General features: G+C 41.3%; 2 protein-coding genes across 4 annotated transcripts in view; one reads left to right on the forward strand and one right to left on the reverse strand.

The window, feature by feature from the left end:
* tdrd3 (tudor domain containing 3) overlaps window positions 1-11,961 on the forward strand; it is a 34,398-nt gene extending 22,437 nt beyond the window's left edge. Inside the window, exons 11-14 of one of the 3 annotated variants that reach the window (XM_080439680.1) lie at window positions 1,039-2,198; window positions 3,982-4,107; window positions 9,080-9,222; window positions 11,746-11,961. In XM_080439680.1, the coding sequence (XP_080295806.1) occupies window positions 1,039-2,198; window positions 3,982-4,107; window positions 9,080-9,196 (1,403 nt within the window). In that variant the 3' untranslated portion in view covers window positions 9,197-9,222; window positions 11,746-11,961. The remainder of the gene's footprint in view (window positions 1-1,038; window positions 2,199-3,981; window positions 4,108-9,079; window positions 9,223-11,745) is intronic. The other 2 variants (XM_080439681.1, XM_080439682.1) reach the window with 2 other exon arrangements.
* Window positions 11,962-40,301: 28,340 nt separating this feature from the next.
* Window positions 40,302-43,326, reverse strand: pcdh20 (protocadherin 20). The gene is made up of 2 exons (XM_080445129.1): window positions 43,169-43,326; window positions 40,302-42,971 (listed from the first exon to the last, which is right to left on the reverse strand). The coding sequence occupies exons 1-2, from the start codon at window positions 43,214-43,216 to the stop codon at window positions 40,347-40,349; spliced, it is 2,673 nt and encodes an 890-aa protein (XP_080301255.1). The 5' UTR covers window positions 43,217-43,326; the 3' UTR covers window positions 40,302-40,346.
* Between the last annotated feature and the right edge of the window lie 22,475 nt (window positions 43,327-65,801).

A 65,801-nucleotide genomic window follows, 5' to 3' on the forward strand; every position in this document is an offset into this window, starting at 1 on the left:
TCTCTTATACTCTGTTCACAAAGGTTATTAGTTTCATGCTCTAGTCAAACCAAGCTGGTTTAACATGGTGCCATTTACCTTGTAACACATCTGAACTGAAACCAAATGTTGAGGCACAACTTTCACAAAGTTAAAAGAGAGTCAAGTGAGGTACAGTAAGCTAGTGGGCAATATAAAATGGTAATCTCTTTGACCCCTCGCTAACACCACATTATGCAGGGCCACCCACATCCCAAAAATCTCGAAGACGACTGTGATGATGACTCTCAGAGAATCACCATAATAATGCCCAGACAGATGGCCGTCTCGTGCTGCTGAGGGCATTAATACCATTTAACCCTTTAAGACCTGGAACGCACCTGTGTCGTTTTTTGATTTGAGCTAAAAAAAAAAGCATTATTTTACACTTTGGCTATTCAAAAATAGCAGATATACAAGCTCGTAGCGCGGAACCGAGTGCCACGCTACGAGCATGTAGATCTGCTATTTATTTTTAAATCGTGAAAACTTGTGCAAACCTTTTGAATATATATTTTTTTAAAGCAAACATTTGTAACTCAAATCTTTGCTTCTGGGGGTCTCTGGAACAACATATTTTGAGATGGGGGGGGTCAGTGACCAAATACATAAACATTTTGGGGTCCTTGACATGAAAAAGATTGAGAAACACTGACCTAGCAACATAGGTTTTTTCAAAAAACTGTAAAAAAAAAAAGATTTAGGAGACATTTTGTAGAATCGGAACCTCAGGCCTTAATGGGTTAATACCGTTTAAAATACAGACATGTCACAAAATCAGCAGCACTGGTTTGGCTAGAGCTGGTTGAGCCCCAGCTTGTTGTTGATAATGGATGTCTTAAGTGGGCAGACCACGACCTTGCAACCTGCAAGAAGAGAATGCAACATATTCATTGGTCTAAATAAAGAAACCATTTTCTTTATCCCCACTATGAAGTTGACCTTCAGTTACCCTCTCTTGTCAATATTCTTCACATTATTTTTTAATATTTTTGTACTATGATGTGCTTGTTTCTTTAGAGCCAAAGAGCCAGCCCCCTCAGAGACACCAGGACGGCAGAATGAGTTTCTCCAACTCCGACTATCCCTCGTCGTCGCACGCCAACAAGTTCTCGTTCCAAAACGACAACAGACAGCAACGGAACGACAGGCCGCCCCGCTTCCACAACCGGGACACCGACTTCCCCAAACCTGGCCAGGAGCCCAACTCTTCCTCCTCCTCCTCCTCCTCCTCTGCGCCCCCTCCTCCTCCTCACACCTCAGGCCCGGCTCAGCAGCACTGGAAGGGCCAACAAGAGAGGGGGGGGTCACGTGGTGGTGGTGGGGGCCACGACAGATGGCGGGAGAACGACAAGCGGGAGACGCAACAGGACGAGCACGTCGTCGGCTCCGGCGCTCCCTCCTTCTCCTCCGCGTTCTCGTCGCGTTCGAAAGAAACGCGACCACAGATGGAGTCTGCCGGAGGACCTTTCCACCAGCGGTCAAGAAACGGAGACGGCGGTTTTCAACCCGCCGCAAAGGACGGCTCGTCGTTTGAGCAGCCGCACCGGAGAGGAGGAGGGCCCAAAGACAATGCACCCGCGTCGTCTAAAGCACCCGACACGACTAGCAACGCACCGGACGGAAGAGGCTCCTCTAGGCGAGCAGAGAGCAGGAACGAGGACCCCGCGGCCAACAACAACAACAACAGGAGGAGGGGCAGGAACGACCGGCCCTTCTCGGGGCACCTCGACCACCAAAGGGACAACGTTGGCCCCCCGTTGAACTGTAACTCGTGGGGCGGGAACCCCGCCTCCTCCGTCCAGGCGGCGGGGGGAGGAGGAGGGTCCAAAGACACCCAGGCGGCGGGAGGAGGAGGAGGGTCCAAGGATCACGTCCAGGCGGGAGGAGGAGTAGAGACGACGACTCCTCGCCTCCAAAACGGAGACTTGGAGCACAAAAGGACTGGGCCCATTAAGCTAATGAACTCGTCCGGGCCTCCTCCTCCTCCTCCTCCCCCCCACAAGGAGGAGCTCTACAAGAAGAACGCCTCCTCTCAGAACACTGGGCCTAAAAAGAGGCAGGGACAACAACAAGGCCGAGGTCAAGGTCCTCCTAAGGGTTCAGAGAGAGGTCACGTGATGGAGCAGTTTTGGAAACCCGGAGACCACTGTTTGGCACTTTACTGGGAGGATGGCAAGGTAGAGTAAGAGTTAGCCGTCTTACGGATGGGGTTTGGGGTTCATCACATGGCACCACATTAACCCATTAAGACCTGAGGCCGCTTCTAAACATTTTCTAAATCCTAACAGTTTTTCGGAAAAAAATGTAAAAAAAAAAAGTTCACGATTTTTCAAAAATAGCAGATCTACAAGCTCGTAGCGCGGCACTCGGTGCCGCGCTATGAGCTTGTATATCTGCTATTTTTGAATAGCCTAAAGAAATCTAAAAGTGACACAGATGCGTTCCAGGTATTAATGGGTTAAATATCAGTCACAGTTTTGCATTAATTCCCATATCATCTCAGTCAACTCTGTGAACATAGGGAGGGATGCCAGAAACGTGATCAGTCTTAATTCAAATATTCTAATGCCCTGGCGAAGATTTTTTTTTTACTATTCTATTTTTCGTTGGCATCCCAAATAGAAACGAACTCTTCTCGAGTTACAGATTCAAGAAAACATTGCAGACGCAACGTTTGGTGCAAATGCATTGACAGTGAATGTGAGATTGACTTGCAGACTCATTGTTTGTTTGAACATTTACTTACATAAAAGCACAGTTTATTTTGCTTGGGAATCTTAACGGTAATTAACCACAACATCCATCATTGTGTCCACAAAGCTGTGGTCTTCCATTTACTCTTTATGACAATCTTGGCTCCTTGTTTCTCTGGAGGAAGCTTTTTTTTTCAATCAAGTTTGAACTTTTAACATAAAACTTCAATCACAGGAATAATGTGTGGGAATTGTTTTGGGGGGAGGGAGAGGGTCCTATTTAAAAATGTCAAGCATGTTAATTTTATTTTAACCCATTAAGACCTGGAACTGTGTCATTTTTAGATTTGAGCTAAAAAGCATTATTTTACACTTTGGGCTATTCAAAAATAGCAGATATACAAGCTCATAGCGCGGCACCGAGTGCCGCGCTACGAGCTTGTAGATCTGCTATTTTTGAAAAATCGTGAAAATGTGTGCAAATATTTGAATATATATTTATTTAAAGCGAACATTTTTAACTCAAATCTTTGCTTCTGGGGGGTCCCTGGAACAACATATTTTGATGGGGGTCTGCGGCCAAATACATACAATTTTGGGGGTCCTTGACATGAAAAAGATTGAGCACCACTGATATAGAAACATACGTTTTTCAGAAAACTGTTGCGATTTAGGAGACATGCAGAATCGGCTTCAGGTCTCAATGGGTTAAGGGAGAATAGGTAATTACTGCCACTCTACTATTGTGTCTCTATTGAAAAGAGAGACACTGTAGGGGGAGGCATAGAAAGATGTCTTATGATGGGATTTATGTTTTACCACGATCTATGTACATTAATTAGATACCGTGGTTTGTTGCACTTAACCCATTGATACCTGGAACGCTTCTGTGTCACTTTAGATGCCTTTGGCTATTCAAAAATAGCAGATATACAAGCTCATAGCGCGGCACCGAGTGCCGCGCTACGAGCTTGTAGATCTGCTATTTTTGAAAAAATCGTGAAAAAATATTTTTTATATTTTCTTCAAAAAACTGTTAGGATTTAGATTTTTTTAAAGAATCGCCTCAGGTCTTAATGGGTTAACATTTCACAAAATGCCTAAAATTGGTGTGTTCATTTGTGGTTCTGGAGGCGACATTGTAGCATGTTTAATTTAATTTGCATCAAGTAGTGATTGTGCTCAGAGGATTGATGTTTTCGATGTTGTCTCTCTCTCTCTTTGTGTGTGTGTGTGTGTGTGTGTGTGTGCATGTTGTCCCCAAAAGTTCTACCGTGCCAGGATCGACGCCGTGCATCCATCAGGCTCCACGGCGGTGGTGGTGTTCAGCGAGTACGGAAACTGCGAGGAAGTCCTGCTGCACAATATCAAACCTGTGGACGCTGACTGCTGGGTGAGCAATGAATGAAAACATGGGTCACAACGTTGTGCATGGACCTCAAATAAACATTCTATGGAAGCGTTACACTTCTTAATTGGCTTCAGCACAGCGGCCTGCCCGACAAACAATGTCCTGTCCTGTTTGCACGACACCAAACCATGTGGTGTGGCTGACTGCTGGGATAGAGAGGAAGATTATACTGTCGCTGTCTGGCAGAAACCTTGTTAACTGTTTTGTCCAAAAAAAACTGTTTCTTTTCAGGAAATGAAAAAAACTTACCTGCATTCCACAAGCTTGTTAAAGGTTTCATGACATTCAGTTATACAACACATTAACAGTATTTATCATGGTCCTTCAAATGTGTATTACAAGTTTTAACTGAAAAATCCACTCCAGTTATCCATGGCAGGAAAACCCCAGACCACAGAAAATCCACTGAATGTTCAAAGTTCAGGTTTTTGGGGATCTAATTAAAGGGGAATTTTGGACTAAAGTTTTCTTACCTTTTCTATGACGTTATGATATCTTAGGATGAATGGTACAGTAGAAATTTTTCATAACTCCACCCCTGAGCCGCCACAGCTTAAAAGGTGCGCGGATAGGCCTTAGGTTAGATCACATATTTTAACAGCTTTTTTTTAAATTTTTTTTTTTTAGATCTGACGTTCATAGTGACAGAACACTGTCCCCCCCCAAAAAAAACAACAAAAAAAAACAGAAGTCTCGCTAGACGAGATTGAAATCTCGAGATTTCAATCTCATCTAGCGAGACTTCTGTTTTTTTTTTTTTTTTTTTTTTTGGTTGCATAGTGTTCTGTCACTATGAACGTCAGATCTCACCAAAAAAAACTAAAAAAAAAACTATTAAAATATGTGATCTAACCTAAGGCCTATCCGCGCACCTTTTAAGCTGTGGCGGCTCAGGGGTGGAGTTATGAAAAATTTCTACTGTACCATTCATCCTAAGATATCATAACGTCATAGAAAAGGTAAGAAAACTTTAGTCCAAAATTCCCCTTTAAGGTCATTAAACCCCCAAAAAAACATTAAAAAAAAAAAAGTGAAAATGAATGTCATAGAACCTTTAATACTTCTTTGGTTAAAAATGTATTAAACCCACAGACCAACGTAACAACTTTCAACCCACGCTGGGGCAAGACCTAGCCTGTTGAAAGTCTAAAACAGAGGTACTGAAATTTCGGCGTAAGTATCGCCCAAGGAAATCAGGTCGACGGCTTTACAAATTTTTGTTAACGTTCTCCGTGCATGAAACGAGCGTTGTGATTCGTCGAAAAAAGAAATTCATGTGACGAAAGTCACGCCTTTTTATAGACACTCTTTGTATTAGATCGTGACAACCTGGTGTCCAATAATTTGGGCATGAAAATTCTGGGGGAAAAAAAGAAAAAGAAGACCTAAAAGATCACATCATGATGTGTTGTGAGCTTGTAGATCGATAATTTGCTACTTTTGCACCCATTTTTAAGTATAAAACGGAGCATTAATTATGAAATATATATAGAGATTCAAGGTTTCTTCCTGACAGCGACGGTATCAATCTGTGTTACACAAACACACAAGATTAAACGCCTCTTTGACTAAGTCCATCACAATTGACTTTGTGATAAAAGAATATTTCCCAAATGCCCGAGATTTAATAGGATTCCTTGTTGTCCTGCAGTTAGACTTTAGATTTTATGGTCCCCCAACGTGAAATTCCTTTCCACAGAACCATACAGTACCAGACAACGACACCACACAATAACAACATACAGACAGACAGACAGCGGTACACACACAAGCCTGTTCAGAGAGGCCTATTTATTTTTTGATTTATTTGGCTATTCAAAAATAGCAGATATACAAGCTCATAGCGCTGCACCGAGTGCCGCGCTATGAGCTTGTAAATCTGCTATATTTGAAAAATCGTGATTTTTATTTTTTTATTTTTTTCGAAAAACATTTTATTTAGAAAACATTTTAAGAATCAGACTCAGGTCTTAAAGGGTTAAGGTGGATATGGCAGCGGTGTGCGGGACCGGTGTTAGGCTCTTCCCAAAGTGAGTCCTTTGTTTGTGCTAGTGTTCTGGACCGTAGGGCAAAGTGGTGATTGAGTGGATGTGTGATGTCCTGTTTCTATTGAGGGTTGCATTGCACGAATGGCCTTATTGTTTTAGTTAGTTTAGGAGATGGATTGATGAGTCAAGTCAAGAAGAAGTGAAAGTATGTTGCTATACTGTAACTACCAGTGGTGTAAAGTAACTAAGTACATTTACTTAAGTACTGTACTTAAGTACAATTTTGAGGTATTTGTACTTTACTTGAGTATTTCCAATTTCCAATACTTTTACTTCTACTCCACTACATCTCAGAGGCAAATATTGTACTTTTACTCCACTACATTTATTTGAAAACTTTAGTTACTTGTCACTTTTCAGATATAAATTATTACATTATAAAACATACATTAACCATTTTAGCCCTATTTTATACATAGTCTATTTGAAAATAGCCGATCTACAAGCTCACAACGCGTCGCAGCGCGACGCGTTGTGAGCTTGTAGATCTGCTATTTTCAAATATTTAGTACTTTTGCTTTTGATACTTTAAGTACATTTTGATGCCAATACTTTTGTACTTTTACTCAAGTAAATTTTGAATTCTGGACTTTTACTTGTAACAGAGTATTTTCATATTGCAGTATTGGTACTTTTACTTAAGTAAAGAATTTGAGTACTTTTTCCACCACTGGTAACTACCTGTCCATGATAAAAGTCCAAAAGTTGTCGATCATCTTTATCTGTTGCTTCTGTGTTCCATGAGCAAAAAAACTGGAATGACTGATTACTAGGACGACGCCCCTTTGGGCAGCGGCCTACATGTGGCCATTCATGTCGGGAACTACATAGCCTTGCTGAGCCCATGTTGGCCCATCTCTTTCTATAGATTGTGGCAGCTTCATGTACAAGTACTACACCCCCCTGGACATGACGCTAGTATGACGCAGGGACTTACCCCCCAATCCAACCCTTGATGCTGAGTTTTTTTAGAGTCTTCGGTATTACCCGGCCAGGGATCGAAGCCCAATCTCCCAGTCTCAGGGCGGACACTTCTTAACCCATTGAGACCTGAAGCCGATTCTACATGTCTCCTAAATCTCAACAGTATTCTGAAAAACGTATGTTTCTATATCAGTGGTGCTCAATCTTTTTCATGTCAAGGACCCCCAAAATGATATGTATTTGGCCGCGGACCCCCATCAAAATATTTTGTTCCAGGGACCCCCCAGAAGCAAAGATTTGAGTTAAAAATGTTCGCTTTAAAAAAATATATATTCAAAGATTTGCACACATTTTCACGAATTTTCAAAAATAGCAGATCTACAAGCTCGTAGCGCGGCACTCGGTGCCGCGCTATGAGCTTGTATATCTGCTATTTTTGAATAGCCCAAAGTGTAAAATAATGCTTTTAAGCTCAAATCAAAAAATGACACAGTTCCAGGTCTTAATGGGTTAACCACAACTTGAGCTGGTACTTGTACTAGCTTAGCTGCACAAACGTGACGCTCTGCCAATCCGTGAAGCCATCCGTTTTCTGCCAATCAGGGAAATTGATGCTTACGCTCTCCCAAAACACACTGAGACTTTGTGCATTCTCTTCAGACCCGCCGACGAATACAGATATTTGTGATATTTGTTGGTATTTTTTCCTTATTAATCGCCTCGATGTGTCGCTTATGGGAGAGCGCCCCCCCTGGTGTGATAAACGACACATCTCACTCATAATAATCAAATAACCGGGGTTACGATAGTAACCTATGGTTTTTCTGTTCTCGGAAACCGTTGGACCGTCCAAATTGTCATTGGGCAGCAGCGCACACATACAGTATGAGACAGTATGAGACACACCAAGTTTGAGACTGCTTGGTCATACGCTTTCCGAGTTACGCCCGGGACAGTGTGACAGACAGACAGTCACACACACACACACACACACACAGAGATTCCGTAAATTATAGTATAGATATTCAATCTCATTGGGTATTGAATCTCATTGGGCACCAAAATCACACGTTTAGCTAATCAGCCATTACATTAAAATAATATTAATAATCCAGAGATGTTCTTTTGGGAAAGTACAATGGCTGGTTATATTACCCTTGACAGAAGGTCTGTAAGCACAACAAAAATGTATCGGTCACCAATATTTGTGTAACATGAGTGAACATATAAGGCCTGTCCCCGACTAAGGATTTGTTTAGTCGACTCTAATTGGCGACTAATTGCCAATAGTCGACTGACAGTCGACTAATTAAAAAAAAAAAAAAAAGCTTTTTTTTTTTTTTTTTTGGCCAAAATACATTTTATTTCAAAGGGCCAAGTCTACACAGTTTGTTTTGTCTCCAGCAGAGTTTCTAGTGTCTCTATCTCTCTCTGGAAGAGGTTGCACATGAACTCTGCAGCCGCACTGAGGCGCTCCAACACAAACAATACCAATACAAAGACGAGGAATAAGAAGAATAAAGTGGAAGTTACGTGTGGTTGCAGGTGTAGACTTGGCCAAAAAACTTTTTTGGCCCTTAAAAAAAAAAAAAAAAAAAAAGGTTTTTTTTTTTTTTCCGACTAGAGTCGACTAAGAGACACTTAGTCGACTCGGACCCCCCGCGACTAACCAGTCGACTAGTCGACTTAGTCGAGGTCAGGCCTAGAACATATACAGTAATGCTGCTAGACTCGTCGACTTAGTTTGTTGGCCTTGGTTCATGCCAGTGTGATTTTGCCATAACAATGCAGGTGAAAGGAAATCGCTGCTTCTGGTTCCTTTTTGCTCAAAGAGCCCAGAAGCAAACGGATGAAGGCAATATTTTTTGACTCCTGTCACAACCCATGTTAGCTAATACACAACAGAAGATTCTGCCAAAAGTTCCAACATCACTTTTTTTTTTACATGCACCCACAACAAGCAATTGCATGTTTTCTGGTAGGAGGAAGATGATGGGCACAGTGATAGTTCTCTAGAGTTCCGTCGCGGGGGAGACGGGCAGCCCAGACGCACGCGGCCCACAAAGGAGTACTACCAGCCACCTAGGGCACGTGATTGAGTCCATCGTCCATTTGTCACTGGCAGGTAACACATTAAACGAAACGCATTATTATAGCTATTTTAACCCATTAAGACCTGGGACGCATCTGTGTCACTTTCTGATTTGAGCTTAAAAAAAAAAAGTAAGTAAGTAGTTAATTTTACACTTTGGGCTATTCAAAAATAGCAGATATACAAGCTCGTAGCGCGGCACCGAGTGCCGCGCTACGAGCTTGTAGATCTGCTATTTTTGAAAAATCAAGAAAATTCTGTGCAAATTAATATATTTGTATTCTTTTAAAGCGAACGTTTTGAACTCAAATCTTTGCTTCTGGGGGGTCCCTGGAACAAAATATTTTGAGATGGGGGGGGGGGGGGGTCCGCGGCAAAATACAAAGTTACAAAGTTTCAGCCACACTGATATAGAAACATACGTTTTTCAAGACATTTGTAGAATCGGCTTCAGGTCTTAATGGGTTAAAAAAAAAACAATACATAATGGATAGGATAGTTGAGAGACAGGAAACTAAGGCAGAGAGTGGGGGGAAGACACGTCCCCCAGCCGGAATCAAACCGGACACATTGTGATTATGTTGTTGATGACACACGACTGGACAGCCCCCCGTGTGGCCACTTTGTGCTATTGTTTTCTTCAGTAAAGTTGTCTTTTATCTTTCCCTGTGAGATCAGTCAAGGTTGACTTATATTGTGTTGTGCTTTGGTAGCAGAGTGAGTGCCACGTGTCATCAGGATAAACAAGGTTTAACCCTTTAAGACCTGAGGTTTTTTGAAAGTTTTGAAATTTTGAAACATTTTGAGAAAAAAAAATCTAAAACATTTTCTTTCAAGATTTTTTTTTCAAGATTTTTTTCAAAAATAGCAGATCTACAAGCTCATAGCGCGGCACTCGGTGCCGCGCTATGAGCTTGTATATCTGCTATTTTTGAATAGCCAAAGACATCTAAAGTGACACAGATGCGTTCCAGGTATCAATGGGTTAACCAAGGTCCTAGACAGGGGTTGCCAGATCTGCTCCCCGCAATATTTTTATTTGAAAATAGCCGATCTACAAGCTCACAACGTGTTGTGAGCTTGGTTAAAGTGCTCATGTGGCCCCATAGTCGCTTCTTTTGGGCTGGTTTTCCTAGACCTGGTTGCTTGTTTCTCTCACAGAATCTGGCAACACTGGTCCTAGAAGTGCTTGAACTCAACGCCCCAAGTACTGTTTCTTTACAGACGAGGAATACTGCCATTCCACGGAAAATTACAGTACTTTTTTATGCTCGTAGCTGATATTTAATTTGGAAACCTCCGATCGGCTAAAGCGTTAAGAACCGGCAAATCTTGAGACGATCATATACACGCCATCCATAATAGCCGGTTCATTCATCTTCAAATGACTAAATCAATGATTGTGGTCATTGTCACACAGCTAGGGGAATGCTGTGCTCGAGACCCACTTTAATGGCAAATTCACATTAACACCACAAAGGTCTCTCTATCGGCATTGACTGTACCTACTTAATCCAATGAAAGAGCCATATAAACCATGATTGATTACCGAGCCATTTTTTAAAGTCAATGGAAGCTGCTTTTCATACTCTCAAGTCTCATTTAATTAAATGTTGTTTGTGAAGGGCACACAGTGTAGCATGTAGCTGTTCCACAACGCAAACATAATTAAAAACTGATATTTGTTCCTGTACTTTAAAGCATACTTAAGCCTTTTAAAACTAGCAGGCATTGTGTATTAATAGTGAACACACTGGCTCAGCTACTGTATATCATATCCCAATAGAAACATGCTGACAATGACATCTTATAGAAATTAACTTATTAACTAACACTACATTTTTTTACCAAAATACTGCACGGTGATGTATGTCCCGTATAAGGTATAATTACATGTTGCTGAAAAAAAGCTAAATAGTAAATTAATAGCACAAAACATTGCAAGAAGATATGGCTTAAAAGTCATCCCACTGGGACCACACAACATTAGATAGCATTAGCAATGTAACGTTGTATGGAAATCACTGACTCACTTAACCCATTAAGACCTGAAGCCGATTCTACAAAATGTCTTCTAAATCCCAACAGTATTCTGGAAAAAACGTGTGTTTCTATATCAGTGGTGCCCAAACTTTTTCATGTCAAGGACCCCCCAAAAAATGTTATTTGGCCGCCAACCCCCATCTCAAAATATGTTGTTCCAGGGACCCCCCAGAAGCAAAGATTTGAGTTAAAAATGTTTGCTTTAAAAAGAATATAAATATTCAAAATTTGCACACATTTTCAAGATTTTTCAAAAATAGCAGATCTACAAGCTCGTTACGAGCTTGTATATCTGCTATTTTTGAATAGCCAAAGTCAAATAAAAAAATGACACAGATGCGTTCCAGGTCTCAATAGGTTAAAACAATTCTGTCAAATGTCTGAATCAGACGCCAGATGATGGAAGGAACATTACTTGAAAATGCATACAAAATGTAATCATTTTTTAAATGATGTAATGTCAATGTAATAATAGTTCCTCTTTCTCTCTCTACCTACCCCCTTGCATCACAGAAGAGTCATGTCTCTCATCGTCAATCCAGAGTTCTTCCCGAGAGTTGAAGTGTCCGTGTACCGTCAATAACTTTTTAAAGGGCTTACACATATGCAAAAACTGACATTAATTGGAACATCACTTAATTTGTTCTGGGGCATATTTGCTGTAAATGGTGTGAAGAATTTGTAAAACGGTTGCATTGTCATGTTAATAAATGATGATTCTAGTATACACCTGTTGGGTTTCAATGTGTTTTTTTTGTATATATATACTGTACTCTATGTATGTATGTAAGTTCAAATGATTTAATGTATAACACAAAACTAGTTACAATGTGCTGTACTATGAAAAAGCTTTACATAAACATAACGTTGCTGTCCGGCAGAAACCAGCTAACTCCATTTTGATGCTTTTGCATTTTTTTTCCATAAATCAGGGCTATTGAACACCCTTTACGTCTGTGTCGATAAAAAAAAATATTGAACCAATGAAAAGTATTAAAAAGCGCTTCTGACAAAACCAGCTAACTCCATTGGATCCTCAAACGTTCTGCTAAACCAGCTAACTCCAGCAAAGGGGGGTGGAGTTGGCTGGTTTTGCTGACTCCAGGCTCCACCCCCTTTTGACCTCCAACCTCATTGTGAGCTTGGAGGTCCATTCAGCTGTTCTTATCAATGATGAACAAAACCTCCTAACTCCACTTTTTGTTTGTTCTTTTCATCTCCTGAAAAATGAACATTTTGGAGTTAGCTGGTTCCTGCTTATAATAGTTCCTGCCTATAATAGTAGGCAAGAGTATAATAGTCAAATATGAAGTTTAAGACAATAACAGGATACAACAATAGACATAAAAACTACACAGAAGGTGAACGCATTACAAGACCAAATTGCTTGTGAAACGAGGGAGTTTTTACCATCTTTAAAAAAAAAGGCATTAATTGTATTGGTTTTGAAATGCTGTCATGCCACCCCGACTGATTGTTTTTGTTTGTATAGCTTCTATGTGTTGTTTCCTCTCTTCATTGCTGCATGCATGGGCAAAGACACTGCTAATCACAAAGTGTGCACCTCTAGCTCATTTGTCGTGTTCCGTGGAGCAAGACCAAAGGGTAAGACAATCTCATCTGCCTGTAATAGAGATGGTAACACTGGAGAGATATCATTTTGCACATTACAAAAGGGACTATCGCTAGCTTTCCATGCACGCTGCACACACCACTGGGCTAGCTATTTATGGACTGTTGCCGTGCAGGAGACAAAGTTTTTAACACATTGAGAAACAATCTCCATCTCCCGCTTCAATTTCACTTTTACCCACAGGTGGGGTTGAGTGGACAAAGGCACCAGGGTTCAGCAGGGAGGTCACCCGGCAATTCTATATCACTAGTCTAAAGGATTTGCCTCCGTTTTCCAACCGAGGCTCCAAGTGAGCATAGATTAATAATTGACGGCCGGTAATATGGAAACCCATCCAACAGCCAGGGAACTGAAAGTGAAGCTGTTAAGAGCTTCCTTGTAGTCTAAAATGTGCTGTAGACCACAGGATAAACCTGTACGGAGTAAAACGGTCATAAGTGTTTATTTAACAAGCAACTTATAATGGTAGAAAAACTGGTGTATTGTTGAAGGAAGTTTAACTAGAGTGCCAACTTAGTGGTGGTGCGTGCCAAGCAGAACGGCGTGCCCAAATTCTGATGCACAAACATATTCAAACCAAATCTGGTTTTAGGTTGTCTGGGGAAAAGTGACGCAGTTGGAAATGTGAGTTACTGCACCAGTCTTCCTGTCACTTGGAGCTAGACAAGTGTAATCTGATTCCTAGTGAATGGATAGGCCAATATGGCTGTTTCCTGTGGCTGAAGGAGAAGAGGAGAGAGACTTGGGTAGCAGTTTAAATAACATTGATTAAAGACTCCTGACATGATATATGACATTCGAATTAGGTACTAATATCTGAAATAATAATAAAAAACCTTCCGGATGAAACACTTAATTAAAAGTGTTTGCCCTGTGGGTCATATTAAATGTAATGAAGCTGCATTAAATGGGTCAACTCGCATCCTTAGGCTGTTATGAATATAATCCCGTAAAAAGCTGAGTTAAACCTCCACCAAAAAGTTGTCAGTGTCCCAAGACGGATTACGAGTTGCTTGTCGATGTATCTGGGATTCAAGTCTTTATGCAGACTTGTTGATGTGTCTGGAGGAAATCCAGAGATGTATTTTCCCCTGACAAACGGGTCCTGCATGGTTATATTTGCTGGATCACAACGAAATTGCATTTGACATAACAGAGAAGTTATTATGCCGTCTAAACCTTTTTTGCCATCACCATTTCTTGACTTAAATATACATTTTCCCTGGGAATTTCTGAAATCATATGAGTACTGAGGCAAAAGAGCAGTCAACTTTGATGTTACAGTGTTTTCATCCATATAGGATGATGAAACCACGCAGGACCCCCAAACAAGATTTCTGTATCAAATATTCCACATTCTTTCGAAATGTTTTGAAAATAGTCACGATGGCGACGTGTCTCATACATACCAATAGCCGATGTACGTAAAGTATATATAGGGTTCAAGTGGTAAAAAAATATTTTGATAATATATTAACTCATTCTGCTGTGGACCCCCTGAAACCCACCCAAGGACCCCTGGGGGTCCCCGCCCCCACTTTGAGAACCACTATTCTAAACAACACAGCACCAAAAGCTATTTCACTTCAACCCATGGGGGCACCACAAATGCTACAAATGTCACTGTTGCAGAAACATGTTTTTTTTTCTTCACCAAATTAGGTACAAATGACAATGAGTGTTAAACAGGGTTTTGATATCCCATACTATTTGCCTGTAATTGGCTTCCACAATTGGTGAGAGGGGCCTATTTCTTACAAAGCACGCTGTGAACACAACATCCAACATGTACATGTCTTTTCCATTTGAGCCAGAATTAAAAACAAAACATGAAAAAAAAAACACTTTCAAGAGCTATTTTAACACATCCACCGCCAGAGGTTAATCTCATAATGTACTCACCAGTGCCAAGGTGTTTTTGTTGTTTTTTTGTTTTTTTCATGTCGCCATAGATCTTGTTAAAATCCTTAAGATTGAGCCGTGAACGGTCTGTTTACATCCGCGAGATCTCCCTGTATCTCCCAGTGAAGACCGCGTGTCAAACGGACTTCCATGACTGTAGTTAGAGCGGATTACGTTAAACAGTGAAATGCGAGGAGAAAAAACTACAGGAAGAGAATTGAGTTTCAGTTTCGTCTGTAGAATGGGAGCGGGCGTGATCGTCGAAACCGGATCCCAAATAATTCTATTTCCTGTCATCAAACCGGAAACGGAAGTGGATCAAAAAAATTCCGAAAGTGCACCCGGACCGCGCATGCGCGAAAAGACCGCAGCCCGTAGGACTACGGGCTCGGCGCTTAACCGTTGGATTTAACGGCCCGTAGAACTACGGGCCCGGCGGTAAAGGTGTTAAAGGTAAAATCTTTGATGATGCCCTGATTTAACATCCCAAATGCATTGCCCTTTCAAATGAATCCATAATGCGGGCTGATTAAATGACTCCATAGTGGGGTCTTTAATTACTCAGTTGTAGTTGTAAGGGATACCACCCCCTTACAAGGGTCCCATTTTATACAGACAGGACACGGTATGGCATTCCTCCAACTCCCCTGCCTCTCCACCAACATTAGTAGTGATTCTACTAGCAAATAATCTCTGGCCAGTCCTAGAGACCAGTCATACTGTTCTATGAGGAGAGAAACAATAACCATTGTTAAGGCTGATGTAGAGAGGTGGACCGGATTATGTATGGAGACTTTTAACAAGATCACAGGGTTCAAATGTCGCAGCCACAAAGGTGCTATAGTACTGCCATGAAGGGAGAGAGGGGTCAGGCAAGTGAAATGATAATGGCCCAACAGCTGTGAATAGGAGATGGCTGGAGAGAGAGAGAGAGAGAGGCAGGTGGGAAACGAGGTAAAGGGGGCAGAGTGATGGCGTGTTGGTGTGTTGGTGAGGGGAGGAGGGCGGCCATTCCCTCTCAAGGGCAGAAAAGCATTCCTCCTTCTATTACTAAAGCTGATCGGGTTGCAACAAGGCAAAGAGAACTGTGAGCGACTGGGAGAGAGAGGGCTTGCCTGGGAAAAGGCGAGGCAGCAACCGAAGAACATCTTTTCAGCTCCCAGCTTCCCCTTACCTGAGTGTGCATGTGCACGCAAAAACAAAGTCTAGGCCAAACAAACACTAGGACCTGTATATCGCACAGTCTGAGACATGTTTGTGTCCGGCAATCAAAGTGTACAGAATGTCCACGTTTCTTACAGACATTGATTCAAGGAAACAGAGTTGAAGACGGACAAGTCTCAAGTCCTCTCCATCACCTTTATTGCTGTATAATCCATATAAATATTGCTGTATAATCCGCTGGTGCGGTACAGCATGTACACAATAACAGTGATGTTGTGTACATGAGAGAGAGAGAGAGAGAGAGAGAGAGAGAGAGAGAGAGAGATATGGTGGGTTGGCAGTACCTAACAAAGGGTCCACCTCGCTTACTTTGTATAGCTCTTCAAGAGTGAACCAATTGTGAATAAAATTAAAAGAAATGGACGATAATCGCATTCGGTTTTTATAATTCATAATTGCTATTCTGGCAGCACAAACTCTTTCAAAGCCAGAGGGCAAAGATCTGAGATTCTAATTAGCAATGCCACGTTCAAATGTACAGCCCAGCTCTAACGACAGTAAATACAATACTTGTGTGAACTATAATGCTTTGCTGAATTCTCACCTCCAACATATTTTTTGTCTAACAATATGAATTCTTATGACCAGCAAGAGTAACCCGGTATACAGTATGTATTGCCATTACTCAAAAAACTAGGGTTGCGGTTGCTATAGTAGTGCTATGCTTTCATCATCCTATATGGATGAAAACACTGTAACATCAAAGTTGTCTGCTCTTTTGCCTCATATGATTTCAGAAATTCCCAGGGAAAATGTATATTTAAGTCCAAGGTTTAGACGGCATAATAACTTCTCCGTTATGTCAAAATCAATTTCGTTGTGATCCAGCAAATATAACCCTCACACAAAATATTTTCAGATGGGGGTCCGCGGCCAAATCCATATTCATTTGAGGTCCTTGACATGAAAAAGTTTGAGAACCACTGTTTTAGAAGCCCCTGTGAATTTGTGGTCGATCGGACAACGCACTCATGATTTTGGGCCCGTTTTTTTGCAAAACTGGCCCATCCCGCAAACTTTGAAAGGCAATTAAAGAGAATCAGAATGGAATATGAAAAATCTCATACACTCCAGAGATAATGTGTAGAAAATATGATTCAAGAATTATAGGCCAAAATGGAAAGTGGACTGGTATAGTGCCACCATGAGGCTCATTTGATGAATTTGTGGAGCATCTTCAGTGTTTGACACTGATTTGTCCAGCAGTTTCCAAGATTGGCTGCACACACAAACACACAGGGGCAAAAACATAATCTCCAACTCCAAGCCTGGCAGAGATAATTAAGTAATAGTTTGATGTAGTATGTACAGTAATGATCACTTACACATCTGTTAATGTAGACTTTAAGTAAATGAAAGTGTAATCGCACAAGTTGGTGTGTGCTTGTTTGCACTTCCATTGAAACTGTCTTCTGTAACCACTACTGCTTAGGTTTTTCTTCAAAGACATGGAAGAAAAACGAGGAAATGGCAGCTTTAAATATGCTTAAAAAGATTTAATATCATGTAGAATGATCAGCACAGGAAATTGAGAGGCTTCCAGTGTCTAGGATTGGGTGTTTGCACAGTGTTAGGGCATTCAGGCTGCAAAGAGGTAGCGAGGGAACAGTTTACGTTTGAGATTGAAAGGAATCCAAAAGACTAAAGCCTGATGTATACGTGGTTGCAGTGGTGGAAAAAGTACTCAAATGTTTCACTTAAGTAAAAGTATCAATACTGCAATGTAGAAATACTTTGTTACAAGTAAAAGGCCTGTGTTCAGAATGTGAGTAAAAGTACAAAAGTATTGGCATCAAAATGTACTTAAAGTACCAAAAGTAAAAGTACTAAAATGTTTGAAAATAGCAGATCTACAAGCTCACAACGCGTCGCATCGCGACGCGTTGTGAGCTTGTAGATCTGCTATTTTCAAATAGCCTAGGTATAAAATAGGGCTAAAGGGGTTAATGTTTGTTTTATTATATAATCATTTATATCTACTAAGTAACTAGTAACTAAAGTTTTCAAATATTGCCTAATGTAGATGTAATGGAGTAGAAGTAAAAGGAAATACTCCAGTAAAGTAAAAGTACCTCAAAATTATACTTAAGTACAGTACTTGAGTAAATGTACTTTCCACCACTGCTTGGTTGTTCACCAGTGTTGTGCACCAAAAATAGCAGATCTACAAGCTCGCAACACTTTGCGACGCAATGCATCGTAAGCTTGTAGATCTGCTATTTTTCGGTGGTGCGCAAAGAATAAATCGGGCTTAACACAAACGGCATCTGGTGCATAGCTGAACCACTAACATGCAAAAGGGAATGCCTTGGTGTGTGTGTGTGTGTGTGTGTGTGTGTGTGTGTGTGTGTGTGTGTGTGTGTGTGTGTGCGTGTGCGTGTGTGTGTGTGTGTGTGTGTGGCCGCGTGCGTGCGTGTAGGTGTCTGCTGCTGGGATTTCGATGCAAATTTGATTTGTCTTGCAAAACGTAGGCCTAACGTATTTGGATGAAAATTTCAATAGGCTTACCAATGTGTAACACATCCACACTTGTCCTTCCTCTTGTGGAAATAGTAACGTGACTGGGTGGTATGGTACTCTTCTTTGATTTAAAATTGAACAAACTGTCAAACAGTCACGTAAGCTATAACACAAGCCTCGAAGTTTGCATCCCATGCAGAGTCAGACACATTTGTTTTCTTTTCCTGGACACATTTCCAAATAGGACTGCTGAATGTATTTTTTTATGTATCTGTTGGTTTGAAATTGCTTGTATTATTCTAACCGTTGGCAGATGTCTCTTATTTATATGTAGGACAAAGCAGAAATGTCCTCCAGGAACCAAAACTAATTGTTTTGAACATAAATGTACAAGAAACAGTCACATGTCTAGGTACAGCATACACAGTACAGTACAGTATCTACTTATTCAGCTCTTGAAGCAAACAAGTGTGTTAAAAGGGTAGAAAAGAGTCGTAACCATTTCCTGTCAGTTCAAATATGGTAGGTTAGGTACAACAGCTGGGCCTATGATTGTTGAATAATTGTTCAAATAAATGTTTTAATGACTCAATTTCACTCCTTTGCATAATTTTCATCCACAATTAGCAGAATGATGTAAAAATGGCTTAATACAGCTATTTATATTTTGAATAGGACCAATTTAAACTTCTAAAGATTAGTGGAAAAACAAACAATGTTTACCGCGCTCACATCAGCAGGTTGTCGAGAGATTTGTTTGTTCTACAACCAAGTCTCGTTTCCGTACACATCAATATGACTTAGTGCTCCTAGACCGAACATATCTAAGCTATTACCCCACCGTGTACGCTGTCCCTCCTCACACACATCTCCTGTTGGCTTTATGGGCATTAGTACCTCCTCCTATCTATTCTCTTTCTCTTTCCTCTCTGTCCTCTTAATTAACTCCACTCAGAGTGTACCTACCACACAGGAGATGGATGAGTGAGGTAAGCCATCTGACATCACCGGCACACCACCGACATTGGACCACAAATGTTGCCTCAAAGCTCTTAATCATATTATAGGAGGATTTTGTCATGTTTAATGGGGAAACAACTGACCCAGAGTCCAGTGAATGCACAACAAAACCGGGTACTTGTTTGGTATTCTATTATATTCTATTCTACTCTATGCCACACCGGTGCCAGCCCACAAGAGACTTTAAATACTACGCTGTGCGACAAGTATGGGCCATGTTAATTAAAGAAACTCTTGAAAAATAACAAGAGAAAGCCAATTCGGGAAGCAAAACGTGGACTAAGTTTTACAGTCGGCTGCAGATTTAATGAGCGAGATTGGTGCATGCTGTCGGCGGTAATGGCTGTTTTCAATGTGCAGCGGACCATATCCTTATACATGAGTTACTCCTCAAACATTCCCAACATTATGAAGCACCTCTGCCGTTACTCATAACATGACAATTTAACTGACAAATGGCCCAGTTAGCTGGACCAGAGACAGGTGTAAGGGTGAATGATAAATCCGGGTACCTTGCTATTGATCTTTTATCATTACCACCTGTAAGACCGACCACACAGCACAACAAACAGGTCGTAAAGCACCTCTCAATCACGTTTATGGATCCTGTCCAGTTACACTAGATGACTTCAATGTAAGTAAAATAAACAACCAGTCTAGCAAGAGTGTGTTGTTTGTGTTCCGTGCCGGGGTTGGTGTCTTTTATAGCGTGTGTCTTTGTTGATTGCCACTGACAAGGCTTGCTGTGTTATATTTTCAACCTGTCAATAAAAAGCTGAGGCGCTTTCAAAACAAAACCACTTGTATTTGATGTCAAAATCAAGATAAATGTATGCTCCTCTGGGTCAAAGCGAGTTTGCAGAGACATTCACAACAGCTTCATCATACAAATACCAATATGAGTCAGTACCTCGTTTATAGATGCAGATAGAGTATTTTAATGTTATTAATGTTATGTAAACTAAAACTAAACGGTGCTCTTCTATAAAACATTTTCATGTAAATCTATGTACAGTATTCTCAATTGTCATTCCGAGTTGGTTTGTTTTGTCCAGGCCACCTCAAGCAGTCACAAGACTTTTTTTTTCTTGACCTTGGCTTATATTTCTTGTTTCTGGTTCCCTGACCATACTAACAAGGTGATGTTTTGTAGCCAGCAGCTTGTGAAGCAAAACTCTTCTGACCCAGAGGGCAGGAGGAGGGCTTTCTTTAACTTATTCCGAAAGGCTTTTTCTCTTGTCGAAAATTAAGTCGGTATTGCACGTATTTGTGCCGAATGAGTTAAAGAAACAAACCACATGGATTTGTAGCCTATTGAAAATAGCACTCTAATCCTCCTCTAACATAATATAATGCAAGGGCACAACTCAAGGTCTTTTCTATTCATACTCGGCAGGCAGATTGTCTTCCTTACCGTCTCTCCCTCGTTTTTTTCTCTGATAACGTAATATTAAAGATTTGTTCAGATCTAATACTTTAGGTGAACTAAGCTCAATATGTTCTTTTACACAATGTTCTGCTTTAAGAGCATTTAATAGATTTTTATCAAAAGCTGCTGGAAGCAGGAATATTGAGGACAATAGACTGTTCTTGAAGTGTATTCCTCCAAACTCTATCATGAGTTTGAGTTGTGATGGCTATGTTACGGGCATCAGTAAAGTCATGTGCCACGGTGCCAGATAATTCACAACTTAACCAACTTAACCAGCTCTTAACCTCCTAACCGTTTTGGCAACCAATATGTTATCACTGCTATACTATAGTTATCACTACTTGCTGATTCACTGTCATATTCTCTCTGCAATTAAGCAGTTTTATTAACCCTTTAAGACCGGGAACGCATCTGTGTCATTTTAAGTATTCTTTGGCTATTCAAAAATAGCAGGCACCGAGTGCCGCGCTATGAGCTTGTAGATCTGCTATTTTTGAAAAATATGAAACATTTTTAACTCAAATCTTTGCTTCTGGGGATTCAACATGTCTTCTAAATCCTAACAGTTTTTAAAAAAAGAACCCAAATACAAAATGATATGTATTTGTCCACGGACCCCCCCATCTCAACATATTTAGTTCCAGGGACCCCCAGAAGCAAAGATTTGAGTAAAAAATGTATATATATATATATATATATATATATTCAAAGATTTGCAAAATTCACTCGGTGCCGTGCTATGAGCTTGTATATCTGCTATTTTTGAATAGCCAAAGAAATCTTAAAATTACACAGATGCGTTCCTGGATTGAATAAAGGTTAATGCAAGTGTTCCCTCTCTCCCTCTTTACACCTTCTCTGTACTGACTAACTCATCACAGCTACTGTAATCTTCCTTTGGCTGACCTTTGGTCTGGAGAGATTTTACATTCAAATTCTCAGCCCTGGTTCACCGTCCGCAGACAGAGAGCCATAAAGCTTCATCCACTGTAAGAGGATTTATATACCATAGGAGGTTATTTATTTCTTACTTAAAGGGTATTATCACCTTTTTCAATCGCAGGAAAGATCCGAATAGCCCAATCGGTGATACTCCTTGCAGAGCAGATCAAACTTTGGAAGTCAATCGTAACCATCATGTGATTGTACGGGTCAACAGTTCAGGACAGTGGTGGAATTAAAAGTAACTAAGTACATGTACTTAAGTACAATTTGAGGTACTTTTTTTCTTTACTAGAGTATTTCCAATTTTCAGTACTTTTACTTCTACTCCATTACATCTCAGAGGCAAATATTGTACTTTTACTCCACTACAATTATTTGAAAACTTTAGTTACTAGTTACTTTGTAGATATAACTTATTATGTTGTAAAACTTAGATTAAATTATTATATTAAGAAACATACCTTAACCACTTTAGCCCTATTTTATACGTTGGCTATTTGAAAATAGCCGATCTACAAGCTCACAACGCGTCGCATCGCGACACGTTGTGAGCTTGTAGATCTGCTATTTTCAAACATTTTAATACTTTTACTTTTTTACTTGTAACAGAGTATTATTATATTGTCGTTTTGATACTTTTAATTTGATACTCAAGTAAAATATCTGAGTACTTCTTCCACCACTGGTTCAGGAGTTATTGGCCAAAAGTGACATTTTTTCATCTGTTTTTTAGATATAATTCTGACACAAAATATCTACCATAACATAAAAATGTTGTCCGTTATTTTGTACAGTGATGACTGTTGTAAATGTATTTCGCAAGAATTTGCTGTAGCTTTTTACAGAATTCTTTACAGTAATACATTTTGATGCCCTGTGGGCTTCATAATTCCTTCCAGTCAAAGCATTAGATTCTTGTTTTTTTACATTTTGGTTAAAGTTCCAAAGTGCTAGCACTTATGACTGATTTGTTCTGAATTTCCAACGTTTAAAAATGTAGGCCGTTGCCGTAGCGCCACCAATTGGCCCACAATGCCAGTTGAAGAAGTTTGGCATATGGACTGGAACCCTGTGCAAAGTTTTCTTCATCTCCATGCATGGGATGGCAGATTTATGGCAGTAGAAGAATGGCAAATACAAGAGGGAATGGTTGAGGAACAACCATGAACATCTATACTGTTGGTCACTGAACAGCTTGGACCTTTTTTTTTACTGTCACCCTCATATATCATTCATTATGTTGGAAGATGGGACCCAACCAGGTCTTATGTCCAAAAGGAACTCTTTCAAGTGTTCCATTTAACCCATTCAATACGGGAACGCATCTCTGTCATTTTAGATTTCTTTGGCTATTAAAGAATAGCAGATATCCAAGCTTATAGATCTGCTATTTTAGAAAAAACGTTAAAATGTGTGCAAATCTTTGAATATATATATTTTAAAAGCAAACTTTTGTAAAATATTTTGTTCCAGGGACCCCCGAGAAGCAAAGATCTGAGTTACAAATGTCCGCTTTTAAAAATAACATATTCAAAGATTTGCACACATTTTCACGATTTTTACAAAAATAGCAGATCTACAAGCTCGTAGCTTGTAGATCTGCTATTTTTGAATAAGCCAAATAAATCTTAAAAATGACACAGATGCTTTCCCGGGTCGCATGGGTTAAGGGGGATTCTTTGCGAGAGGAGGAGAAAATAATTCTGCACCGCTGTGAGCCCTATACGGATGAATGGAGGGTAGGCTGAACTGATGCCATATGGCAGATTAGCATCGGTCCCCCGGCCCCCCCCCCCACCATGCAGTGGCAGAACCTGAGACCAAAGCAAGCCACATCACAAGCCCTTATCTCTCTCTGCCTGCATGTTGTTGTTTGCACTTCTTGTCTGTCTCTGTGTCTCCTCCATCTCTTTTTTTTTTTCATGCCTGGGTGGGTTAGGAAACAAACTGGGATTGGAAACAAAAGTTTCCTATTTTGAAATTTTTCTTTTTTTTTTCTTTTTCAGAAAGGATAAAGAGAATTAGCCTGGCATTGGCCGATTTGTCTGGTATTCCAGGCTAAAAGAGAATGAGAAGAGAGAAAGGGGGGAGGAGACAAATCAACAACAGATAACTACATGTAGAGCACCGCATCCTACAACCCGGGTCGTTTTTTTCCCCCCATTCAGAATTCCCATAGACGTGTTTAATATCGCGTCACATAAGAACTTGTGTTCCAAAAACAAACAAATGAATCCCAGCGATTTGAAGCATCAACTGACGGCGAGAAAACGCCAACGTTACTGCCGCCAAATTAGTTACTGCCGCCAAATTAGTTACATTTTCGCCAGAAATAGACCATCAAACAAGAGTGACTGACTATCATAAACGATACAGAGCCACCGCCCTGGTGGCAATATCGCCGGGACAGTTTGTTTATTTTTGGACCGCAATTCTTATATGAGACGATTCTAAGATGACCCAATGTTATTCTCCATAGAGAAATGACTTCCGCGACCCAGGGGAACGAGTGACGTCAGGACGTCGGTACTCTATACACATAGCATATCCATGGTACAGTATGAGGTTAGCGGTATAAGGTGCGTCAACATAGCAGCAAGTATACCACATGTCCCAAGCAAATAGTATAGCCCGGGCGTTTATTTCACAGAATCGATTTGGACCCTGAGGCGTTTAAAAGAACCAGGCAGCTATTTGCAGCAGACTTTCTTTTTTGGCACAGGCCTGCCATACCGGGCCATTATTTGTCACATTCAGCCCTGGATCTTCACTGAATGAAGTATAGGAGTCTCCCTCTCTTTTTTTCATGCCTGGGTGGCTAGAAAGCAAACCTGGGATTGAAAAACAAGTTTCTTATTTTGAAATTTGTTTTTGTGTGAGTTCCATTATTTTTGTTATTTCGAAAAAAGGATAAAGAGGCATTGGCAGATTTGTCTGGTTTTCCAGGCCAAAAGAGAATAAGAAGAGGGGGGGTTGCAGGGGTGGGGGGGGGGGACAAATCAATACAATATATGTAGTATGACTCGTACTCAAGTACTGGGGTCGAGTACTCTGTCCACCTCCCGTAGGCGAGACCATATCACCCCTGTACTGGTCTCCCTCCATTGGCTGCCAGTCAGATTTAGAATAGATTTTAAAATCCTTTTATTTGTTTTTAAATGGACTAGCACCACCCTACATCGCTGAACTGCTGGGCCCCCCGGACAGCACCCGGACATTGAGATCCTCTGACCAGAGGCTTCTCAAGGTTCCGAACGCCCGATTGAGGCAAAAAGGCGACCGAGCCTTTTCTGCGGCTGGCCCAAATCTGTGGAACAGCCTTCCATCCACTGTTAGGTTCGCCCCCTCCCTGGACACTTTCAAAACCCGACTCAAAACACACCTCTTCTCCCTAGCTTTTGATCCACCCTGGATGTTTCTCCATCTAGTCTGCACCCCCCCCCTCCCCCATGCTCTTTTTAAAAATGTTTTTGCAATGCTGTTTATTTTTATGTTGTTTTTATCATGCTGTACAGCACTTTGGTCAACCTGGTTGTTTTTAAATGTGCTTTATAAATAAAATTGACTTGACTTGACTTGTCTTGACCAACATAGCAGCAAGTACCGTAGATACTGTACGTGCTAAAAGAATACCATCGCGTTATATACCCGAGATTAAAGGTGCAAAGAGGGTCAGCGCATTGTCAGGTTCCACCCACACAACTTTCACTCGTACAATCTATTAATGTGCAAAGAGGGTCATCAGCGCATGGCCAGGTTCAACCCACTCAACTGTCACTAGTACAATCTATTAATTGGACACAGGCGGCGAGGCAAAAGAATGCAGAACGTTATGAAAAACAACTGAGAGTCTAAAAGCCCCACTATAGCTACACCCAACTGGGCCGGAGTGGTTTGATCCCACTGGCATTACCAACCAAAAGGTCATGGGGTCATAAGATCAGTACTTAGACAGAATTCCTCCTGTGATCATTAGATTATTTATTATTAGATAACTAGCTAATTATTAGCCTGTGTGAAAAGTCGATGTGTATCACCTAAGGGTGGCGCTAGAGCAGGGGTCTTCAACGTTTTCAGGCCAAGGACCCCCTAGCTGAGAGAGAGATGAAGCAGGGACCCCCTAGCTGAGAGAGAGATGAAGCAGGGACCCCCTAGCTGAGAGAGAGATGAAGCAGGGACCCCCTAGCTGAGAGAGAGATGAAGCAGGGACCCCCTAGCTGAGAGAGAGATGAAGCAGGGACCCCCGAGCTGAGAGAGAGATGAAGCAGGGACCCCCTAGCTGAGAGAGAGATGAAGCAGGGACCCCCTAGCTGAGAGAGAGATGAAGCAGGGACCCCCTAGCTGAGAGAGAGATGAAGCAGGGACCCCCTCTATATTGTGTAACATTTTGTTTCAGATTAAACTTTTTTTGTTTACTTGGTCTGCTCTTATTTCCCTCTACACCTATACCTCTTTGCCGAAAATAGCCGATCTACAAGCTCACACAGCTTGTAGATCTGCTATTTTTGTTATTTTTGTCTAAAGTTCTCCTCAGGAAAAGGGATGCTAGGGTTCAAGTGGTTAAGGTAAAAAAAAAAATCATATCACACAAAGATTTGGCGGACCCCCTGTAGTAACTCTGAGGACCCCCTAGGGGTCCCGGACCCCCTGTTGAAGACCCCTGCGCTAGAGGAAAGGTCATGGGGTCATAAAATCAATATCTGGAGAAGATGAAGGTGCACAGAAATCCAGCCAGTAGTTATCTTTGTTTGGGACCAAATCAATTTAGTAACTTTGTCATACACCTGAGCATTCTTTATCACTGTAGATTTGTCCCCGTGTCTGTCCGTACGTTAGGCCGCGTTTCCGCGTGTTCGCCGGCCCATGCTTTCCACGTACAAGATCTGAGACAAGATTAAAAGAGAACGATAGATCTGGAAAAGCAAAGAAAATAGTATCAGTATTCAGTGTTCAGTTCTTTGGGGAGTAAATTAAATTGTAACATAATAATGAACTAATTATCATACTGTATGTGGAACAGAATGAGCAAACTGAGGGTGTAGTCTATAGAACATGTTTGCAAAACAAGAATTAGAGATTATTCCTGATATGAGTAGAGTCAAATATATACATAAGGTAAATGGTTGGCAGAAATAGCAATGAAGGAGGCGGTTAAAACAGCAGATATAGTAACATTAAATACGGTGCGGCAATAGAAGAGCATCAGCTATAAAACATATAGTGTCTTGTGCTCGTGAGACTCTATATATATATAGTCTCACGAGCAGGTGAGACATCATTTAGCAGCATCAGACATGTCAGTGTAAACAAAGAACTGGCAGTTCCAGTACAGCAGCAGCAGCAGCAGCAGCAGAGCGTTCCTGCAGTATTAAACACACAGAGAAGTAATCCTATGTGGCGACCTGTGTTGTCAGGACAGCCAGGGCGACCGGCTTTTCTCATCATCGCTCGTTGAACGGTGTTGAAGCGCTGACTATTTGTTCAACTTGTTCTACCAGAACAATAGTAATGGTGTGCAGATTATGACCCTGTTCCTGACCTGAGCCACAGTAGTCCAACAGAGTACCTGATATATGCACGCCTAACCTAAGTATTGCAAGTTACAGCATTCTTGAATCAATTACAATTTGTTTTTCTATATTCAGGAAAACTATTGGTTGTGATATTCTGTTTGTGACTTGGAGGCAGTGGTGTAAAGTAACTAAGTAACTTTACTTAAGTACTGTACTTAAGTATAATTGTGAGGTATTTGTACTTTACTTGAGTATTTCCAATTGCCAATACTTTTACTTCTACTCCACTACATCTCAGAGGCAAATATTGTACTTTTACTCCACTACAATTATTTGAAAACTTTAGTTACTAGTTATTTTGCAGATATAAATTATTACATTATAAAACATACATTAACCACTTAAGCCCTATTTTATACGTAAGCTATTTAAAAATAGCCGATCTACCAGCTCACAACGCGTCGCATCGCGACGCGTTGTGAGCTTGTAGATCTGCTATTTTCAAACATTTTAGTACTTTTACTTTTGGTACTTTAAGTACATTTTGATACCAATACTTTTGTACTTCTACTCAAGTAAATAATGAATTCCTGACTTTTACTTGTAACGGAGTATTTCTATTTTGTAGTATTGATACTTTTACTTAAGTCAAAAAATGTGACTACTTTTTCCACCACTGCTTGGAACCCAGAGGGAGCAATTGGAAATGATATGACGGAGTTAATTGGCATTTTCCTCTTTGCCTGCTGCTATTGCAGGAGTAAGAAACTCAAAGTGCTCATACATTAACCATTCTACCAAGCTGTAACAAATACATTGGATTGTTGGAGAAAGAGAAGTCCTGAAATGTGTGAGCACAGCCTCAAAGGCTCTCATACATTAAGCATTCCACCAAGTCGAACAAATAAAACGAATTGTTGAGGAAAGAGAGCTCCCGAAAGTTGGGAACATGCCTGTTTGTAGCAGGTTGTGATCTTGTTTTTGTGTATTATATAATGTATAAATATTACGGGGATTTTTGCAATATTTGGGCACACATTTCAGCTAGGCGCGACCCAGACTATTTTACAAACATTGGCTTCCACAAATGCTGCTTATTTTTGTTTGCCTTGATGTTTGCAATCATTATGGTTCTTATTTTGTCATAGGAACAAGCCTTCTTGGGCAGCACTGCAGACTAAACCTATCACAGTTTATTCTTGGGCCAAATTGACAGAGGACCATTTCTAATTCTTGTAGTCTCTATTTCTTTTCCATGTTGTACATTCATACAAGTGTGCCATAGTTATTTGACCAATTGGGCATACAGTATGCAACTAGAAAAGGTGCTCCTCGGAGCACAGGTCTCCGCCAGGTCAGATTTATTATTTTTAGGTTATTGTGGCCTCCTGGTGGCGCTATAATAGGCCAATGTGAAAAGGGTGCCATTTCTTCTTAGGCCTTTCAATCGGACACATTTCACGGACATCACGTGCTGCACTGCGTTGATGATTTGAGGCATTTTGTTCAAAATGAATCAATCCTGCAAACTTTGGAAGCCATAGCCAATCAGGATAGAATATGGAAAATCTGACAGATGCGTCTTTTACACATGACTATATAGATACTATGTACAGATTTGCGTGATGTTTGGACAAAATCTGTAGGAGTGATATCAAAAATGTGTTTTGCACAAATCGGCCTCCTGGTGGCGCTATAACAGGCCAATCTGAAAAATTCGGGCAGAGGTTAGGCTTTGGCATCCAGGGAGTGTGTGTGCACAGTTTCGCAACGGCCGGGCTAACGGTGCCGGAGATATAGCTGTTCACAGACAGACACACGGACAGACACACGGACAGACACACGGACGGACGGACAGGGTGCAAAACATACTCTCGCCATGCCTTTCGGCCTGGCGGAGACAATAATGTAAGTATGATACTTCATTTACTGTGGGTACTGGGCATTTAGGGCTTACCGTGGGCAATGAGACCTATCCCCCCTTATGTGAAAGTGACCTTGAGTCTGTTGTGTTAATGGTGTTAATAGTATGCTTTTAATGGAATGCAGTGACAATTTTGATTGCACTGTATGGTTTATCATGCTTTACATCTTTACTTGACATCTGCAGTGCATCCCTTCCTTCTAAGCCGGTGGTTCCTAAACATTTGAGCTCCAGATCCAAAAGAGTCTCCCCCGGGACCCAAACTACTGAAAATAGCCGATCTACAAGGTACGAGATTGTATATCTGCTACTTTCAATACTTCTTAACCCAAGACCTGAAGCCGATTCTACAAATGTCTCCTAAATCCTAACAGTTTTCCGAAAAAAACGTATGTTTCTATATCAGTGGTGCTCAAACTTTTTCATGTCAAGGACCCCCAAAATGACATGTATTTGGCCGCGGACCCCCATCTCAAAATATTTTGTTCCAGGGACCCCCAGGAAGCAAAGATTTGAGTTAAAAATGTTCGCTTTAAAACAATACATATTCAAAGATTTGCACACATTTTCACGATTTTTCAAAAATAGCAGATCTACAAGCTCGTAGCGCGGCACTCGGTGCCGCGCTATGAGCTTGTATATCTGCTATTTTTGAATAGCCAAAGTGTAAAATAATGCTTTTCAGCTGAAATCAGAAAGTGACACAGATGCGTTCCAGGTCTTAATGGGTTAAAGTCTTTTAATAGTATGGAATTTCTTAGATTTTTTATCTTTTGAAATAACAATATGTTTTAAATGTAGGAAAATGAATGTTGCGACCCATAAAAATGGGTCAAGACCCACTGTTTGGGAAACACGGTTCTAAGCCTTTCTGGGTCTCTATTAGGCCCCTTCACTGCTTCCCCACCAGATAGGCCTACTGGCCCAGATTTCCTTAATCCCCAGTCCCTTTATTGATTGAGTACCCCACATACTACTGTCCACCCTGCCATGAACCTCCTGACCATGAGTTATGTGTCCTAACATGTTAATATTTCATTAAACACGTTGGTTTAGAGGTACGTCAGCCTCCGGTTGCCTTCATTCTAATAATAACCTGTTTTTGAAGTGTGGCAAGGTTTACAGACAGGCTGTTGTTGCAGCCTACATTATAACGTTGTTTAATATCCCTTTACCACACTTATTTCCATATACTTTGTTTTTTATCGTGGGTGGGGATTTCTTCAAAATTTCATTTTGGGAAATGTAGACATATGTTTGATGTCTCTTTGATAATATCAATTTAACGATTTAATAAAAATGTATGTTAATCACATTAACCCTGGTGTCCTTAAAACGTATGTTTCTATATCAGTGGTGCTAAACTTTTTCATGCCAAGGACCCCCAAAATGATATGTATTTGGTCGCGGACCCCCATCTTGTTCCAGGGACCCCCAGAAGCAAAGATTTGAGTTAAAAACGTTCGCTTTAAATATATATTCAAAGATTTGCACACATTTTCACGATTTTTCAAAAATATCAGATCTACAAGCTAATAGCGCGGCACAGAGTGCCGCGCTATGAGCTTGTAGATCTGATATTTTTGAATAGCCCAAGTGTAGCCCAAGTGTAAAATAATGCTTTTTAGCTCAAATAAAAAAATGACACAGATGCGTTCCAGGTCATAATGGGTTAAAATGCCATGTGGGCAAGAGCAAATAAATCTAAAATAGTGGCCATCACTTCAGGATATGTACGTAACATTTCCTTACGCACACTGGTCTTATTTAACCACACACGTGTCACAAAACCAAAAAAATGATGTACACTAAGTGAATAACAATAGCGTGTCTGTGGCTCACGACAGATGCAAGCAATGCTATGAACAATGCCTTTGTGAGAAGTGGGTCATCACGTTTGGCCTTGGCGGAATACAGTCTCTAAAGAGGTTTTCAGATGGCCTTTAAGTGCTATAGTGCCATTCTAAAAGCTTAGTTAAGGTTCTCTGGACATGGCCTCAGTACAGTCTGGACAATACACTTGCACTATAGGATTTACACGAGAGCACAACAGGGGAAGCATAATCGTATATAGTGGCAAAGCTCTGATCACTGTGATTTTGATTTTGATTAAGTTATTGCTTAGTGTATTTTTTTCCATACCATCTTCTTGTGGTCATCTGGCGAAGTATGTGAAAACATTTCACCTCTAATTGACAGTTGAAACACAGAATGCACAATAGATCAGTGGTTCTCAACCTGTGGGTCGGGACCCCCAGGGGGGTCCCCACATGATTTTGGGGGGTCCCCAGATGATAGTGAAGTGACAATTTAAGGACTTTAAAGACCCTTTTGATATCTAAAAAAAAGACCATTACTGCATCAAAAGTAATCAACAAACTATACTATAAAACATTGGCCAAATTGTCAAATAATATAAGAAAGAGGCAAAAAAAAATCGATCTACAAGCTCACAACGCTTCGCAACATGAGGCGTTGTGAGCTTGTAGATCGGCTATTTTCACAATATTTATCTGTGGAACGGAGTCAAACTAAATGGGGGGTCCCCAGTTCAAGTTCAGATTATTTTGGGGGGTCACGGACTGAAAAGGTTGAGAACCACTGCAATAGATTATCAAAATTGCCTAATCTCAGTAACATTAATCCTGAGCACTCATTAGCCAGGCTTGCATTTTACATTTGTGTTTGGCTGTGGTAGCCATGGCAACGTGTCAGACATCTTGAAATGACATCATCTTCTGGAATATGAACTGCTGTAAAAACTATTGTTGTGGGAAAACACCAGTGGTGGAAAAAGTACTCAAATGTTTTACTTGAGTAAAAGTATCAATACTGCAATGTAGAAGTACTATAAGTACTGTTATACTAAAAGTCCGGAATTAAAAATTTGCTTGAGTAAAAGTTCAAAAGTTTTGGCATCAAAATGTACTTCAAGTACCAAAAGTAAATGTACTAAAATGTTTGAAAATAGCAGATCTACAAGCTCACAACGCGTTGTGAGCTTGTAGATCGGCTGTTTTCAAATAGCCTAGGTATAAAATAGGACTAGAGTGGTTAATGTATGTTTTATAATATCATAATTTATATCTGAAAAGTAACTATACTAACTAAAGTTTTCAAATAATTGTAGTGGAGTAAAAGTACAACATTTGCCTCTGAGATGTAGTGGAGTAGAAGTAAAAGTATTGGCAATTGGAAATACTCAAGTAGAGTACAAATACCTCACAATTATACTTACAGTACTTAAGTAAATATACTTAGTTACTTTACACCACTGGAAAACACCAGCGCTGCATACGAAAAAAAAGCAATTCTCCAATGAAATGCGTTATTGGCCTCTCTATTTGGCTGGAATGAACCAGATGAAATCAAGGGCAAAAACCGGGGGACTGGGTGGGAATGAAGGAAATTAGTAACATAATCCACTGCTGGATCAAAAGGGTGCTGTTGGATTATATTCTGTTGCATCACAGCATGTCAAAGTCTGATTAGATCAAAGGCAGTGATTTCCAGCGAGAGAATAATATGGAGATGCATTATTGAAGCGTGGTGAATGAAGCGAGGTGGAGGTCGGGGGGGTATTTGGTGTCATAACTTGGGGGGAAATGTAGCCTCTCTCTCATTCACTCGACCTGCGTAACCCAACCCGGGCCCCCTTCATTGTGTCTGTATTTGTTTGATTTCAAGGCGGAGGCATTACAATAAAGCCAATCTGGAAATGGGATCAGGGCCGTGACTGATAGTAATTACTTGCTGTCTACGCCATTAACAATTTAATGTAATTTCAGATAGGCTTTCCAGGAGAGGGAGAGGGAGGGAGAGAGAGAGAGGGAGGGGGAGAGAGAGAGAGAGAGAGAGAGAGAGAGAGAGAGAGAGAGAGAGAGAGAGAGAGAGAGGGAGAGAGAGAGAGAGAGAGAGAGGGAGGGGGAGAGAGGGCTGAAGGGAGGGAGCGAGTATATAATTGCCTTACAGTGCATGGCTTCTACCTGTAACTATTCATTTATTTAGTGCAAAAAGAACAACAACTAGAAAAAGTGCTCCTCGGAGTACAGGTCTCCGCCAGGTCAGGTAAGTTATTGTGGCCTCCTGGTGGCGCTATAATAGGCCAATGTGAAAAGGGTGGCATTTCTTCCTCGGCCTAGTGGGAATGTGCGTGCAAATTTTCACGGAAATCGCACGCCGCGTTCATGATTTGAGACATTTTGTTCAAAACGGACCAATCCTGCAAACTTTGGAAGTCAACCTTAGCCAATCAGGATGGAATATGAAATATCGGACAGATGCGTGATCACATGACTATAGAGATACTGTGTACCGATTTGCGTGATGTTTGGATAAAATCTGAAGGATTAATATCCAAAAATGTATTTGACATAAGTCGGCCTCCTGGTGGCGCTGTAAAAAGCAGATGTAAAAAATGCAGTGCATATGTTTTTCCTTGGTCTCTAGGGAGTAGGCGTGCAAAGTTTCACGCAGATCGGTGCAGTTATAGAGCACCGAAGTCCTGACGTCACTCGTTCATCCCCAGGTTTGCGGAAGTAATTTCTCTATGGAGAATAACATTGGGTCATCTTAGAATCGTCTCATATAAGAATTGTGGTCCAAAAATAAACACTGCGTGTCGGCGTTATTGTCAGGGAGGAGGTTCTGTATCGTTTATGATAGTCAGTCACTTATATTTGATACAGTCTGTTTCTGGCGAAAATGTAACTAATTCGGCGGAAGTAACATTAGCGTTTTCTCACCGTCAGTTGATGCTTCATATCCATAAGAGTCAACCCGCCGGGGTCATGTGTTTATTTTTGGAACACAGTTCTTATTTGACGCGATATTCAATACGTCTATGGGATTCAGAACGGGGGTGGAAAACTGCAAACCAGGTAGACAAACAAAGGATGTGTAAATGACGTCAGACTTCGGCGGTCTATAGTTAAAAATGCAAATCGGCCTGTTATAGCGCCACCATGAGGCTGATGTGAAAACTTTTAAGTGCCATTTCTTCCTCGGCCTAGTGGGAATGTGCGTGTGCAATTTTATGGAAATGGCAAGCTGCGTTCATGATTTGAGGCAGTTTGTTCAAAACGGACCAATCCTGCAAACTTTGGATGGTAACCTTAGCCAATGAGGATGGAATATGGGAAATCGGACAGATCATGGTTGATCACGTGACTATAGAGATACTGTGTACCGATTTGCATGAGGTTTGGTTAAAAACTGTAGGAGTAATGGGAGAAAATGGGTTTTGCACAAATCAGCCTCCTGGTGGCGCTATAACAGGCCCATGTGAAAAATTTTAGGCAGAGGTTCTGAATTGGCATCCAGGGAGTGTGTGTGCACAGTTTCGCAGCGACCGGGCCAACGGTGCCGGATATTTGGTGCTAACACACAGACAGGACACACGGACGGACGGACGGACGGACGGACGGACGGACACACGGACACACGGACACACGGACGGACGGACAGGGGCGAAAACATACTCTCTCGCCATGCCTTTCGGCCTGGCGGAGACAATAATAAGGAGTTGCAATGCAAAAACACATATTTGTGACACTGATGATGGTCTGACAGTCTTGTGTGCACTCTCTCTCATGATCTGAGGATAATCCCTACTGACGTCTGAGTGGGAACCCCTCAATTATTAGAAGAACGTTTTTCTTTCAGCCATGACGCTCTCTAAGTGGAACACAGAACACTAACCCAGGGAGATCACCAGCGGTTCAAAGGGCATTAACATACTATGAGATTTGTGCAAATTCGCATATATTCTCCGCTTCCTGCTTGATCATTAGGTGTAAAGCAACCAGACCAGTATAATTACAGCTATAGCTCGGGATTACTGCGAGGTGATCAGTCATGTGGAAAATCTGTCTCGGTGACCCCAGCCATATAGACTCCACCTCTCTCCCCTGCCCCCCAGCTGTTTGAGGTATGTGAAAGTCCACTCATTGTCAGACACAGGGACGCCATTATCTCTACTGTAGCCGGTTGAAATGTGTGCTTAAGATTACGTTTTAAGGTCAGGGGTCACTGTTGGGATCATGTTGGATGGAGCAGACAGTACTACAGCTGTATATTCCAGTGTAATGATCATCGACAGTGTTGATTACGTGGAGGACAATCTGTCATGGTTGGAGAAGCAGCCATGTATCTATCTATCTATCTATCTATCTATCTATCTATCTATCTATCTATCTATCTATCTATCTATCTATCTACAGTATCTGTCTGTCTGTCTGTCTGTCTGTCTGTCTGTCTGTCTGTCTGTCTGTCTGTCTGTCTGTCTGTCTGTCTGTCTGTCTGTCTGTCTGTCTGTCTGTCTGTCTGTCTGTCTGTCTGTCTGTCTATACATCTATCTATACATCTATCTATACATCTATCTATACATCTATCTATACATCTATCTAGACATCGATCTGTCTGTCTGTCTGTCTGTCTGTCTGTCTGTCTGTCTGTCTGTCTGTCTGTCTGTCTGTCTGTCTGTCTGTCTGTCTGTCTTTCTCTCTCTCTCTCTCTCTCTCTCTCTCTCTCTCTCTCTCTCTCTCTCTCTCTCTCTCTCTCTCTCTCTCTAAAATATTGTGATAGGGACAATAAATAAAAAAAAAATAACCAACAGTAGGTAATAAAGATACAGACAATGACACACTACACGGACTGTATACAATTGAAAAAACAAACAAAAAAAACCCAAAAAAACTTTGTATTAACCATTATTAATGCGTTGTGCTAAATTTTCCCCAACACACAGCAGTCTGTGGCCCTCATGCAGGTGGAATGTAAAGTCATGATGAAATGTTACCTTTTATTAATCAGAATCAGTGTTTGTTATTGTACACAGAAGCAACACTCCATCATGACCACACAGCTGGGATTAAAGCCACAGCCTGGCTGAAGGGCTAGTATTACTGTTGTGTGTGTGTGTTTTTCCTCGGCCCGGCAGCTGCTGCGTTTTTACAGCGTCAGATTGGAAACCGGGGGTGTGAGAGAGGAGGAAAGAAGTTTGACAAAAAACAGCGAGCCTCCATTGTTATTATGGCAGTTAATCATGTGTCGCAATTGTTTACTCAGTGTAAAACGTGGTGTAATGTAATGTAATGTTTGGAATGAACTCATCAAGTCACATTCAACTCTGCGGTTGCTTTGATTGTTTCGACGGAACTGTAACTAACTTGGTGTGCAATACCGTGGTTGCCTCGCATTTGCCAGAAAATATGCTCTAATATTGTATCACCAAAATACACCAATGGAACGCAAAACACAAACACAAAATGTAAAATAAACATTGCAGTGGTGGAAAGTAGACCTATCTGAGGATATTTAGTACTGTACTTCAGTAATAAAAAAAAGCCAATACTTTTGTACTTTCACTCAAGTAAAAGTTTGAATACAGGACTTTTATTTGTAGCAGATATATTTGTGGTGTTGCTACTTTTTACTTCTTCCACCACTATAATTTTGCAGTACTGGATTAGGTTATCTAAGAACGATGATGAAAAATAGATGTACAGTATTGATTGAATGTACCCTCACCTGACTACCTGTCAGGTAATAATTTCTTTAGTCAAGGACAGCATTGAAGTTCATATTGAAGTGTAATACAGAACAGAACAAATAGGATTCATTGAGCTATACTATAACTATCCCAGGGTTGAATTACATCTCTGTTCCTGCGAAATAAGCAACAGCATTCAGTTGAAAGGAAACAGTTTTTATGAATTATTAAACTTGCCCCTTCTTGTTGATCAACCTGGCCACACACACACACACACACACACACACACACACACACACACACACACACACACACACACACACACACACACACACACACACACACACACACACACACACACACACACACACACACACACACACACACACACACACACACACACACACTTTCACACATGGTATGAGCAAGCATAACATTGGGTTATGTTCATCTAGCCCTCTATGACTCATTCATCTCAAACAGCTTGATGGTAAAGTAAGAAGCTTAACACTTTGAACCTGAACACGTTGCTGACCGTCCTGTTTGGCTGACTGTTCTGTACTTACAAGGAATTTCATTAAAGAAAATATATTGCAATATATTGCTGTCCGATTCAGCAGAATCTATGGATCTCAGTGGAAAAACCCTCAAGTTGGTTTCAACACACACTATCACACTATACAGTAAAATCCTTAGTGTTAATTTATCCATTTATAACCCAGAGAGTTTACACATGTAACCAAAAGAACTTGTAAGGGTAAAAACATGTTTACACTCTCAGAGTTAAATGAATACCCACTAAGAAGTAGCATACACCTATCATAAGATATATTTACAACATATAGGCAGCAATCTTGACATATCTATCTGTCAATCTCTCAAGGGACTGTTCAGCATTGTTTTCTCAACGCAGCTGCATTACGTGTGTCCTGTATTATTGATGCCAAGCCTAGACAGGTTTTTAGTGAAGAAAGAAAGGGATTATGCACAAAGTCAACACTGTGAGTTCCTGTTAAGGGAGTGTGTAAACTTATTAGCTGCAGTTGTAGTGACTACAGTACACTCTCCATTTTATAAACCGTAAAGTTGAGAAATGCAATGTACTGTAAATTGCTTCGAGGGCACAAAACAACGAAGGTCTTCATACATTATAACTAAACAAACCCATGAAAGAAAGGTGTTAATTGTAAGTAGTGGTATATGTGGTTAGGGGAAAGTTTTCTTGGCCGTAATGGTCCCAGTTAAACAGTTCAGACCAATCGTATACTGGTTTCATCTGCTTAGAGATATACGACCAGGAACTACTAGATTAGATCTAGATATCAGATGTCTGTAGGTCTATCTGTCTTTCCTTATCTCTCTCCGTCTGTCAGTCTGTCTGCCTATCTGGACAATGAGAGTTTAGAGTAAAAGTACTAAAATATTTGAAAATAGCAGATCTACAAGCTCACAACGCGTCGCAATGCGACGTGTTGTGAGCTTGTAGATCGGCTATTTTCAAATAGCCTAGGTATAAAATAGGGCTAAAGTGGTTAATGTATGTTTTATAATATAACAATTTATATCTGCAAAGTAACTAACTAAAGTATTCCAATAATTGTAGTGGAGTAAAAGTACAATTTTTGCCTCTGAGATGTAGTGGAGTAGAAGTAAAAGTATTGGAAATTGGAAATACTCAAATAAAGTACAAATACCTCAAAATTATACTTAAGTACAGTACTTAAGTAAATGTACTTAGTTACTTTACACCACTGTGGCGCATACATTTTGTGAACACGAGTGATACACGCGTACAATTAATTAGAGAGAAAATGGAATGTGATATAAAAAATAAAGCACTTTTAATAATTATCAGTGATTTTCTATCATAAACATTGAGCATTATTCACAGACACATATTGAGCATTGGGTGTTTGTGTAGAATGTGATGGGTGTTGCTACGGTAGGTCTCATGACAAAGAGTGAAATTAAAATGTACACAAAAACCCTACAGCTTGGATAAAAGAAACCAGTGGGAATAGCATAGCGGTGAAAAGTTTTTACACACATCAGCATTCTATGGCTACTCCAATGAAAGTCTGCACAGAGAGCAGGACAATTAGTTTATCATGGCTGTCGATCATCGTAGACAATATGCATGGGAATAAATGTATTCATATATACCGTGTGTTGTACATAAAACAGGAACTGCTGACAGAATTGCTCTACAGTTTAACTTGAAATGCACTGACGTATCTTCCCGAACATGACTGTAATATAATATTGTTTCTCAGCAGGTTTTTGCACAGAGCTAAATATCTAGTATTTCATTTAAAAAAAAGCCCTCCAAACCTTTTGGTTTAAATGTGTTTTTCATTCCTCCACTAATGTGTACAACAAGTGGAATTTATGGGTGACAGTCTTACTACTAAGATGTGCTTCAGGTGAAACGGGTTCAGAATAACATCAAAGAGCTCATAAGACTTCTGTTTATCTGAGTGAATGTACTCTACAGTCTGTACAGTGCATCTCATACTTAACGCATCCTTATTGGAGACGTACTGTATAATGATTATAGATCCCAATAATGTTTGTAAGCATTTTATTAATCTAAAGATTTGGGAGGTTTTGGTCATTTTTATGGGGGCACATTCTTGACACTGTCAGCGTGGTCTGGGGCCCACTTTTGAGTTAATAAATACTGCACTTAAGATACTTTACTGCATGTCTTGTTGAAAACGTATTCTATTCAATTCTTTAAAGACCCATTCAATGTGTTACAGTAAGTGTGTCACAAATACATTTTATGTTAAATTAATATTTGTTTCCCTTTGACGTGCCAAGGTAATGATTTTATATAAATTTATAAAACATTTCGTACAATATTTACAAAATACCGTATACTGAGATATCTTCATCAAGTTGCTCTTAGCACTATGCAATTAGGCTGTTGATCCATACTGGTTTTACTGGTCCTAGCTACCGTAAATGATGGATGGAATAAGGGCTGCTGATTATATACCCATAATATTATAAGAAAATCCTACTATTGGCAGATTGTCACGTTGAGCTTAAATTATAAAACATTGTGCTGCAATAACAACAATCCTATTATCAAAGGCAAAAAGAGCAACTTCATGTAAGACTCATTGCAATGAGTGTTGTAAACATTCATGTAAACAGTGTGTGTGTGTGTGTGAGTGTTATATTAACTCTTTAAGACCGGGAACGCATCTGTGTGTCATTTTAGATTTCGTTGGGCTATTCTATGAGCTTGTAGATCTGCTATTTTTGAAAAACCATAAAAAGTTGTGCAAATATTTGATTTTTTTTTTCTTTTTTTTTGCGGACGTTTGTAACTCAAATCTTTGCTTCTGGGGGTTCCTGGAACGAAATATTTTACAAATGTTCGCTTTAAAAATATATATAATCCAAGATTTTGCCACGAATGTTCAAGATTTTTCAAAAATAGCAGATCTACAAGCTCATAGCGCGGCACTCGGTGCCGCGCTATGAGCTTGTATATCTGCTATTTTTAGAAATCTAAAAATGACACACAGATGCGTTCCCGGTCTTAATGGGGTCAAGCGTCAGATGCTTGAGATCTGCCTGAGCTTTCTGTCCACGACTTGCATCGAGTCGCCGTTCATTTTTAAGGGTATTTCCACCTCCGGTCTTTTCTCTCTGTGTTTTTGCACCCTGTTGCAACAGATGTAAGACGTCAACGCGATCACCACGAACAACAGCCCCAGACACGTGGCCGAGAGAGCGACCAACACAGGCCGGCAGGGGAACAGCTCGTAGCTCTCGGGCCCCTCGGTCATCTGCCCGACGTACCAGGGCTTCTCCTCCACCTCGATGTCCGACTCTCTCGTCAGCAGACTCTGGACGTAACTCTCGTTGCCGACGGTCTCGTTGACAAAGAGGTTGACCACGACCGTCGAATGGAGGGGTTCCGGCTGCCCGTGGTCACTGACCTTAACCAGAAGACTATAGAGACCTCGGTTGCTGAGCTCCCTCTTCAGGGTGATGTTGCCCGTTTCCGGGTCGATGTCGAACGAACCCGGCTCGCCCCGGCCCTTCCCGTTGACGATGCTGTAGGCGATGACGGCGTTCATGCCCGCGTCCTTGTCCACGGCGTACACCTCCGTGACGGACGTCCCGGGGAGCGTGCCGGGCGGCACCAGCATGTACGACCGATTGGACCGCGGGAACAGGACGATCGGCGGGTTGTCGTTCACGTCCAGCAGCAGCACGGTCACCGCGGCGACGCAGGAGAGGGAGGGCTCGCCGCCGTCGGCCGCCTCCACCCAGAGCCGGTAGGTGCCCTGCCGCTCGCGGTCCAGCGGCGCCTTGGCCCTCAGCGCGCCGCGGCCCGTGTCTATCACGAAGACGTCGCTGCCGTTGAGGATGGAGAGGGCCACCCAGCCGTTCTCCCCGGCGTCGGCGTCCGTCACGGACAGGACCCCGATCTCTCCGAACGCGGGGAAGTTCTCCGGCACGAAGAAGGTGAAGTCTTTGTCGATGAAGCGCGGGCTGTTGTCGTTGCGGTCTCGCACCGTCAACACCACGGTGGCGACGGACTCCCTCCTGGGCGTCCCCTGGTCCGTCGCCCTCACCACGAAGCGGTACGTCTCCTTCTCCTCCCGGTCCAGCGACGCGGCCACGGACAGGACGCCGGTCACGCGATCGATCAGAAACAAGCCAGGGGTGTCGCTCCGCAGGTGGTAGCTGACTTCCCCACGTCTTCCGCTGTCCGGGTCTGTGGCTTGCAATTGAGCCAGAAAGGTGTTTGGGGCGTTATTCTCCTCTATAGATACTTCCACCAGAGACTGCTGAAACATCGGTGCATTATCGTTTTCGTCCAGCACCTGGACCTTAAGGGAGAGCTTCATGACCAGCCCTTGTGCGTTTCTGGCCACCACAATCAGCTCATACTCCTGTGTCTGCTCATAGTCCAACGGCTCAGTGGTCTCCAGCAGGTACTCGTCCTTGAACAGCCTGTAAGGGGTTAACCTGAAAGGGCCGGAGCCTTCCAAATGGCAGTCAACCTTTTGTTTGACGTCTGTGTTTTTCACGGTAAAAAAGGCTATCGGAGAAAACGCCGGCTCCGACTCCTTCATCGACACCGTGCCGTCTTTTTCCACCGCGATGTAGCGCGGCGTGACCACGGGGGGGCCCGTGACCACTTTGATGACGTGAATGGTAACCGTGGCGACGGCGGGGATGCAACCAGGGCCATTGGCAAGTACGGTGAGCTTGTAGAACTTGCTGGTTGCCGAGTCTGTTTTCCCCGCAAGCTTAATCGACCCTGTGACTTTGTCCAAATGGAACAAGCTCCTGGTGTCCCTTGGCACACGTTCACTGTAAGCATAGTTGATCTGGGCATTAGCGCCGAGGTCAGGGTCAAAAGCGTGCAGCCGAGCCAAATGTGCTCCTTTGGTAGCATTGCCAAGGAGAGTGACATTAATCTGTGACTCTGTGAACTGGGGGCAGTTATCGTTCACGTCGGTGATTAGAATCTTCAGGGTGGCTGTTCCCAGAAGTGGGGGGGTCCCACCATCCTCTGCGATGATATCGGTGATGTACTCGTCCTGCGTCTCTCTGTCCAGTGGCTCCATCACGATGAGGAAGGGTGTCAACTCGCCTCCCTCGTTCTCCTCCACGTCCAGCGTGAACACTCCAAAGTCATTAACCAGCCAATAGGTCTGCACTCCGTGAAGCCCCGCGTCGGCGTCCGCGGCAGACTGCTCCACGGCATAGCGAGCGTATGCGGGTGCGTTTTCTGGGACAGACACGCAGATCTCCTCCACGGGGAACCTGGGCCTGTTGTCGTTTACGTCCTCGATGGAAATCTTGACTTTGACGAGCTGAAAGTACTGCTGAGGCAACACAAACACGTCCAGCGAGAGGATGCATCCTTGGTGCCTTGAGGTGTCGGGACACAGGGTCTCCCTGTCAATCTCTGCGTCCGATGTGTGAAGCTCCCCCGTTGTACTGCTTAGGTTCACATACTGTTCACTGACCTTCTTTTGAGGCAGGCTGAACACAAAGGGGGGGTCGGCGGTGAAATCCAAATGTAAGTCTACTCCGATGGCCCCTATGAGTGTCCCCCGGGGTAATCCCTCTTTTAGCTTATAGATGAGCTCCTTTGCTTGGTTGAAATTTGCTAAACAGAAAGGAGGGTTGGTGCAAAGCAAGAGGATGCACAAACCCTGGAAGAAAAAACATTATTAAAGATACATCTAGTAAAGGAGTTCAACAGTATAATGAAGATTGTTAAACAAAGATGAGAAAAGTTAATGCATTTAATACTTAACATTCAAATCTTTAAACCATAAAAGTATTTTTTTAAATTATTTTTCCTCTCTAAAGTTGTATCTGTTCAGACTTGAATAATAAGGACACTTACCCATGCAGTGCCTCTCTTTCTAAGGCCGGGGGCTTTGATTTTGAACATATTTGTTATTCTTGTCCAACAATTGTTGTTTCTATAGCCGGGACAGAGAAGTCTTAAGTCGCTCAGGCATTTTGAGTGCTGAGCAGCGCAGACCTCTGCTGAGTGCTTTGCCTTATTGCCATCTGAACTGAACAAGTCATTCATCCCACTGCTGGCTCAGGACACTCCCACCATATGCAAATCAGTCCCTCATGCTAGCCAATGAGAGCTGGAGGCCTTTGGAAAAGGCAGTTTTAATTCTCAGCTTACTCATTACATGGTGTGACAGCACACGGCACACATCTTCACTCATCCAGTCTGCTGATTGCTGTTTTGGGAAGTCACAGATAATGGCGTGTCTCTTGCATTATCATGACAGAGCAAATAAGATCAATTTGGAACATAAAGCATGCTTAACAAATGAGATGACAGATGAAGAATGGAGAGGTACTATGCAGAATAGTTTAATAGATTGTTTGGTAGCTTTCCATAATCTCTTCACAGGTTTTAGCTGGTACTATAACTCCAACAGCAGGTTTTATAAAGCTCAAATCTTTACAAAGATAAGAACATGAATAAATATATACATATTTTAGATTTATTTTGGGGCTTTTTATACCTTTATTGATCGTGAAGTGAAGTGTGTAAAGGCCTTTGCAGACAGGGTGCGATTTTTCACACCGAAAAAACGGACAATATAATTTTTTAAATGAACACATGGTTCTCAATGTCCTCATGCACACCGGCTCCGAATTTACGGCGGTGCGATTTTTTCCAATCGAACCCAGTTCGATTTGTGCGTCTTTTCGCATGCGGTAAAACTGATTGACTAATCGCACCCTGTCTGCAAAGGCCTTTAGACAGGAAACATTGTTGCCTAGGTGCCGGACCGCTATAGGCCAGTCCGAGCGAATACATATGTTTTAATCTTTACTACTGCATTGACGTGATCTTACTGTAGCGTTGCAAGTGCCATACTGTCTAGTTTGACTCTGGATTTGAGCATTTAAATAAATCTACCCTCTAATCTCTATGTGTTCTAAATGCAAGGCCAGCTGTTTCCTGGGATTGGAAGCATACTGCTCAGAGAGAATGTCTGATTGAAGTTCTCTGCAAAGAAAGGAGGATTGAGACAGTGTCACGCACACACACACACACACACGCACACGCACACGCACACACACACACACACACACACACACACACACACACACACACACACACACACACACACACACACACACACACACACACACACACAGAGAGAGAGAGAGAGAGAGAGAGAGAGAGATCGTTGCAGTCATTACTCCAGCAGCTTCATAAAGCTTTAATATTTTACAGTAGAGTTCATTCACACTTTAATGTCGTTTAAACGTGTTATTCGGGTAGACTGTAAAGGTAATTGATGGCTTGGGACGTACACATTTTTTAAAGGACATGTAAGTGCTTATGAGGCACTTGTACAGCATCATATTATGCATAATAATATTGATTTAGCTAGACGTTTTACGCTATTCCGAGGCATTAGCCTTAAACATCAGTCTGTAAGAGTTTATGGGAGTTTTATGGAGTCTGATCTCGGAACATCTATCATACACGGTTGCTGTCAGCATAGCGTGTGGAGGCGCCAGGCCAGGAGGTGGTAGAGCGTGGGAAAGTGGTAATTCACAAAATCAGAGCCACTTATGGAGACACCCTGCAGGTTCTGAGATGTTCGGAAAACATCTCAGAACATAAAGATGGTTAAGCAGGGCGGCCGTGGCAATTTTATTGAAGTGATTGTGTTGATCGATATATCTATTTATTTAGATGTGTGCGTGCCGTGCGTGTGTGTGTGTGTGCGTGTTTAAAGACCAATAGGTTTTCCATTTATATTAAAAGTTTGTACTTTAATATCTGGTATTCACCAAGGTTTCCCGTTTACCAGCATTTCCATGTCTGCTTATTATAAGCGACTTTGGGATTGCTTTTATGTAAAGCTGCTTGTGAATATTGGTAGTTGTGTTGTGTTGTTTGGGCTTGTTTCTAAAGTTGCTTATTTGGGCTTTTACCCCCAGATCATGTTGTTTTCTTCATGTCAAGGTTAATGTTTTTGTCCGCGTAACGCCCATCTGAAAATATGTTGTGCCAGAGACCCCAATATAGGATTTGTGTTGTTAAAAAAATTCGAAAGTATATTAATATAAAGCGAATTCTTGTTTTTGTGTGGAAAATAGCAGATCTACAAGTTCACAACGCGTTGTGAGCTTGTAGATCTGCTATTTTTCAAATAGCTGAGGTAAAGTGGTAAAACTAGTTGCTTCTTTTAAGCTTGTTTTCATAGACCTGGCCATCTATGAAAACACTCTTTTGCAAGAGCATTAATTTCTCTTGCAAAATCTGGCTACACTGCTGATTACCTGCGTCACACCTGCAGTAGCCTACTAGGGCGGAAGTGAGCAGATATTGAATGAAGCAGCACGCAGAGAAAAACTCAATGGCGCCGCCCTCAATGGCGCCGCCAAATGGCGAAGAATAAGTTGAATAGATTTCTCCATTCATTTGATATTTTGTTTCTATTTTAACAGTCTGTTTTGTTTGTTTTCAGTGTGGAAAATTGTGAAACGTGACCTCTTCACGTAAATCGAATCATGTGGATCTCAAGAACTGCGTGGCTTCAATGTGGATCTTGGACTTTGTGGCCAGCCTGTGACGTTTTTAAGGTTTTTAAACTCCCCTTCCAAATTTTTATGGCTGGTCAATGTTTGTTCTTGATATAAATATATTCATGTTATCATGCAAGTGATTTTGCAGTTTGGTTATCATGCAAGTGATTTTGCAGTTTGGTTAAGGTGAAAGCCAATATGGCTGAACAGGTCTAATAAGGACCTGTTCTTAAATTAATGGGAGATTTAGGTTCAACAAAAGAGTGATGTGGTAAATGGATTCTCGGTGGTCATGGCAACAACAAGAGATATAATTCGGTCTGTTCAAGGTAGGGCCCAAGAATGTCGATTTGTAAGACTCAACTCTCCTGAAATGGAATGAACAAATTGCTCTTTGCATCTCAGGTTCATCTCAGAATATCTGGGTGAAAGGACACAATCGAGAAAATGAACGGAATTTCAATTGAATTCAGCTATTTGTGAAGACAGCTATTTCTAAGTGTTTTTCATTAGTTCCCCGAATGTCAAGGATAATGGTAGTATATGTGCATTCATCTGTCATGGGCATGTCTATGTGTCTGTCTGTCCGCGAACACAAAAGTTACATAAAGGTTGAATAAGGCCAAGAGGCAGCATTACTTATAGCCTTAATTGCATCATTTGCTGCTCTGACTGTGTGAGATGAGGCTGGGTAATCTCAGTCCAGATTTCCAAACAGATGTCCTGTTAACCTTGCTCTTCCATTTTAATCAGTTCTGCTAAGCTAAGTTGATAGCTGGGAGACAATGATGTAGCTTTGAAATACGATGGATATGACCACACAAAAATATAGGGCCTTAACATCTGCACGGGCAAGAGACAACACCATGATACCATGGTATATGTTTCATTTGTGTTACACGCCTAAAATAGCAGATCTACAAGTTCACAAGGCGACTCTGTGACGTACGACAAAGTATAAATTAGGCTTTAGTTTAGAACCCGCCTGTTTCTGTACACTGCAGACAAAGTAATATTTCAGCAATTTAACCTCATAAATCCTATAGTATCCCTGTTCAAGGGGAACATTCAGCAATAATAGCTTGTAGATCCACTGTTTTTGCCTAAGATATTTAGTGTAGGGCGAAAACAGACCTAGTATAGTATAGAGCCCTTGGGAATCCAGTTGGCTAAGTATGGAGCGTAGTGGTTAAAACACTGAGGAATTGTCTGAATCACCTTGAAGAGTCCACTCATCTGGCTGGAGTCTCTCATTTGAGTTCACGGTGTCAATTTGCCATTCAAGTTTTCATGAATGTGTCACACAATACACGCCGATACTTTTTCCCAAGAAAGAATACATTTTCCAGGCAATTATGTCGCCGTTGTCAGTCCATGGGCACATTCAGCAGCTTTTCAAACCTTAGATCTTTTGTGTTTCACTGCTTACCATAAAAGCAGAGGGAGGGGGGTTCAATCCACCTCTACTTTTAAACAATGACAGAACAGTTGTAGGCAATTTGTGCATTATGCAGCTAATTACCATATTGCACTATAATACACTGCTTTCATAAACTACACTCAAACACTTTAGGAAAAAAAGTTTTACTTATAAGAAAAGATATCTTGCACTTGAACACAAAGTCAACTGGCTGATGGACTACTGTAGTTTGTATCTTATCACTGACTCTTAATGCAGCTGCTCGTTAGTGGGCCCAGGCAATAGGATCAATAGAAAGTGCGAGGACAGGTTGCAAATTAATAAATACCAGAAAATAAACCACCAAAAGAGGAGGATTTCTTTGACAAGTCAATTGCATAAAACATTATTTAACCAACTGGAATGAATACATGGTAACTCGAGAAACATAACACTGCGGGTACAGCTGATAATAGGACAGGTTTGGAAAAGTTCCATAACGGCCCCAAGTTATAATTAAGTGTCTGCAGAGTTGTCTCTTGGATAACCAAAAGGTATAGCTTGCCTGTTCAATTCAGTAAATAAAGCCTCTGCAGCCAAAAGAAGAAGAGGAAAAAATGATGTAATTTAAATTCGGTTCAACAGCACCAATGCAGAAATCACAATAGAATTGTTGGTTTCCACAAGGCAGAATTCTCATTCAATCTTCATGTATTTTAACACGACCTGGGAGCAAACCGAGAGAGAGGCCATGGACAAGGGTCATGGAATATATTGCTTTTGTGGTCGTGTAGACAATACCTTGTTGCTGTGTCTTGCTCGTACATGATAGAAACTATTAGCATATAGATATTCCCTCTTGACAAGGTCTTAGCAGTGCCTGTTGTTACACGGATTGGCACATACCTGTAGTGTAGATAATGTAACAGCGTATAGGGCAGTTCCCTCAACTCGCTATTTATTTTATTCCTTTCCTGAATATCACTTTCACACTATGTGCATTCTAGTGCATCACCTCCCTGCAGCTGCAACCTGTACTCTCAGGGGGACTTGATAAGATAGATTTTATCCTTTTGCAGACTGTATGTCGAGAACACTCCAGTCCTTTAGCTAATTTCTATTAAACTGGAAGTAGAAATGTTCCCAAATTACTGATTCTTTCCCCTAATTGTCACCCTCCAGTGTTTTTGCAGTGTCACTGCCATCTACTGGTTGGACTAATAAACATCAAACAGCTTTCATGTTCATATCACATGCCCCTGTTTCTTCACTAATGGATGTGAACCCAAAATAGGCTGCAGACCTGTTTTTGGTTGGGCCCCCATGCGACGGCATGATTTCACTGGACTGAACACGAAGGTAAAAGGTAGCACACACAGATCTTCAGGAATGTTGACCAATCCAAATTCCACCAATTTCATTCTGTTTTGGCCTAGTGGCCATCATTAAATCAAGTAGGAAAATGAAAGTCATGTAAATGTGTATACTGGCACTGGCAGGTGATTGGCTTAAAGGGTAATATGGTAATTTCCCTAGCCAAGGCCCCATACACATATTTCTTGACAATATGTTGTGACATGGTAAATCCCCAGGATCTGCGATATACATTCTGTGATTCCATATTTTAAAACTTGTTCAGAGGAAGCATTTAAAACTGAAATCATTATTCATTCAGGTGTTGAGGGCTCTGTGCATAACTGTAGTTTTCTTTTTCCAGAAGGTGGCATTTTATTGGCTCAGCAGCATATTTGAACCGGAAATACATATGAAGGTGTCTGTTTCCAGTTCAAATCTATAACATCAGCTGCAAGCTGATATCACAGCACATGTTCTGCTTCTACTATATAAAGTTAAAGTTTTGGCACTGGTGGGGCAGGTGTTGTCTTGTCTTGTCTTGTCATGTCTTGTATGTCTTGTATGTTTGTCTGTCTTGTCTTGTCTTGTCTGTGGCAGGCGCACAGACATGCCCATATATGGACTAGATATGCCCAATGTCAGTTCAAATCGGCATATAATATGCCGATATATAATATGGACTGGACCTGCCAAACGTCAGCACAAATCGGTGTTGTTAAGTACACGTTAATCACGGAGTGATGGAGGTGGAAGAGAGAGAGAGAGAGAGAGAGAGAGCCTATTTCATTCACGCAATAAAGGTCCTTGCACACTGGTGCGTCTTTTCGTTGCGTTTTTTTTACAACAATGAAAAAAATTGAAAAAACAATGAAAAAAAAAAAACGCAACGAAAAGACGCACCAGTGTGCAAGGACCTTTAGAGGCCAATACTGGGGACCAAAACCTGAACATGCTGATTGACGTGCATATAGGCAAGTTCATAACCCGCCCAGGGGTCATCACCATGCTGTCTTGTGGTGGACATTTTGTGTCAAAATTAAATGTTTGCCACGGGCATACAAAATGAGAGGACTACAATATTACCAGAAACACATAAAGATATAGCCCTGAATGACCATATAACAGGTCTGTAACTCTGAGAGTGTACAAATGGAACCAAATGGACCCTTACGGTTCCATTTGGTTCCATTTGTACGCTCTCAGAGTTATGGTGGTCCTGGCAAATAAAACATTTGAGAACATCTGAGAACCACTAGTAGGATTCCTACTGTGTCATATAGAGTCATACATATTCTGAAGAAAACATGGAGACTTGACATTCAGTAATTGGGTCTTATGATCAAAATAAGAACTTTATAATGGTGTGTAAATCAAAGACTTGCCACGGACAAGACCAAGTCTTTTCCACGGACACATTTGTCCGTGTATGGACATATTGATGACCCCTGAACACACGCCGCATAATAAGAACTCATCCACATGCAAGCATCTTGGCCTGTTAAGGGTCTATCTTATGTTATTGTGTTATTGTCTTACTTTGTGTTTTAAAATTATTGGATGCTTGTTTTTTTTTTGTCACAGGGAGACCATTAATAAGGTGACATTGAACCATCGTCACACGGTATTATGTGTAACCCAGCAATTCGGAACCTATTAATTTTTATATCGATTAAAACTAGCTCTTCTGCAGCGTTTCAACGTATACCCGCTCTCTTCCTTCTGTCCTTTGAGTCTCCTTTACCACCAGATCTCTCCATCTTCCTCATTCCACCCTCCCTTCTGTCTTCATTTCTTCTCTCTCGCCCTCAATCTCTCCCCTCTTGTTTTCTCGCTTCCCATCTTGTAACAATGCTGAAGATGCACCCTGGCAAATGGTGTGAGAGAGCTCGTCTGGACAGAGATTAGCCTTGCCCCTGGTACTCAGAGAAAGAGAGAGAGAGAGAGGGAGAGAGAGAGAGAGAGAGAGAGAGAGACATAGAGCGAGACAGAGACAAAGAAAGAGAGATAGAGAAACAAAAAGAAATACAGAGAGAGGGATACAGGCAAACCGCACAAAGAACAGCAGACGGACAGATGGCTGACAGTTTCTTAAACCTCTGTGCTGTGTGAGTATGCCTTTGTGCTTCAGCCCGCGCGTATTGGATACATCATTAGGAACAGGTGCTGAGGCAGAATGTATGCCCCTCACACAGCTGCAGCCAAGGAGATTACTAGCAGGGCTTCCCAGTAATGAAGTTTCTATCGATTGGCCCACCCCAGATTCTTGTTTCTGCCTGCTAACAGTTTGACTCTCTTAACCCATGAAGGCCCGAGACCGATTCTTAAAAAATTTGTTCTAAATCCTAACAGTTTTTTTTAAAAGAAAATATTATTATAATTTTTTTTACGATTTTTCAAAAATAGTAGATCTACAAGCAGCTTGTATATCTACTATTTTTATATTATTTTATATATATTTATATATATATATATATATATTTTTTTTAAAGAAAATATATATATTTTTTGAAAAAGAAAATATATATATTTTTTGAAAAAGAAAATATATAATTTTTTTTACGTTTTTCAAAAATAGTAGATCTACAAGCTCATAGCGCGGCACTCGGTGCCGCGCTATGAGCTTGTATATCTGCAATTTTTTTTATAGCCAAAGAAATCTAAAATGACACAGGTGCGTTCCCGGTCTTAAAGGGTTAAAGCCCCAATTCAGGATTTTTTTCTTTTTTTTTTTACGAGAACGTCAATTATGGTATACTGTGAGGCACCTTCAAGGGATGGACTCGCTGATGGAAATTAATCTAGTAACCCCTATAGCCCACAACAACTGAAAGTACAGGTCCATTGTGCTTCTCGTGTTACCAGATAACAACAAAAATGTACAGAAAAAGCACTGTAGCTTCAGAATACATCAAAATATGATCAAATAGTGTTCTTGATTATATTCCATCGGTCTTTGTATCCACAGATCAATTTCATGTAATCTTCAATCCGAAGAACGTTTCCTTAGAAAACAATGTTTCCTTCATTATCACTTCAATGGAAAGAAGTGCAATTGCAACAGGTTTGACATTTCACGTGTTGTGACTCTCTCTGGCCAATTCAAAAGGAACCTATTTCTAGAGATGACTATATAACGGCCAAGTAGAAATGACAGATTCAGACGTTCCATAGTGAGTGAACATGCATTTCGTAAAATTACTGATTTATTCAAAATTTAAGCTCAGAGGAAGGTCTTGGGGTTGACCATGGAACGCATCTGTGTCACTTTTTGATTTGAGCTAAAAAGCATTATTTTACACTTTGGTTATTAAAAAATAGCAGATATACAAGCCCGCGCTACAAGCTTGTAGATATGCTATTTTTGAAAAATCGTAAAAATTTGAGCAAATCTTTGAATATGTATTGTTTTAAAGCAAACATTTGTGACTCAAATCTTTGCCTCTGGGGGTCCCTGGAACAACATATTTTGAGATGGGGGTCCGTGGCCAAATTCATATCATTTTGGGGGTCCTTGACATGAAAAAGATTGAGCACCACTGATATAGAAACATATGTTTTTTCAGAATACTGTTGGGTTAAGAAGGCTGTTTGCGTGGTGTGTTCATCACGCCCCTGATAATTATATCGTAGGAGACTAATGAGCTAGGTCTTTTTCTTTTCCTTTGCTTTGCCTAGACCCATCAAGACAAGCAGAAAACTTCACCGTGTGCAAAACAAAATGTGGAGTCAGTTGCCTCGAATTCTGCTCCCAATTTACCAATTAAGTGTTATGCAAATGAGGTTGTCACAACGTCGGCGCTGTTTGAGGATTGGCTCGTGCTTGAAACAGCACATCAGGTGTAAGGGGGTGAAAAATTGGCAGCCATAATAATGTGACAGCAGTCCAAAAGCTGCTTCCTTGGCTCTTCCTTACAACATTTGTTGTTTATAATATAACTCTTTAAGACAGGAAAAACATCTGTGTGTCATTTTTTTAAATTTCTTTAGCTATTCAAAAATAGCAGATATACAGGCTCATAGCGCGGCACTCGGTGCCACGCTATGAGCTTGTAGATCTGCAATTTTTGAATAGCCCAAAGAAATCTAAAAATGACACACAGATGCGTTCCCGGTCTTAATGGGATAAACAAAGACTGTAAAGACAGAAGTTTTCCAGTTTATTGTTTCACAAAGGCCTGTATATAAAGTTAGTGTATTTTGAGACGGCCTTTTTCTTTGGACCACCAAGCTATTTTGTCATGTCCGTAATGACGTATGAGAAATTAATGGACAATTTGACTAAAGTAACATACTGTACTTTATAGCCTACATAAAGTGGTGAAAGTCATGGCATAAATACCCATACATCCAAATAAGCCAGGAGACTTCATTGACTGTAATAAAAAAATCTCTACATGCAGTATTATACATTCAAAATTAAGAGCCTTGGTTATTTGTTTGTAGATTGCAGTCTTTTTGCCCCATAACTGACACCAATATAATATGTATATGTGTAACGTTAGAAGTGCAAAAAGATCTGTACAGTTATATAGTTAGATAAGCAAACTTTGCTTAGCAAGCATAAAAATATAATTAACGGGGCATCGCAAACATTTGACTAGATCCATTTACATGTCAATTAATTAAGACATTGTTATGACCCGACAAATGGGAAACACACCAAAGTTGAAGTCTAATTACAAATTATTTTATTACCTGAAATTAAACCAAATTGAACCAAATTAACAACATAAACCCACATAACTATATGGTGTGAATGCCAGTGTTGTCCATGGGGTGAGATGTGGATGAGTGTGAATGTGTTGAAGGGTAGCAAAAAAATAACTAAACACCACAAACAAACCAAAGATAGCATGTGAGGAGAAGCATAGAGAGAGATAAGAGTGCAGCAGCCAGCCTTATACAGTAGAGCTGGGCTGGGGGTACACCCGGGTTCCTCAGGTGTTCCGTGGGTTGTACTAATGAGCCACCTAAAGGAACCAGGGAGCCACAGCAACCCCAGATGGCAGGGGTCATAACCCACCCCCGCACCCCCCCGCCTCTTAAGAAGGGACCCAACGGGATCTCCAGCATGTGAAACACTAGTTAACAAAAAAAGTGGCCAAAAGGACACTACTAAAGATAGCCTATTAGAGCACAAGGGACTATATTTACCCTACCGGTAAACTTCCCAAACAATGATGAGCTTAACCCAGCCATTCCTCCTACAAAAGCATTGTAGCAGTTATTCTTTTAGGCTGTATTAGACACTAACTTTCTGGAGAGTATATGGCACTGAGCGTTAAAGCTAATGTTATTGCTAGAATATCCACTTTAAAGGACGACTTCACCGATTTTCAACCTATCTTCATATAATTGGTCCTCACTAATACTCATGATAAAATGGTAAAAAAAAAGATCTACTCGGTCTGTGGACAGTTCAGAGTCCCGTCTACCAGTGACATCATCAATGGGGAATCCAAACTAATAGAAACTGCAGGCTTTCTATTCCTGGAAAGTTGCAATGCAATAAAAGAAGCCATTGTTCTCGTGTTAATAAAAATCTAAATAAAAAATGTGAAACCTTGTTGGAAAACAAAATCATGCCTAACGATGATGTCACTGGTAGACGGGTTTCTGGACTGTCCACAGCCCTCCTATGAGACACAGACCAAGTAGAAAAAAATGGTACCATTTTATCATGAGTATTAGTGAGGACCAATTATACGAAGATAGGTTGAAAATCGGTGAAGTCGTCCTTTAATAGATAGAAGAAAAAAAAGAACATAGAAGTGCCCCAGCCAATATTTCTAGAGCACTTTTTTCCCTTTTTTACGCCTGCACATCCTGGTAAACTAGCATCCCTACGATCCTTAAAAAGAAGCTACGGACCTCTCAAAATAAATGAGTTGATCCTTAAACTCCATCCTGGAACACATCTCGCTGCTCGTGTTATTAGCCTCAAGTGGCTCAGAGTGGAGGAGGTAGTATCACATTAAAATGTGTATGGTTCACATGATTATAAACAATGTGGTACCCGAATACCTACTATACACTTTTCTAAGTTTAGTGCACAGTTACCAGAAGGAATTCCATGGACTTTCTACCATGTAGATTCAAAGCTTGTTGTTATACTCTGCAACAGTGGTGGAAAGTAACTAAGTACATTTACTCAAGTAGTGTACTTAAGTATAATGTTGAGGTATTTGTACTTTACTTGAGTATTTCCAATTTCCAATACTTTTACTTCTACTCCACTACATCTCAGAGGCAAATATTGTACTTTTACTCCACTACAATTATTTGAAAACTTTAGTTACTATAGTTACTTTTCAGATATAAATTATGATATTACGAAACATACATTAACCACTTTAGCCCTATTTTATACATAGGCTATTTGAAAATAGCTGATCTACAAGCTCACAACGCGTCGCATCGCGACGCGTTGTGAGCTTCTAGATCTGCTATTTTCAAATATTTTAGTACTTTTACTTTTGGTACTTTAAGTACATTTTGATGGCAATACTTTTGTACTTTTACTCAAGTAAATGTTTTATTCTGGACTTTTACTTGTAACAGTCTTTCTATATTGCAGTATTGGTTTGATTGATTTATTGAAGTTTTTATAAGGCAAAAGAATGTAAAACAACACGTTACATTTATAATACTTTTGTCTAAAGGGTCCGACCAAAAAAGTCCTTGCGGACTTGTTTCCGTTGGGGTCCTTGAATTACATTCATAGACATATATAGTAGCAACCAAACAGTTCAAATATCATATTAGTATATTTGGTAATTTTACTTAAGTAAAAAAATTTAGTACTTTTTCCACCACCCGCTCTGCAAAAGTTAAGCGGAAGCGGATACCTACAAACCCCATGTTTCTGCAGGCAACATATTCCTTTACTACACCCCTTTAACAGGCGGGCCTGAGGCAGAGATGTCAAGGCTCTGTGCACACGGATAAACCCCCCCCCCTCTGGAATTACATGACTACTCTGGTTCAATCGATACTAGCAGCATGGTACACTGTCTGCAACATACTGGCCCAAATATCAGCCAAGATGTTGCCCCAAAAACCATCGCCTACCCCACCAAGTGATTACATGCAGGCCAGGGCATCCAACAGGAATAAATGCCCCATACCAGGTCACCAACCAGCACGATATTAAGGCGCGGCACAGGACTCAAGCCCACCCTCCCACCAGTGGTGGAAAAAGTACTCAAATGTTTTACTTAAGTAAAAGTATCAATACTGCAGTGTAGAAGTACTCTGTTACAAGTAAAAGTCTGGAATAAAACATTTACTTGAGTAAAAGTGCAAAAGTATTGGTATCAAAATGTACTTGAAGTACCAAAAGTAAAAGTACTAAGATGTTTGAAAATAGCAGATCTACAAGCTCACAACGCGTCGCGATGCGACGCGTTGTGAGCTTGTAGATCGGCTATTTTCAAATAGCCTGGGTATAAAATAGGACTAAAGTGGTTCATGTATGTTTTATAATATCATAATGTATATCTGCAAAGTAATTAGTAACTCAAGTTTTCAAATAATTGTAGTGGAGTAAAAGTACAATATTTTCCTCTGAGGTGTAGTGGAGTAGAAGTAAAAGTATAAAAAATGTGAAATACTCCAGTATAAGTAAAAGTACCTCAAAATTGTACTTTAAGTACAGTACTTGAGTAAATGTACTTAGTTACTTTACTCCACTGCCTCCCACCTTGCATCAGCACGAAACCTGAAAACAGATTTCTATCTCGGGGGGGAAAAGGCAGCACTAATTCCACAATATATGAGTGTCCATACCTGTCTCACACACAACAGCTGAATTGGTGCACGCTCCTTACTACCAACAAGGACACAGAGGCATTGTTGATGAATGGCACAAAAAAACAGATCCAGGACATTGGTCCACACATACCAGCCAGGCAGTGTCCAATTCAAAACTGGAGCATATAAATAGTTCATGGCAATTGCGAATCATTCCCAACAGATTGACACTGGAATTTCCATTAACTGTCTTGACGACAATAATTGCATATTGGTGCCCTCCGTTCACCCTGTATGGAGGCTTATGCGAGGGACCAGGCTTCACGGAATTTTCACCACTAGATTACAGTCACCTAAAAAAAATCTATATGCATCAACACAAAATCAGCCAATTAAGACAATTTAAAGGTAGAGTAAGTGATTTTTTTTTTTGGTATTTTTTTACTACTATATTCTGATAGTAATCATTGCTGCAGAGCGTTTGTTTGGTAACAGGGGTCTCTCCAGCTCTTTAATAAACAGAATCTAGTACATTTTCAGGTAGGTGACAATTTAAGCCAATCAGGAGAGAGCACTGAAAATGCATTTTCTGTTTAATAAAGAGCTGGAGAGACATGGAGACTCCTTTTACTGAACAAACACTCTATAGCAATGAGTACTATCAGCATGTAGAGCTATGTAACACTTATTTTAACCAAAGTAAATCACTTACCCTACCTTTAATTATGGAAGGTGTTTGCTCATTTACGTACATGGCAGTCCATTGAGCTGTTCTAACAAAAGCTTGTTTTCCCGGCCGAGCACCAACGATGAAAATTGGACAATAACATGGTTTGCAAAGGCTTATTACGCTTTCACCACATTTTCTAAAACTCTGGCTATACGCCTCCAGGACCAACACGTATGCTTTGCACAGCCGATTTCACCATAACATAATCCAATCCTCAGCACTGAAGCGTCAGTACTTTGTCTGGATCTGGCCATTTTTTTCTTTTGCATCAGCAACCCCTTCAAAGAAAGTAAAAAATATGTCGGGGGGGGGCTCATTAAACCAGTACACAACATCAATACTGCCCAGTGCAGATCCAACGGAAGCACTAGACGTACACCGCACCCTCTGGAGAAAGCCGCTGGAGAAAGCTTTCTCCCGCTCAAGTTTCTCCAGCTCAACCTGCTTTATCCTCTTCTCTTTCAACCGTAACTTCTCTCGCTCAAACTGCATCACTAACAGCTCTTTCTGTCGCTCAAAGGTAAAACCAGTGCGGTAACAACAGCAGACACATGGCTCCTCCAAGCCTGGACAAAAATACATTTGTAACGCACCATGTTCAACCAAAACCTCATTCCTAATCTCTTTAAGTTTGCATCCCTTCCACACTAATCCCATACTATTTGGCTATCTGATCCTTTTTACAGCTATTTACAAATGCTGCCATAGGTTCCTCAACATTGGGTAGCAGTTAACACACAACCTCTGAAAGGTACCAAACAATCCAACCTCGGATCAAAACCATAAAACATGACATAATGTATCTCCCTCAGAAAACCGGCAAACCAGAGCTGCTCTGGCAATTGAAGCATGCAGACTATCTATCTATCTATCTATCTATCTATCTATCTATCTATCTATCTATCTATCTATCTACAGTATCTATCTACAGTATCTATCTACAGTATCTATCTATCTATCTATCTATCTATCTTTCTATCTATCTATCTATCTATCTATCTATCTATCTATCTATCTATCTATCTATCTATCTATCTAGACTTATTATGGAGTGTGAAAGTCAGTGTTGTTAGTGGGGTGAAATATGGATGAGTGTGAGATGTGAGTGCAGCAAAATAACTAAATAACTTACAAACAGCAAACCAAGCAGAGGAAGAGAGTTAGAGTTAGCAGTTGCCAAACTTATATACGTAGCTGGGGAACAGCCATCACCCAGGTGATTTTAACGAGCCACCTACAGTATATTAGGGTTCAAGGTTCAAGGTTGTGCTTAATTGTTACATCTTGTGTACAGGTGCATAAGAGTAAAACTTTTTTTTCCTTCAGACAATGCAGCAACATAGGTAATAATAATAATAATAATAATAATAATAATAATAATAATGATAATAATAAAATAAAAATAAATTGAAAACGATATTTTTTCTTTTTCAAAACGATACATATCGTCACGAAAACGTATCGCGATATATCGCGGGACGATATATCGGCACACCCCTACTAGTTGAGAAAACAAAAGCATTTGGGAAGAAGCAGGCTGCTGAGGAGGAGATGTACTTCAGGCAGATGGAGCAGGAGAAGCTTTCCGCGCTGAAGAAGCACCACGAGGAGGTAAAGAAGGAAATTGTTTCATTAGAGGTGAAGCTGAACCAAGATGGGACTAACCACCATGCACCACCTCCACAGTCCTCTGGCGAGGAATGCGGGCTAGTAACAATAATTAAAAACTAGTCCATACCCGTTCAACGCATGCGCAGTTTGATCATTCATCCCATAGGTCGCGGGGCCATCCCACAGCTGGGAGCCGTAACCATGGCGACATTCTTTTACATAAAAACGCTAACAAACAGCTGACATTTGGGGAAAGCGAAAAACGGGCTTCGCTGTTCCGTGCGCATGGTAATGGTCAATGTCTGTGTGTAAATCCAGAGCAATTGCTCCAGCCGACTGAGGAGAACCGGGCAGAAGAGATTTTGGGCTCACCACACAGAGCTATGTAGAATTATAGGAGGATAAAGAGAGAGAACCAAGGAATGTACATTAAGGAAAGGACACCAACATCATTTTCTCTATCCAGCAATTCCAGCTGGCAGATTCGTCGCACTGGATGGCAAACTGCAGCCGGGTGTCAGATGGAAGGCACTGCAGTCAATGAGAGCCAGATGGACCAGCTTATGAATAATCACAATTTCTGAACGACTGAAGCGACCTTTGTAAAATACTCAGTCCAGGACAATAAAAGAAGACATATCACACATTGTTTTCGGTGTGTGCACTGTATAATTCTTTAGAGGTATCTAAAGAGCACAAAGTGCGTTTCTGAACGTGCCAAAGTATCGCGAGACTGTCCATCATTGCCAGTCGGACAACCAAATCTTGCAATACTATCGAGCCAGAAACGATACTTGCCGCTGTTTAGATGCCTCAATAAAATGATGTACTGTAGTGTGCACATCAAAAACCCAGTGATCATGAAACAACCTGTGATATGTCCTCTTTTATATTCCTAAAACGATTATATGACAAATAAATAGTGTTTGTTCACAAGCTGTCCAGCTGGCTCTCATTCACTGCAATGTATTTCATTGAACTTCCGGCGCGAGTTTGCCACCCATGCGCGTCAATGACGAATCCCTGGCGCCCGGCACTTCCATTCCTTCTTATTTAAGTTCCTTGAAGGGAACCAGGAAGCCATGAGCAACTCTAGATGACAGTGGTCATCACATCAATACAAAACAGCACACCACATTTAACAAATGGTGAACTGCATGGGAGCATTTCTAGTTCATTGCTGTATGAAGAATGTTTATCTGTTTGGCTGTTTAAAATGTTTCTTTCTTTTATAGATCTAGGCTACTATAGTTATGTGTATTGTTACCAGCCTGCTATATAAAGCAAGAAAGAAGCGTAAAGCAGGCTGAATCATGAAAACTGGGTGACTGAGCTAGTAAGATATTTGACTACTGTATGGCATGGTTTTTAATAGTTGACCATAAACTAACACAGCCTCGTATCATCTGCCAATCAGCCTGTATTCCCGGGCTTTTCGCTAATGCAACCGATGTCCTGCAACACTGGAACGCTGTAACGATGTTTTTATTGAGAACGACAGCGCTTGATGCGACAGCAGCGAGAGTGAAGAGACCTCGGTGGGACAGCAGACCGGCTCAAGGTCATATCTGACTAGACATTCTGGCACAGTCCATCCGACTGTCTGAGTGGTGGTTTGAGGAGGCACATGGGGGAATAAAAGATGTGCCCCCCCCACACACCCACACCCACACCCACACACACACCCACACACACACACACACACACACACACAGACGCACACGCCCACACACTCCTTTCCCTTCGTCCCTCCTCTGTGTTTAGCATGTTGAGTAGGGGCGTAGAGGGAACGTTTTCCCTGATAACTTAATGGCATACAGTCCCCCCTTCGCAAATATATGCGCCTCCATACGCGTGGGCACACTTTGTTAGCGCGGCATGGTTTCCCCCTGTAACGCGCGTGTGCTGCATCTATTTGGATCACGGTGTTAACAGCGACATAATTCCATGCCATTAGGGCTCCTCTACGGTGATGTATGTGTCCTTCTGCCCTCCAGAGAGTTACGAGAGGAATGGGACGTCGGCAGAATGCCGGATCCCTCTGGTGTCCTTTTGATGGCATCTTTATTACCTATTTGTGACATTAGAGCCGGAGCCCAAGGAAACGGCCGGGGGGGGGTTGGTGGGGGTGTTGGAGGGGTGGGTGGGGGGGGGGTCGGGAGTGTTGAAATGAGAGCACGGAGACGCGAGAGAGGGAACGAGAGCACCGGGCTGACAAAAAAAAAAAAGAAAAAAAAAAAAAAACATCAGGCGTTGTTGCTGGAAAGCGTATAGAGAGAAGTAAGAGAAGCAAAGGTTAACCTATTTAGACCGGGAACGCGTCTGTGAGTCATTTTTTTTAGATTTCTTTGGCTATTCAAAAATAGCAGATCTACAAGCTTGTACTGTAGATCTGCATTTTTTTCTGAAAAATCATTAAAATGTGCAAATATTTGAATATATATATATATTTTTTAAAGGGATTTTTTTTTGACTCAAATCTTTGCTTCTGGGATTCCCTATTACAAAATATTGGGGGTCCGCGGCCAAATACATATACTGTATTTGGGGGTCCTTGATATGAAAAAGTATGAGAATCACTGATATAGAAACATATGTTTTTCAAAAAAGAAAATAGGATTTAGAAGACACTTGTAGAATCCCCAGAAGCAAAGATTTGAGTTACAAATGTTTAAAATATATATATATTCAAAGATTTACATACATTTTTCACGATTCTTTTTCAACAAGACCAGGAGACCTGGTTCTGCCAGACCCAAAATGAAGTCCTAGTATGTAACACACCTACAAACCACTTTATAACTGAAGTTCATGATGTCATGAATAGTTCGTGACGAAAGGAGACGTCACAAACTTTTTTTTGGCTGGGGCCGGAGGACAATTGACCCCTGCCCATGTATGGACGAAACAGATACAAAGCCTCATGTAAGCCCGACCCCTTGGGTCTGGCAAAAATAGCAGACACAGATGCGTTCCCGGTCTTTATGGGTTAAGTAAAGATGGATTGGAGTTACAGAGGGGAGTGGAAGGCAGGAAGGGCACAGTCCAGATGGAGGGAGGGGGAGAGAGAAGCCGAGGGAGTGAGAGTAAAGTGGAAAGGAGCCCGAAGAGGGATGCTGCGAAACACGGAGGAGGTGCATCTGATGAAAAGGCTATTTCTTTTCCCGGGGGGTCAAGCTGTCAGTGTGACTCGATGGCAGTTTGCTGTACCCACCTTCTCCCTCGTGACCTTCCATTTGGCCAAGGGGAAATGAGAGTCAGACACACACACACACAAACACACACACACACACACACACACGGTCCACAGAAAATAACCCCTCTGACATCATCTCCTCTTCATCTCGTGCATCAGCACCTATTCACACAGCTGGGTGGAACACAGTAGCTATACACTAGCCTTCCTGAACCGTGATTACCAAATTGCCTGACCCCATTACTCCATCCGTGGTCATCACACGCCATGGATTGATAGAACATACAATCAACTTGTATTACCACAATATATAGACGTATTGCTTTTTAAAAATCCACCAGCACGAGGAGAACCGCTTATAACCACATTCATGGCAAAATGATATCTTCATCAATCCAGGTCAATGTAATAATGTAATGCCGCCCACCCCCCAACCCATACGTATACTCCTGACTGCCCTGAACGTCCACTCTCTCCGCCGTTTTCTTTTACGTGGAAAATGAAAAATCCGTGGATGATGAATTCCCCACTGGGCTCTCTCACCAGCCCACCCTCTGTGTGATTGTCAGCATCGTTTACCCCTGCCATATTTTCTCACTTTGCTAATTTACCCGCAAGGTGAGCGGATGCTGGGAAGCTCCTAAAAGTCCTCTGGCTCCAGATGTCAGGACCACCTGTCCCATTATTTCTGCTGTGGTCCTGTGATTTTATTTTTTTTATCTGTCTTTCCCACTCTACCTAAGTTGCCCATTTAGCACTGGCACCCCTATACTCTCCCACCTGTACTGGGTCACTGGACACACGGACGGACACACACGGACACACACACACGCGCGCACACACACACACACACACACACACACACACACACACACACACACACACACACACACACACACGCACACACGCACACACACCCACACCCACACACGCGTGCGCGCAGCCGCGCACACACCCACACATGTTCACACACACATTCTCTGTTACACCCCAGTGCAGCACTTACAGTAAATACCTTAATTATTGTCATGACCCTTAAAATACCTTAATTATAGAGCACCGAAGTCTGACGTAATTTACACATCCTACCTGGTTTGCGGTTCCCCCCGCCCCCCCCCCCCCGTTCTGAATCCCCATAGACGTATTGAATATCGCGTCAAATAAGAACTGTGCAAAAATAAACAAATGACCCCGGCGGTTTGACTCTTATGGATATGAAGCATCAACTGACGGTGAGAAAACGATAATGTTACTTCAGACGAATTAAAAAAAAAAAATCGGCAGAAACAGAATGTATCAAATATGAGTGACTGACTATCATAAACGATACAGAACCTCCTCCCTGACAATATCGCCGAGACAGTTTGTTTATTTTTGGACCACAATTCTTAAATGAGACCATTCTAAGATGCCCCAATGTTATTCTCCATAGAGAAATTACTTTACGAACCAGGGGATGAAGGAGTGACGTCAGGACTTCTGTACTCTATTGTCATGAACTTGGCAAAGCAACCATCTTGGAAAAACAAAAACAAACAAACAAACAAACAAACAAACAAACAAACAAACAAATAAACAAGTTACTGGTTTTCCACAGTGCAAAACAATGCAGTATATTGACAAGAATCAGGAAGGTTTACGTGTCACTAACTTACACATACAAGCAGCGAAATGTTGCCGGGCCTTGTTCCGCAAACATTCTAATGTAAAAAAAGAAAATAATATTATAAGAAAAATATACTGTATAGTGCAATATTACAACTATACAGTGAGAAAACACACACATATACTGTAGGTTATCAGACAGGTACAATATATCTCATAATTTAGCAGCACTTCCAAAAATGTACATATCTAATCGATAGCAGCAGTGTCTCAATCGAATGTGTATAGAAGTCAAGCATACAGAATAAGAGAATAACATACATACATACAGAAAAGTATGTAGAAAAGTCATCTCTCATAGAGTTTAACCTCAGTGATGATGCTAGCAAGCAGTGTTGATTTCGTCGACTAAAACTATGACGAAAAGTGGTCGTCGACTACCTTTTTTCACTGACGAAAACGAAATAAAAGCGAAATAAAAACTAAGCTACGATGACTAAAACTAAGACTAAATATATTGACAATTTCGTCAACAAATAAAAACTAGACAAATAAGAATGTTAGAGAGGGACGAGTGGAGAAGAAGTCATTTTATGTTTGGTTGTGCCAGGGTGTTGCACTCTGAAAATAGCCGATCTACAAGCTCACAACGCGTCGCGCTGCGACGCGTTGTGAGCTTGTAGATCGGCTATTTTCAGCACGCAACCAAGTGTAAAATCAGCCATTACGACGCCATCAAGGCACCGCCAAAATACATTTAAGTCGTTAAACTAACTGTAGATTTAGACGACTATAATCTTATGATATTTAGTCGACTAAAGCTAGACAAACGGTAAAACATTTCAGGTGACTAAAATATGCCGAAAAACTAAATGGAATTTTATTCAAAAGACTATAATGACTAAAACTAAATCAAAATTTGCTGTCAAAATCAACACTGCTAGCAAGCACTAGCTTATCAAGTGTGTGAACACGGATGGCAGAGAGCGCTGGTGGACACACATTTCGAGGTTCATAAACACATCGTAAGGTTCATAAACAATCACCGTATGATCAGTTTCTTAAGTGTGTGAACGTTTGATTACATTTGACCGTGACCTTTGATTAAAATTAGAAACCATGTGTGTGACCTTTTCTTGAGTAGAAATGGTATAGCAGCCGACCCCATTTCCTGTTGATGGCGTGCCACGTCCACTTTGATGTCAGCTGTAATAGGCTGACAACGCCAATCTCACTTGTCAGTCATTTGGCTAGCACAGGTTTCAGCATTGATGTTGTAGAGGCAGGACCACACATGCAATTAACAAACCCCTGTGTTCATTTAACTAAACTAGAGGTTTATCGCACCGGCGATCTGACCAGTGTTGCCAGTTTCTGTGAGAGAAACAAGCAACCAGGTCTAGGAAAACCTAGCCTCGCGTGGCCAGACAATATCACACGACACACTGCGTGGATATTAGTCTGGTCCCTATCAACGATCGATTTTTTTCCAAGGGGCGGTTACAAAAAGATCCAAACGGACTCTATTGGTTAGACCTAAACCAATCAGAGCAGTGCTTCCTTGTTCACAAACTAATCAGAGCAGTGCTTCCTTGTACGTCATTGCTCCAAATAAGGTGATAAGCCCGCCCACATTTGGATACTGGGCCCTGGTTGGCTCCACACCACTGCGGAGGGAGAGAAATGGAATCTCTATGGAGGGGGGCCAGACCTAATCTGCCAAGGGCTAAAGTGCGATGCGATTTTGCAAAGGCAGATTCGGCTGGAACCAGGCTAAGGAAAACCAGCCCAAAAGAAGCTATACATCAGCTATTTGAAAATAGTAGATCTATCTTTTGTGCTCATATATGGAGATCTCTGTATCTGTCCGTCTACCTGTGTCCCTTTTATGCCCATTTATGGAAATCCCTGATGTCATTAGTATATGCCCACAACCTGTATATTGGCAGACCCATATATGGACATATCGGTCGGATCGGCGGTTCTGGACAACCGCATATCCCAACAACTCGGTGGCGGGCGCCGCACTCTCTCTCTCTCTCTCTCTCTCTCTCTCTCTCTCTCTCTCTCTCTCTCTCTCTCTCTCGCTCCTTGCCCATGCGCGAGCCGAGTTTGAAGTCAGTCGGTCCCATATATGCACCTGACCATATGCATAGGGGTGGGATCTGGACAACCAGATCTCCTTATATGCCTATATATGGGCATATCAGGTTTTGTTTTTGGTTATGTCTGAGTCATAGTGACATGTCTACGGTATATATGGGCATGTTGGGTTTGTTTATGGTTTTGTCTGAGGCAGAATGACATGGCTG

Source organism: Gymnoscopelus braueri, assembly GCF_963280865.1.
Source record: "Gymnoscopelus braueri genome assembly, chromosome: 1".
In the NCBI taxonomy this organism is placed as follows: Eukaryota; Metazoa; Chordata; class Actinopteri; order Myctophiformes; family Myctophidae; genus Gymnoscopelus; species Gymnoscopelus braueri.

Bases quoted from the DNA above. Each gene is read 5' to 3' on its own strand.
- pcdh20 (XM_080445129.1), bottom strand. From the start codon at position 43,216: ATGTTCAAAATCAAAGCCCCCGGCCTTAGAAAGAGAGGCACTGCATGG. The intron at 42,972-43,168 runs GTAAGTGTCCTT...TTTTTCTTCCAG, and splicing joins GAAAGAGAGGCACTGCATGG to GGTTTGTGCATCCTCTTGCT.